This window comes from Myxine glutinosa, chromosome 3 (assembly GCF_964187855.1).
Source record: "Myxine glutinosa chromosome 3, kmMyxGlut1.1, whole genome shotgun sequence".
In the NCBI taxonomy this organism is placed as follows: domain Eukaryota; kingdom Metazoa; phylum Chordata; class Myxini; order Myxiniformes; family Myxinidae; genus Myxine; species Myxine glutinosa.
In genome coordinates, this window is record NC_136263.1 from 4,755,043 (window position 1) to 4,827,131 (window position 72,089).

Here is a 72,089-nt window from a genome sequence, read left to right on the forward strand (position 1 = left end):
TGTTTTTCCAATTTGTCCAAGTTTTCCAATTTTCCAAACACGATGGAATAATATTTTCCGATATGGACAGTGATGTGGCTTTTATTGAAATTCTACAAATACTGTTTAGATTTTGATGACAATTATGGACCTGCCGCGAATGCGGAAGTGGACAGATGACGGCAATGAGCGGGTTTGATAATATCCAAATACAACCGTCATTCAATCGTAATGTTAAATCGTTAAACGTTGATCGTGTTAATCATTTTGTTAAAGTATCAATTGATGATTGGAATTGAGTGACTACAATTACGATTTTGAATTCGTAAGTGTATTCACCCAACTGTATGGAACTTCACATCAGGATTTAAATATTTGTTTATGTCACGAATGTTGTTAAAAGTTTATTTTTTATATTAATTCTGTTTAATTTGTGATTGGAGTTATACTGTTTGGAATGAAAAAAGAGATATCGAGTTCAAGTGAATGACGAAATGCTGTGACGGTTTCTACTTTCTAAACGTGAATTTGTGGATCGCCATATGCAGATTCGCCATTGACTGGGTATGGAAAAGGGCGTACCCGTTTGCCAACGGGTACGTTTTTCATGGAAGTCCTTCACGAACTTGCTGTCCATGTCTGACGTGCAACTGAAGGTGCTACAGGAATGTGGAATTTATTGGTTTCATGCTTTAGCATTCACCGTTTCTGCATTGTCTGTTTGCTTCTGGCCTCCCACCCATGCGTAGCACGGGTACCTCACGAGTAATATAAATAACGAAATCCTGGGAACATTCTCTCCTCTCCTTCTCCTCTCTCCTTCTCTTCTCTCCTTCTCCTCTCTCCTCTCTCCTTCTCCTCTCTCCTTCTCCTCTCTCCTCTCTCCTTCTCCTCTCTCCTCTCTCCGCTCCCTCTCTCATTCGCCTCTTTCATTGTCCTCTCTCCTTCCCCGTGCCCACATAATAGTCAACACATTCAAAACAGCTGTTGGAATACATTTTGTCGATTGAAAAAATATCTCTCGGCAATCTCCCGTCTGTGTTTATTGATTTATTTTACACATGTGAATTACATCGATGGAATGAATGGAATGTTCAAACAGGATTACCTTTAGATGAATGAAATTGGAACGAAGAAATATCTGTCGGCAATTTCGAACGAAGTTCTGCCCCTCTCCCCACAACTGTCACCAAAACAGAAAAGTAATATATCTTAAAACGGAAAAGAAAAAGCGAATTTTTAATATATCTTGAGATTTTCCCGTCTGATGTATTTGGGCGGTGTATGATATCGCGTGCCATCGTGCCGCGATTTTTTAATATTGTTGCAGATCTCTCGAGCCCGTCGATGTACAGAGGGGGGTTAAACCCTTTCCCCTTTCGAGCTTCGAGTCCACGAGGCCGAGCCACCACTCCCGTAGCAAGCATGCGGAAGGGTATCTGGTCGAGTCCCGACATACCTTCGATACACACGCCGCCACAAGAACGGGGACTGGACCTCACACGGGTCACACTAATCTAATACGCCGAGCAGTTCGCGTGTCACGTGACCCATGCCGTTAATTCCTATTGCACCCAATTTGAGCGGTTTTATTCGTACAGTGCTAGGCCAATGGTGTGAAATGACGTGCACGGTCAAATGGAAGGAAGAACACAGGTTTATTATTATTTACAATTGATCAGGGTGAAGAGACAGAGCAGATACTTAGTCAATCTTACTTAATCCCCGGACAAGGGCCCACTCACTTACGCAGGGAAAAGAAGGAAGGAAAAGTTCGCGCTCCAAACGCGCCTTGGTGCCGTTCGCTCCGGACAGCTCGCTGGGCGTGGCCCTCGAAGTGTTCGCGGCACGTGTGCAGGGAGCTCAGGCGGGGAGATTGTGCATCTGTGGCCCCGAGAGGGACCATCCTCACAAGCGTGATTAACAGCCGCCGAGCGCAGGGCACAGGGAGAGTTCGTGCACAGAGAGAGCTGGGGGCAGAGAGCTATTGTTCACAGAGAGCTCCTTCACACAGAGATCGTTTACAGTCACTGTCCCTTCGACACTCTGACTCTGACTCTGACTCTGACTCTCACTGGGACTGTGTCACTGGGGAACTCAGAGACTCGCTCACTCTCTCTCTCTGACTGACTTCACTCTCTCAACCTCAGCTCCGGCTCAACCACCACGACTTCTAGGGCACACTCTGACTCCTGGGGGACTGGTGCAGGGGGCACGGGGCAGGGTTTTATAGCCCCGCCCCAGAGTCTTACCCGAATATTCCAAGCCCCTCCTCTGGCTGCTGTTGTTAGCCACTCCCCTGTAGCGTTCATTGGCTGCCTGCCGCTTACCGGCCACTCCCCTTGCAGCTCCTCCTTCGGGCCTGCCAGACTTGTTCTAGGCCCTAGCATGTGGTATTCTAGCCCAATCGAGGCCTACACTGACTGGCCTGCTCAACACATACTAACACAGGAAAGGAGACCATGTTTAACATTTACTAAGAAATAACAACTAAGCGAGGCTACATGTTGTGGTGCAACTACCTGCAGGTTATCCTCTATTCGCAAAACCGCAACAATATTTACCCGTGCGTGCGTGAATTTTCTCAATTATTGCTAACGCCGAGTCTAAAACCATCGATAAAAATGAAATCAGATGGTGAATTTGAGTGGAGATAAAGCCATGAGGGAGACTCAATTAACTTTATGTTGCAGAAAGAAGAAAGAAGAACCACCTTTAGAGGCCATTTTCTCTGCAGAGCAGGGGTTGGCCTTTTTTGGGCACCGTGGTCCCCTTTTTGAAACAACGTTTTATGGCCGGATGCTCTTCCTGCCACCAACCCTGCTAGTCGCCTCTTGCGACACACAGGGAATAACCAGTGAGCTGGTACTCAATTTGCCGACCTCGGAAGGATAACAGGCTGAGTCAACCCCCCTGGCGTTAATTCAACGATTGCCCGGGATTCAAACCCAGGATCCTAGGATCCCAAGCCGGCACCCTAACGGCTAAGCTAACACCAGGCTTAGCACCATGTTGCAGGCCTTTTAATATTCATTTCGTTCTATAAACGGTAACTTTCATAGAATTTTCTTCCCTTTTTTTTTTCAACTGAGTCTAAAACCATGTTAGCGACTGCGGAAAATTAAATGAGATATCGAATTAGAGTTGAAATAAAACTGCGAGAGAGAGCAAGACACCACGGGCCTACACCAAAAGACACCAAAACCTTTCGGTTATATAACAGTCATTATGCGACTTCATACCATGAGTGGTGAACCACCATTAAGGTATCCCATCCAGCTGTGCTGTACCTTAATGGGGGTCGAATCCCCTGGTGCGTCCCCCCAGGTTATCCCTCCCCCTCCCCCCCCCCCCCCACCCGCCCGGCAACACCGGGTACTTCTGCTAGTTAACAATAAAACACCCCGGAAATCAGGAATCGAACAATACCGCTGGTGCCGCAGCTACTACATCACCACAAGGACAGGCAGGCCAAGAGCCATGCCCAGAAGAGCGGTGATTGGGCGGAGGGAGTTGATTGGCACAAGCCTGCGTAAGATGGGACTTGCTGATAGGAGCAGGGATGGACTTCAAAGAGGTGGCACACGCTGATTGGTGAAGCAGGCACAGATGACATCAGAGCGGCGTGTACAAAATAGTTGGAGCGGCGGACATTTTCCCTTCTCGTTCTGCATGTCATAGTGAACGGTTGTGCATCTCCCCTTCTGGTACTGGATGTCAAAGTGGACGGTTGTGCTTGCTCTCTGCACGGGGAAGCTTCATTGTGAACAGCCGTGTTTCAAGACTTTGCTGGTGGTAGTAAAGAGGCAGAAGAGCTGCGGACGGAGAGCTGCAGTTTTCCAGGCAAGAACGACGAGTGGACGAGCGCTGCTTGCCGCTGCAGCGTGACGCGGCCAGTGGTGAGCGAGACGCCCAGTGAGGCCTGCTCCGCGCCAACGAGCGCATTTCGCATATAACGATGCCAAGGCCTCAGACGATCTTTAGGGGTTCCTGGCAGGACGCACCGATCGAGTTGAGCTAAGTGCCATAAAATTGCACCTTTTATTTTTATATCATTATTCTTACCAATGTCTGTTTTCGAGTCTGTTGTGGGGACGTCCCAATTTAGGAATTTCGTTTTATCGTGCGTTTCCTTTGTACCGGCACTTTTCATTAAACCTGTCATTTTTTGGAACATTTTAAACCCGTTTTCGTTTGACTTTATTTATTGCAGGTTTGAAGACTGCCGGTGGGATCTGAAGGTAAGCTCTCCGGTTTCTCCCCCTGTTTGCTCCCCACGCGTATTAACTCCGCCATTGAAATGAACGCCTCGGAGTGTTAAAGCTCGTTTGGTTCTCCGTGTCACCTTGCAGTGTTCACCACACAGGGTAGTCACACGATAATATATATATATATATATATATATGTATATATATATATATATATATTTGCATGGGTCACTGGCCACCTCCTCGCTTTAATGATGAGCACCAGCCACGGATTATGTCTCACACGGTAGAAACCGCATAACTCACAAGGAACCGACAGCCTGTCTGCCATCCAGACCATCATTCCTGCCAGTGCAAACCAAAACCAGGGGTTTGCAGTGTCCCATCCTGATGGGGGCAAATAAGCTCGAAATCTGGATTGGTGGCTCTGCTTGATGTTTATTCAATGAAATCTCTGTCTGTTGACAAAGTGGCCGGGCTGATGCCTCCGGGACGGAGGTGACGCTTTGGTCTAGGATTGCGGTCCACAGGGGATCGGGACAGCGCTCGTCACGTTGTTATGTCGATGTTGTTGATATATTATATACATACATATATATATATATATATATATATATAAATATATATATATATATATATATATATATATATATATATATATATATATATATATATATATATATATATATATATACATATATATTGTTGGGGATTTGGGAATTGTGTGTGTAATTTGATGTAAATTTTCCCCTTTTGTATGCTGTAAATATTCCCTGTAAATATCACCCTCCAATTGTAGTGTCAAAGATCAAAGGTCATCTGTAGTTAGGCCATCGCACACACGTAGTAAATCTATGATTTCCCTCATTAGTTATGTCCTTAGTAAATGTAGTTGAAGGTTTTGTGATCCACTAGTTCATTACGTTGCACCGAATTAAATAAGATAGATCCCTCCGACATGGTATCTTCAAAGTGCCAGGTTTAGCCACTCTGCTGCATTTTGACTCCCTTAGCCACTTTGCTGCATTTGACTCCATTATGCACGCGGTTAAGCCTCGGAGAAGAAAGGCGTGTCTCCACCTCGTCATAGAGGGTAGGAGTGAGTCAGCCCCGCTCAACCAACCAAGAACAAGGGGTTGGGCTTGGAGAGGGTGTGGAGAGAAACATTGAGGAGCTTCGCGAAGGTTCAAGGGAGGGGCATATATAACCCGCGGTGGCACGGCCCCCAGGGGAGAAAAGAGACGGAGAGAGATCGAGGGAGATCGGAGAGAGAGAGCTGTGGGATCGGAGAAAGGACCGAAGTGATTTGGAGAGCGCGTGACACAGCGGTGCACAGGAGGAGGTTTGGCCGTGCAGCTTCGGAGCCGCGGCGGTTTTGCACGATCGCAGCTCGGGTTTTGCCGGCGGCTGTTCGCTTCCAGCCCAACCGTTCCCCGGTCCCCGCTGAACCTTCCTCTCCCTCCAAGCCATCCACATCCTACCATTCGTTCCTGCTTTCATCCCCCATGTAAGTCTGGCCGTTTGTCTGTCTTTCATGTTGTCTTGGGGTATTAAGTAAGACTGTTTATAGATGAGTTAATAATTGCACTGTGTCTTCTGATTCTTCCATTTCCTTGTATATTACTTTGATTGCTTTTCTTCCTTTAGTTGTGTGTAAATAATAATAAATCCTGTTATTCCCTACTTTGTCTTCTACTTCTTCATGCTCTTTCGGTCGCTTTAGAGGTTTCCACATTGAGTGTACGTGGCGCGATTTGGCCGACGCACATAAATCGGGTCTAGTCTTGGTAAACGGCTCACGCCACGGTTCGCTTCGCTCGGCGTTATCCATCCATTTCGCTGCGGCCATGAGTGGGGAGTATTTCCTTGCGTACCGGGAAGCGCTGGTATTTATGTCATAGGACGGTTGGGCCTACTACCCTACCCAGCGCTGACCGGGCGTGGTGTCATACCCCCGGGACCACATCGGTCAGTAACAAACGAGGGGATTAATCCCCCCTTGGTAAGTGGGAAAGGCCGACGTCGGAGTCCGTAACAATATATATATATATATATATATATATATATATATATATATACAGTATATATATATATATATACAGTATATATATATATATATACAGTATATATATATATATACAGTATATATATATATATATATACAGTATATATATATATATATATATACAGTATATATATATATATATATATATATATATTGTTGCAGTTTTGCCATAAAGGCAAACACCCTATAGTTAATTGCACGAGAAAATGTAGCCTGCAGTAGTTAGTTAGTTATTATTGAATGTAAAGATTAGCCTTTTTCCATTGTGTAATAATCGAGACCAATATGCGTTGATTTAGGCAGGATTTCAAACCTTCATGTGGTTGAAGGAAGACATTTTGAAGTAAAAAAGGGCGTGGCCAAAAGCGAAGCCCACGTGACCAATGATGGGTCGGGGACACGTCACTAGCAAGTGACCAATGGGTTGTGAAACCTCCCCAAATGAAAGAGGGAAGGAGGACTGAAACCTACATCGGGGGAGGAGGGAATGAAGGGGGAGGAGAAGGGGGGAGGGGAGAAGAGGGGGGGAGGGGAGAAGAGGGGGGAGGGGGAGAGGGGTGAGAGGGGTGGGAGGGTGGGGGGGAGGGGGAGGGGGAAAAGGGAGGGGGAAAGGGAGGGGGAGGGGGAAAAGGGAGGGGGAGGGGGAAAAAGGGAGGGCGAGGGGGAGAAGGGGAGGGGGTAGGGTGGAGAAAGGGAGGGGGAGGGGAGGGGGGAGGCGGACGGGGGAGGGAAGGGGAGGGCCAGTCAACAATGACGTTGCAGTTCTCATGGTCGGAGAGCAGCACAACAATCGCGACATCGTCCTGCATCTTCGCAACAGCACAAAGCGGATTTTGGAGACTCACCGATCCTGTGACGCCCTCCAGTACCGGCGTTGCCGGGCGGGGGAAGGGAGACCCGTACATTCCCAACCCGTACATTCGCTCTCTCGACTCAAGCTCACTCGGACAAAAGCCTCGCACAAATTACACCGTGAAGGCCCAATGGCCATGTCTATGCCACAAATCAAGTACGTGAGCGAGTCGGTCGCACTGAATTGAAAATATATAGAACGCTCATACTCAGTGAAAAGTGAAGCCGCCGTGTCGCCATCTTGGTTAGCACGACTCGACAACTCGCTTCGCGGATCTCGTTTGTTTTGAACGTGTGAATTACGTGCAAACGCGTAACTGTGAGTTTATGGCGGCAAGGAGCATCCCGTGATCGCTCTGAGCGAATCAGTGCGCTGCTCTGCCACCTGATCAGATTCCGTGTATAATATTCCTCGCTGAAATGCGCTGAGGTAAATATGAATAAAAAATATGGATCTCGTAAAGATGAAAGAAAAAAAAACCTATGTGGTGTGAATGGCAATGTTCCTCGCTGAAATGTGAAAAAACGCAATCGCTTTTCGCTCTGAAATACGTGCGAACACGTAACTGAGTTAATGGCGGCAAGGAACATCACGTGATCGCTCTGAGCGAATCAGCGCGCTGCTCTGCCACCGGTCAGATTCCGTGCATAATATTCCTCGCTGAAATGCGCTGAGGTAAAAATATGGTAAAAAAATATTATGAAATAATTTTTGTTAGGTCGGCCATGTTCTTCCCAGGCTCAATGGCCATGTCTATGCCAAATATCAAGCACGTGAGCCTCTCCATTTAGGAGTCTATCGGTAACATTACACACACACATACTGTGTTTTATATATATATAGATATATATATAAATATTGTTGCAGATATGGAGTACGGCGCTTCGCCTTAGCGGGGGAGCTTAATCCCCCTTCTAGTTGCACTGGCCGTCTCCGCTCCTGAAGCTGCCCAGCTCCCTCCACGAGGCAGGTGAGCAACCTCGATCGAGACCGCGGACAAGATGTTATTTGCCGAGCGGATTAGCAGCCCGCGGCTCGAACCATTAACAAAAACTAGACCCGATTCTAAACGTTGGCCAAATCGTGCCATAGGTATTCAATGGGGAAATCACAAAGACGATCGGATGTGAAGTAAAGAAGAAGACGAAGGTAGGAAATAACAGGATTTATTATTACTAATTATGTACAAAACCAAAGAAACCAAGGAGAAGGAAAGAAACGAAAATAATTTACAGAAGAGGAAGACACAGTGCAATTCTACTTATCTATACAGTCTTACTTATTCCCAGGGACAACACGGACAAACAGACGACAGTCAGACTTACACGGGGATGATGACAGGAATGGCAGGAGGTGGATGGCTGGACGGATGAGGAGGTGGGACCGCAGGGCTGGAAGGTTCAGCTGGACGCAGGAGAACGGCCGGGCCGGGAGTGAGCAGCCGCCGACTCTCCACACTTTCGTTCGCACGGCGGCGTTGCTTCGCAGCCACGGGTCGAACTGCCGTTAAAGCTCAATTCCACCCAGCTGCGGTGGACTCAGCTGCGGTTGGTTCAGCTGCGGTGGACTCCTTACTCATCTGCTGTGGGGAGCTTCCTCGGTCATCTGCTCCAACTGGACTCGACTCACAGCTCCTCCTCAACTGGACTGGACTCAACTGGGCTCTGGTGGACTGCGTGACAGGTTATATAATCACGCCCATGGAACTTTTGCGAACCTCCTCGAACGCTCTCTCTCTCCGCCCTCTCAGGCCAAACCCCTCATCCTTGGTTGGTTGATCGGGGGCTGGCTCACCCCTCCTTCTCATGACGAGGTGGAGACACGCCTTTCTTCTCCGAGCTGACCGCGTGCGTAATGGAGGTTGGGGTGAAGAAAACCGCCCAATGCACTGGCACTTCGAAGAGGCCATGGGGGAAACTTGAAAAGAGAACTATCTTATGTCATTTGGTGCAATGCAGAGTCAACTAGTGGGAAACGGAGCCTTAAACTAACATAGAATAAGAAATAACTATTTAGAAGGGTATATGATTTTCTACGTGCATGCGATGGATTAACTAAGGGGACGACCTTTGATCTTTCCACTTAACGGAGGTATTTACAAGGATCATCACATTTATACAGGGTGATATTTACAACAGGATTCTCAAATCCGCAACACTGCACCCTCATCCTCCAGGCACGTCCCGGGCCTATAAAACTTTACTTAGTGTGACACGTAGGTGTAGTTCCCTCTACAATTAACCTGACCCTGAGTGCGACCGTTTTAAAACACAAATAAGTATGTTCCTCTGCTGCATTGCACCCTGCCTAATAGAATCACGCCCACAGGATAACCGAATTGCGGAATTAATTCTCAAACTATACATGAACGGTGGGGAGCATTATTTACAAGTGACGTTACTTTGATTACTTACAAAACGAACACAGGACCTGTGATTTTTCTTTTGGGTGGGGAGACAGCATGCACTGCATCGACGCACCAGCACCAATAATCATCAAGCACCATAAAGCACCAAAACGCACCGGAGTGCACAGTCACCATAGTTATTTAAAATAAAATAAAAACTCCTGTTGGTGGTCTTCCTCTTCGGCTCCCTCTGCTTGCCGTTGTTCTTCCTGATGTTGTCAACGTCATCTTCTTGGTTGCGGCCTATTTCGTGGATATAAGAAGCACAGAACGTGTCCATTTTTATTTATGGTCCACAGGGGCCGACTATGGGTGGTTCACCTGTGGGCTTGGTGCCACCTCACTGGGTCCGCAAGCAAGATCTTGGGCCATCGTGGCAGGTCCCGGCAGAGGGGCCATGCCCCAACCCGTGGGGTCCATGAGTGGTGCTCAGTCACAGACATGTGGTCCATAAGTGGTGCGTGGATGCAGGCAGCTGGTTGCGGGGATTCGGGCACACAATGGCGAACTCCCGCACGCTCCCCTCAGTGCCCAGAGAGCACAATCCATGGATCGGGAAGGAAGACAGAGAAGACAGGTGAGTGAGGGGTAAGGTCACAAGGGTACACATCAACGAAGGCAATGCAGAGTGAGGTGCGTCTGGAGACTGAGTGGAGAAAAGCACGTCCCTACCGTACGTCACCCCCCCGTTACCTACTCTACCCTTGCCCTTACCCCATGTTTACAAAAACCTACACATTTACAAATCCGTCACTACGTCTTGTCCTCCCTATATTTCCCCGATACCAAATTCGTCACAATCCCACTAATCCAAAATTTGCCATCACCAATTCATCATCAATCCTCATAAGGAGGGAGACATGGAACATCAGCACAATGTCACACCCCCGTCATGATGCGTCTCACATTCCAAACATTTGCACAAAAATAATAAAAACATGGCATGGTGTGGAGTTCTGTCACCTCAGGTGAGTGGATGTCGATGGTGCAGGGAGATTTCCATCCTAACTACCTTCTAAATGACTTTAATACACTACACTACCTGGGGTCTTTCCCTGCCAATCCATTGGCCAACGTACTCTATGCGGTTTTAAAAACCAAATTCCCATTGACAAAACTGTGGTGCTTCATCAATTTGGGGTCTCACTCCCCCGATTCAACTCCCTGTGCCTTTGCACAATTTCAGGACTGGGTCGTGTGGCTCTCCCAGCAGGTCTACCGACCTGCACACCTCCACCACTGCAGTTGCCTCTGAGCTTACCTGCTCCTTACCCTAACCTATCTACCTGGGGAAGGCCCTCTGGCGCTCTCCCCACTCGGTGCCCTCTCTGGCACTGGGCTACCCAGGTCCGTCCTCTGGATCCTCGGGCCCCATCCACAACAACTCTACCGGCTCCCAGAGCCCACCTGCGGCCTCACCTGGCCGACATCCTCAGTGGTGGAGTGCCCATTTAACTACACACACTAACAGGCCACACGCCCAGCCATTTCCACAACACTAATGCACCCATCCAAACACCATTCTTCCACACGCACCACAGATGCCAATATCCAACCACAATTTACCTACTCCCTCTACCTAACTCAAACTACCCTCCCCGGGTGTTCGTGATAGGGGTCCACTTTCCCCCATTCACACCTTCGCACCATCCACTCCACTCCACAGTTTCCACCATACTCCCTCCACACCATCCGTCCCATACTCCATGTATTCCATACTCCATGTATTCCACACAACCATTCTCCATACACCTGTATTTGCACACCTGTGCCATCACACCTGGTGCTTCCTGCACCCTCCTTCCTCCCAGGCTTCTTCAATCATTCAATACAATGCACAACCACCATTGTTCCTCATGCACTGCTCCATACACTTCCACGCTCAATACAACTCACAATCACCTCACTCACTCATACACTGCTCCATACACTTCCACGCTCAATACAATCCACAATCACCTCATACTTTTCACAATACACTTCTAACTCTCCAAACCATTGCCTCAGGCACCCAGATTCTCCCACGCTCATACACACATCCTTCGAGCATTGCCCCGCAATTCCTCATTTGCTCAATATCAAGCCTCTCACACACACACGGCATCATCTGATCTACCTACTCCCCTCTGAAACTCACGCTTCCCCGTCGCCCCTTATACTATTGCGCTCCCTCGTTGTTATAATCCAAACTAATCTACCTCCGTCCCCACTACAGGTGGAATGTCGCTACTTACCTCTACCGTTACCTATGGTCATCTCTAGGTCCCTATACATTATCCTAACCCTCCCTCGGCGAGCTTACACTGCCATAAACCCCATAAAACTATAGCTCATGTGCCCCCAGTGTGTGTGAGGGATGGTGGATTTGCCATCCCACCACATCGGGCATCTTCTACTATCAATTTGGCCCATCCAATTTCCTGCAAATCAAAATTTGCCAATCACTGCCAATCATTCTACCAATCATCTGCCAATCAAATTTTGCCAATCCTATTCACTATTCCAAAATTTCGAATCCAAAACACTATCATCATCACAGTCCGCTATATCTGAGCCTCGGTGCGACGTTACCTCATTAAAACCCGGCTTCGCAAAGCCGAGCAATGAATTTGGGTGGTTTGGTCGCCTGCAGGTTGAATCCGTCCGGCATTCGGTTCAGGGGAGGCGGTTTGGTCGGGCCGAGATTCCACGCACCATCTCGGCGCGGATCCTTGCGGTCTCCGGCTCGATGGCTCAATCTCGCCCGGTCGGAACCCTGCCCCCGCTAGGGGGCACCGTTCCGCTTCCTACTACCTACCCTTGAACGGGACCGGTCGCCTTGCCCGGCGAGGCCCGAATCGGCAACGACGCTTCGAAGAGAAGCGACGCAGCACCGACCCGCGCCGGGCCTCGCATCCAACAAAGCGCACCGCACGCCGAGTGTTCGCGTCGGCTATCCGTCGCACTAAACGCTGCCCCGTTTAACGTCGATGCCTTACTCGCATACTCACACGCATACGCGACCCTTTTGACACTCACAAAACCCGTCATCTCGGCGCCTCCAGTGCATCCCACACACTCCGTCCATTCCACCACCGCACTCCCTGTTACACACCACACCTCTCGTGCACCCTCTTGCGCACACTCGTCGTTCGTACACTTCTCCTCCGTTACGTCCTCCGTAACACTCACCATGGGCGTGCACTCTCGCAGCCACCCACTCACGCGCTTCAATGGGCTCTCCCACACCCGCGCCACAACCAACTCAGGTGTGCTTTCTCGCACACTCTCGCCGTTCATCCCAGGTGTGCATTCTCGCACCCGCTCCTCCACCAACTCACTCTCCGGGTCACTCTCACCCTCGCACGTACACTCCGTATCGCTCTCACTCTCTGTGTCACACTCCGTACACTCCGACGTGCATTCCCGCTCGGACTCGGTTTTACTCCCACACTTTATAACGCACTCAGTCGCCGACACACACTTTTTCCTCACACGAGTGCCATTCTTTCGTACACCACGCCCCTGGGACCTCCCACAAACGCCCGGGTGCCATATCGACCCGAATCGCGCGACAATTCTCTTCGTGCCAAACACTCTGCCGAAAAACCTCCGAGCACCATATACAGCGCGACTCACCTTTGGGATCCTCTTCTCCACGCGCACCTGCAAATCTTTATAAGGATTAGCAAGTACGGCATCAGGATGTGTATTCAGACTTTGTACATTATCCATTCCCTCCTCCAACTGTTGCTCTTCCAAGTCTGTTGTCTCTACAAGTTCAATTTCAACTTTTGCTTTTTCTTTGATGACCGCTGGCTTTATTAAAATTCCCTCTACTTCAGCGGTCGCCGGCTGCCCCATACCCCGGGTCGCGATCTCTATACCCGTCATTTTACCTGTACTTTTCTCAAACTCGCTCAACCGGCGCTTCTCGAGTCGCGTTACCTCGTCGTGCACCCGTGTGCCCCTCCTGCTCAACCTGCGGTCAACCTCCCTCTCGGCTTCCCTCACCTCATATGCGGCTTGCCCCCTCGCTAACCCCTCATTAATTTCTTTGGCTTGGCCAACTATGCCCCCCAGTTTGTCCCCTAGTCTGCTTCCGAATCCCTCAAATTTGCTTCCGAGTCCCTCCAATTTGCTTCCGAGTCCCTCAAATTTGCTTCCGAGTCCCCCGATTTGATTTCCCAACCGTTCACTGGTACCCCTTGCTTCGTCCCCCATTCTGCTTTCCATTCCCTCCATTTGGCTTCCCATTTCTGCCCTTGATTTGTCCCCCGACTCGGCCATAAGGGCCCTTATTTGCTCCATAAATAGGCCCCAGTCCATTGGTGGCGCGGCTGCGGTCACGGGCGCGGTGACATTTGGTGCCGCTGCAACCTCGTGCGCGAGGGCGCTATCTTGTGCACCTGATACCCCCGCAACCACATCACCATTGCTCTCCTCCTCTCTCTCCCCCATATACATTTCCCTGGGGTCCTGGGTCGCCTCTACCCCTTCTATCTCCCCCACCGGCACCCGATCGCCTTGATTATCCATGGCACGATTTTAAAATTTAGTGGTGTGAAATAAAATTTTTGCCACTCGTAATTTGAGTGCGCTAGGCGCACTTCAGGTCCGAATCCCACTCCTGACACCAATTGTTGCAGATACGGAGTACGGCGCTTCCCCTTAGCGGGGGGGGGGGGCTTAATCCCCCTTCTAGTTGCACTGGCCGTCTCCACTCCTGAAGCTGCCCAGCTCCCTCCACGAGGCAGGTGAGCAACCTCGCTCGAGACCACGGACAAGATGTTATTTGCCGAGCGGATAGCAGCCCGCGGCTCGAACCATTAACAAAAACTAGACCCGATTCTAAACGTTGGCCAAATCGCGCCACAGGTATTCAATGGGGAAATCACAAAGACGATTGGATGTGAAGTAAAGAAGAAGACGAAGGTAGGAAATAACAGGATTTATTATTACTAATTATGTACAAAACCAAAGAAACCAAGGAGAAGGAAAGAAACGAAAATAATTTACAGAAGAGGAAGACACAGTGCAATTCTACTTATCTATACAGTCTTACTTATTCCCAGGGACAACACGGACAAACAGACGACAGTCAGACTTACACGGGGATGATGACAGGAATGGCAGGAGGTGGATGGCTGGACGGATGAGGAGGTGGGACCACAGGGCTGGAAGGTTCAGCTGGACGCAGGAGAACGGCCGGGCCGGGAGTGAGCAGCTGCCGACTCTCCACACTTTCGTTTGCAAGGCGGCGTTGCTTCGCGGCCGCGGGTCGAACTGCCGTTAAAGCTCAATTCCACCCAGCTGCGGTGGACTCAGCTGCGGTTGGTTCAGCTGCGGTGGACTCCTTACTCATCTGCTGTGGGGGGCTTCCTTGGTCATCTGCTCCAACTGGACTCGACTCACAGCTCCTCCTCAACTGGACTGGACTCAACTGGGCTCCGGTGGACTGCGTGACGGGTTATATAACCACGCCCATGGAACTTTCGCGAACCTCCTCGAACGCTCTCTCTCCGCCCTCTCAGGCCAAACCCCTCATCCTTGGTTGGTTGATCGGGGGCTGGCTCACTCCTCCTTCTCATGACGAGGTGGAGACACGCCTTTCTTCTCCGACCTGAACGCTTGCGTAATGGAGGTTGGGGTGAAGAAAACCGCCCAATGCACTGGCACTTCGAAGAGGCCATGGGGGAAACTTGAAAAGAGAACTATCTTATGTCATTTGGTGCAATGCAGAGTCAACTAGTGGGAAACGGAGCCTTAAAGTAACATAGAATAAGAAATAACTATTTAGAAGGGTATATGATTTTCTACGTGCATGCGATGGATTAACTAAGGGGATGACCTTTTATCTTTACACTTAACGGAGGTATTTACAAGGATCATTACATTTACACAGGGTGATATTTACAACAGGATTCTCAAATCCGCAACAATATATATATATATATATATATATATATATATATATATATATATATATATATATATATATATATATATACTAGCAGAAGTACCCGGCGTTGCCGGGTGGGGGAGGGGAGGGGGAAGAGAGGGGAGGAGGGGAGGGGGGGAAAGGGAGGGGAGGGGAGGGGGGAAGGGGAGGGGGGGAAGGGTAGCAGTCAAAAGTGGAGCTCTTTTAAGGAGAATTTATATCTTAAAGGGGAGGGCGGGGGGGAATGGGAGGGGGAGCAGGGGAGGGGGAGGGGAGCAGGGAAGGGTGGGGAGAGGGGGAAGGGGAGCAGTCAGAAGTGGCAGCTCTTTTGCAGAGAATTTATATCTTAAAGGGGAAGGGAGGGGAGGGGACGAGGAGAAGGGGAGGAGGAAGGAGGGGGGAAGGGGAAGAGGGGGAGGCAGGAGAGAAAGGGGAGTGGCTCACGTTTCTGAGTGAATGTGGCTCACGTTTCTGAGTTAAATATGATGCCGATCAGGAAGAAGAAGAAGACGTACTACCAAATTCGTACACTTCCGGAATTGTTTGATGTATTTGTATTCAAATGTCTGGTAATTGTTTTGTATTTATGTATGCGAATGTGTACTTTATAACTGTCATTCATTTAAGGGAGCACTACACTGAACACAGTAAAAACAACACTGAATCACAGTAATGCACTTTTTGATAAAATGTCTTGATTGAAAATATGCAAAACTATATATGTACATGTTGCTTGATATATGAACATTACATTGGTATACATTACATAGCATTATATTATGCATGGTTACCATGGTAACCAGATGCATACAAATGATGAATTACCACTTTTCAGCTTATATCTTCTCTATGACAAGTCCATTTACGTTCAAACTTGGTACATCTATCTATAATTCCAGCAATCTCTGTGTGTGTGTGTGTGTGTCTGTGTGTGTGTTTGTTTGTCTGTGACCGCTGTTTCTCGACAACCACGGGTCCGATATACTTGCAACTTGCCAGGTATATTGCTGGGGACCCGAGGATGTGCCTTTTCAAGGTTTCATATTAATCGGACAAGTAGTTAGCGAGCTATGTCCAAAAAACGATTCAACCAATCAGAGAGCAGCGAGCTATCACGTGTGCCGAACGTGGCGAACAGACTCTGCCTCGGACGGCACATTTGAGAGCGTATTCATTTATTTCACGTTGGCAAACTATGTTGGCGTTAAACTATGTTTTAAAACTAAATAAAACTAATTTGCGATTCATCGTAACTGCGATTTGCGACCTTCCGGACAGTGAAGACTTCACTTCCGGCAGCCAATCACAGAACGCGTTGTTGCGAGCCGAGCCGAGCGCGTGCGCCATTACGGTTCGTAATTCGATTTCTTCCGGAGAAAATAATAATTTCTCGATTTCTTATGCGCATTATTTCTCCCAGAGCGAAGGGCGGAAGCGAAGAGCGTTGTTTTTTTTGTTTACGGGCGTACGGGCGTACGGGCGGGGTAGAGCGTACGGGTAGCGTTTTTTTTTTTTTTTGGCAAGGAACGGGCACCCACGTACGGGCATGCCCTAGTATATACAATACTAGGAAACAAACATTTTAATTGATGCATTTGTATAATTGGCATTTCGTGTTGCCATGGCAACCATTAATCGTCCAATGAGAATTGACATCCTTTAAATTAAAAACCCAAGGTCATAATACAATAAAACTCTATTAATATCTTTGTTGGGTCATTATCAATATCTGTGCCAAATTTGAAGTGAAAAGAATTAAGAATTCCAAAGTTATAGGGGAAAATGTAAACTAATATTATGTAAACACACATTTGCTGTAAGTGGCCATTGACATCAGGATTCCGTTTCCTATACATTGAAATTACAATTGCGTACAATGTTTTTCCATTATTTCATGAATCTGGAGTTCACTTTGCAAGTTTTTTCATTCTTTTCACCCTTGTACTTGTATGTTGATGGACAAACGCCTCTCCAAACTCCCCACTACCATATGTTTGGCCTTCTTCTTCAATAAAGCTTTCCTCCTTTTTTTCTTTTTGCCTTTGAAATATTTTCCCGTATCTTTGTTTCCTGAACGGAAGCTTTCCTAGCAGCATCGTACAAACTTTTTTTGTCTTTTTTTTCTGCTGCTGCCTGTGTGTATACTGCCCCCTTAAAAAGGCTTCGGCACTATCGAGCGATTTATTATTATTATTATTATTTTTTTAACTCCAAAAAAAAGAACTTTTTTTTTTCAATTTTTTGTTGTTGTTGTTGCCCAAAACACTCCCAGGCACTCACTGATGAACCTCTGAAAGTTTGATGAAGTTCCATTCAGCCATCTCTGAATAAAACGCAGACACACAGACAACTCGCGTTTATATATATATATATAAATCGGGATTTAAATTTAATTCAAAACTTGATCCAGACGTCTATTCTCGTTCAAGCATTCAAACCGACAGAGGTAGTTATTTATCACAGCATCTGTAGAATTTTCACGCTTTTACTCAATTCAGTTTCGCTGTTATTTGGTGGAGCAAAAAGACAACTGAGCTTTATAGATATATATTATAGATATATATATATATATATACACACACACAGACTTGGCATTTAATATGGAATATTTTTTTTTGGGGGTGAACTTACTTTTCAAGATGACTTAGAACCAAAAGTTCATTGGAATTATGTTGAAATTATTCTAGATTTTGTTAATGTGACCTTTAAAAGAAACAAAAACCACATTTGAAATTTCGAAGCAAATAAATTGATCCTTGAAAGTGATGTAAACTGATATCGAACTCAATTCACGGACAGTACTGTGTTAAACTTCTGTGTGTTTTCCAGAAGTATCTCTATTTTGCACATTAGCCAAAATTTTTTTTAACAAAAACAAAAGTTCAATTACGACTGGGATTACGGACAGTAAAATTACAGTTCAGTACTTCGTGTAACCCCCATGAGCATTCAGGAAAGCACGTACACGTTGAGGCATGCTGTTCACGAGATTTGCCAAGGTTTGGACAGGAATCGCTTGCTATGCAGTTACAATAGCCTGCTGCAATTCACGCACAGAGGCAGGCTGCTGGTCCAAGTTGTCGATTTGACGTGTTAATTCTGCCCACAAGTTCTCTATCGGATTCATATCCGGGGACATGGCAGGCCACTCCATATGCTCTACACCACGGCCAGCAAGAAAGTGTTGGATCATGCGAGCACGATGAGGCCGTGCATTGTCATCTTGGAAGACAAAGTTTCCTCGAAAGGCTGCACGAACAAATGGAAGCAATGTTTCTTCCAGAATGGCCATGTGCTTGAACTGGTTCAGGTTTCCATTCAGAACAACCCGGTCAGTTTTGCCCCCTGCATGTAAAGCAGCCAAAACGGTCACCCCACCACCTCCAGATTGGACTCTTGGCACTATACAATCTTCGTTGTAGGCTTCATGCACTTGTCTGTGCACTCGGACGCGGCCGTCTTGACGATAGACCAGAAATCTAGACGTATCACTGAAGATCACGTGATTCCAGTGTCCTGGCTGCCATTGACGGTGCTCTCTGGCCCAATGCAATCGGCGCTGGCGGTGTTGTCTGGTCAGACGTGGCTTTCTCAGGGGACACCTGGCATGATAGCCTGCTAGAACCAGTCGTTGGTTGACTAGCCTTCTGGATACAGGCATATTTGTCAGTTGCTGCCACTCAGCCCTAAGCCGATTAGCTGACTTGGTACGGCCATTGCGGACTAACCGGTGCAGCTGGCGATCATCCCTCCTTGTGATTCTGCGGGGACGTCCTGGCCTCGATATTGGAGTAGGGAGACCCTGCTGAGCATTTCGTTTCAGGATCTTTGACACCTGACCTTGAGTGATGCCATACTGCCAAGCAATAGCACGCTGTTTCATGCCGGAATTTCGTAAAGCCACCACTAAATGACAAACAGCATTGTCGAGTTGACGGACCATCTCCAGGGGAAGCGGCAATAACTTTTGTAGACGTGCAGCAGTTGTTTTCCACTAATACAGAACGCAACAACCCTTATATACCCGATTGTGAAGCCAATCGTCAAATGTACCTGTCCGTACATTTTGTCACGCCACCTGTGATATAATCCTGTTATTGACTTCTTGCTGCGACAGACAATCAGTGACATGGTTCTTTTAACAAAGAAATCACCAAAGCATAAAAGAAACTCACCAGATTGATATACCGAGTTCAGAAAGCAAACCCAAGTCAAGAAAAAAAAAATATTCCATATTAAATGCCAAGTCTGTATATATATATATATATATATATATATATATATATATATATATATATAGTTATAGATATAGTTGTAGATATGTATTTATTTATAGATACATATTTATTTATAGATATATTTATATTTATAGCCAGCGAAGCCAGTTTTGTGAATGAACGTGTATGTATTATGTTGAAAAGCCAGATTTTGCTGGATCCTTTGAGAATTTCGAAGCTTTGACGCACCAAATCGCAAAAAATTGCGAAAAAGTTCAATAGGAGTTTGTTTCACCCGTCTTTTTTTGATTCACAATCTTATGCACCTCTAATTTGTAATTAAAATACTTTGAGACATGATGGAGTGACTTTGTTGAGTGAATTTGTAAAATATTTTGGAGGAATTAAGTGCAAAACCAACCTCTTTCCCCGGGCACGCACGGGCCCTGGTTATCTTCAACAAAAATCTTCACCAAACACCGGAACCAATGAGATTCGAGCATTTGAAAAAATATTTCAAAAAAGCTTATTACGCGTTTCGGAGGCTGAAAACGGCGTCAAATATCCTGAAATTGACGAAGAATTATTTTTTTAGAAATCTCGCGGCCGTAGGGGATAGTTTTTCACGGCCGGAAATATCCGAAGTTGAGACAGAATTCACCGAATTAATCAACAAGTAAATTTTATAAATTTTAATCTCATCCAGAATGCAAATGGTGTCATTTTGAACGAGGTACGGTACCTGCTACACCTTCCTAACCTACTGATGCCATAGTGATGGGTAAAATAGTGGCAAGAGGCTTTGGCTTCGCCGGCTCAGTGCGGCTTTGCAGTAGGGTCATATTAGATATATATTTATTTATATATCTAGATTTATTTATAGATCTAGATTTATTTATACATATACATATGTTTATTTATAGATATATATTTATTTATAGATATATATATATATATATATATGTATTTATTTATTTATAGATCTAGATTTATTTATATATATATATATATTTATTTATTTATTGATAGATACATATTTATTTATCGATATATATCTATTCGTAGATATGTATTTCTTTATAGATCTAGATTTTATATACATATATATATTTATTTATTTATTTATTTATTTATTTATATATATATATATATATATATTTTTTTTTGAATGTTGAAGGCTCCAGGGTCAGACTAACCCTAACCCTAACCCTAACAACTCGGCCAGGCCTTAAAGAAAAGTGTATGATGAAAAGTGTATGATGAAAAGTGTATGATGTTTGTTTGTGAGAAAGATTAAAGCTAGCCCGGTAAAGTCTATAGTTTGAGTGAGACAGAAAGTAAGACCAGCAATCCTGACATGGAGAGTGTAAGATGGTTCCACGACCTCTTTAACGCTCCTAAGTCAAAACGGTAGTACCACCGTGGGTCACCCGAAGGGTCCTGGGACATCGAAAGGTCATGTAAAGCTTCACAAGTACACTTGTTTGAAGAGACAACACCTTTGTCCCACGCGTCCAAATCCAGTTGGAAAAACTAGTCACACGAATGGAAGGAAAAGTTGGGTCGGACACGGGTCCATATGCCTGTCCGTGTCTCTTTCGGACAATCTTCTCCTCAGATCTGTTTATCACTCCTCCAGGAATGGGGTGCGCAATTGCAAAAGGGTCCATCTCGGAAAACGAGGTGAAATGATCTAAATGAAAACGCGCGCAGAACTAGATCGCACGCCTCGCCATTTGTATTACTTTGTTTGCTTGCGGTTCCGTTTTCCAATCCCCCTTCCTCCTGATTTTGTGCCAAAATTAATCTTCGGCCAACTCGGTGGTTCCATATTTGGGATTTCCGGCCCGAGTGGCGGTCCTCCATAGATTTGGGCGAGAGCTCCCGGTGCCCGCCTCCGGAAAACTCGCACCATATCGGGCGGAGCACGACCGCAACGTCACATGGGCTACTTCCGCGAGCGTCTTCCAAATAAGGACCTTCCACTTCCGACAGGAATTCCTTGTGCGGAGCATGTTCGCGCTTAGCTCCACGTGGGCTTCGCCGGGTCTTGGGTCGGTCCGCTCGTCGGGGTGTCCCTGCGAGGTGCGTGTCCAAGCCCCGGCCCCCAAAACAGCCCTTCTCTCCGTCCGCGACCCATTGCAACGTTGCAAGAGACCCGGGTGCGTTTGCACGACCGAGCTACGTCACTAGCTAATCTCCCTGGCGGACCCGGCCACTTGCCCTTATATGGGCAGCTACGTCACTCATGTCGCCCACTTTATAGTTAAAAGGGAACACCGCAGCCGGGCGAGCTCATTCAATCGCCGCGGTCACCTGGAGTAGCAAATGCAGCTCTCGGCTTTAGGAGTTATCGGGACGACGCGTTGAGGTCCACCTAGTGTAGTCACCTAGTACCAATTCGGAGCCGCCATAGCGCAGGAGGCTCTGTCTCTCAGACAGTGGTCGTTCTACGAGAGCTGTGGAAGCTGTTACAGGTACAAAATAATCAGGCGACAATCGCAATTCTGTTCCCGTAATGACCGAAATCATGCCCGTACTGAGCACCTTTCTCCACCCTCTGCCCGATGCAGCCAACTTGGACGACCTTAATGGGAGCGTGTCCGCGGGAGGAACTCTGCTCGAAGGACACGTCTTTCCCAGCAGCGACGGACTTGATCAGTACCACCATAGCCTGAGCGCCATGAACCGAGGTGAGCCGTCCCTCGGGATACAAACGGCGCCGTAGTGATGTACCTGCTCGTGGAACTAGCGTGCACGCGCCTGCCTCGTGGAACGTGTATACGCACCTGACTCGTGGAACGTGTATACGCACCTGACTCGTGGACCGCTTATATATACCTGACTCGTGCAACGTGCGAACGCACTTAGCCCGTGTCACATGTATATGCATTAGTCTCGTGTCACTCGTGTACGCACTTGCCTCATGAACTCGTGTGCACACCTGCCATGTGTAATGCGTGTGCACACCTGGCTCGTGCAATGCGTATACACACCTAACTCGTGTACCGCGTATACACACCGGACTCGTGGAACGCATATATACACACCTGCTGATGTATTGCATTCGAGCTTGGCTTGTGTAACGCGTGTACGCACCTGCCTCGTGTAACGCGTGTACGCACTTGGCCCAGGCGACGTGTACATGCACTTGGCCCAGGCGACGTGTACATGCACTACGCTCGTGTTTGCGCCACATAAGCACCTGTGACTGCCGGAAGCCAGAGACGCACGTGCTGTATAAGTTACCATGGAGCGCGGGTATTTTACTGCACATGTATGATCAGTGTATACCCATGATATGTATACCTGTGCTCCCTCACCCCCATGGACATGTGTGTGACCTGCATTTACCGATGTTTGCAGAGACGCTCATGAGCGTTTCCATCGGAGCCGAGAAAGCGGTGCCGGAGCTCCAATACCAGGGTCTCTTCGGGAACGAGACCTTGGGTCCTGCGAAGCACAATTACGTGGGAAGCTTCTACATCGAGTCTCCGTGCGGTGGAGCCTCCTGGCCCTGGCATGGAGACACGGGCGGGGCCACCTCGTCCGCCATCAACATCGTGAGCGCCGAGATCGGGGAGATGTCCCCCGGGTCCAGTCACTCTGCGGGCACGCCGGCCCCCTCGGGTCTGCTCACCCCCAACAGCTGCTCACTGGTCGCGCTGCCTAACGATACCGATCCCGTGTATTCTGCAGCCGCGGCACCTTCGGTCTACACAAATTGCTCGGAGAGCTTCCAGGAGACCCAGGCGCATTTCTACCCGCCCTCGGGGTCGAGTCCCTACCTTCCTCCTCAATACCCCGGAGGGAAGCTTGGAGCAGACAACGGGGTCTTTTCAATACCGTTCATCTCGGACTACAATGTTTATCCGGGTCAACCGTCGCATCATCAACAACATCATGAGCATCAGCATCCACAGCAGCAGCAGCAGCAGCAACATCAGCAACATCAGCAACATCAGCAGCAACATCAAGTAGGGCTTGGACTCCCGCTGGTCGAGCCCAGAGCACACCTGACCTGCAGCGTGGACACCAAACCGTCACTGGGCATCACCCCGCTCTCCACCATCAAAGCTTACTCGTCCTCGGTCGCTGAGAGCAAGAAGCTGCTGAACACGTTGTCGCAGCAGCAACTCCTGCGGCCCGTCCGCCTGCGCAAGTACCCGAACCGGCCGTGCAAGACCCCTCCGCACGCAAGACCCTTCGCGTGTCCGGCCGAGGGCTGCGACCGGCGCTTCTCACGCACCGACGAGCTCACGCGCCACATTCGCATTCACACCGGGCAGAAGCCCTTCACCTGCCGCATCTGCATGCGCTCTTTCAGCCGAAGCGACCACCTGACCACGCACGTGCGCACGCACACCGGCGAGAAGCCCTTCGCATGCGACTTCTGCGGCCGTCGCTTTGCGCGCTCCGACGAGCGCAAGCGGCACGCGCGCATCCACCTGAAACATCGAGACAAGAGAGGAGGAGACAAAACCCCGGCACAGCAGCACCAGCAGCACCCGGCGTCCGTGGCCACCCCTCTTGCTCTGGGTCCTGATCGCGCGTTCTCGGGCCTGTCCGCCGTCACTAGTACATCGGTGAACCTGTAACAGTTCGACGGTTCCTCAAGCGGTCCCAGTCACGGATAGCGACAGGTGGACACTTCCTACAGACTGGCGGCATCGTGTGGGACAGATGAGAACAAAATTAACAAAACAACAAACGAGCACACTGCCACGTGAGGCGTGCACCGACTACGTCTCAAGACCCTTACACTCCACCCAAATACCCCCCTAAAGGCCCCCGAAAGCCCCCCCACCAAGTGGATCCCGACAACGACTCTTCGCAACTTCTGTGCCCGTGAATGGCGATGAAGCGTAAATCTCGTGTCGTTCTTTTGGTATAACGTGTGCGTGACTTACCGGTGCAATTTTTGGAAACCTGCTTTTTCTAATGCTCATGAAGCACTTACACCTGTGATATATATATATATATATATATATATATATATATATATATATATATATATATATATATATATATATATATATATATATATATGTATATATGTATACATGTATGTATGGATTCATGTATGTATATATGTATACATGTATGTACATATGGATGTATGTATGTATGTACATATGGATGTATGTATGTATATATATGTGGATACATGTATGTACATATGGATACATGTATGTATGTATGTATATATATGTGGATACATGTATGTACATATGGATACATGTATGTATGTATGTATATATATGTGGATACATGTATGTATGTATACATGTATGTACATATGGATACATGTATGTATGTATGTATATATATGTGGATACATGTATGTATGTATGTATGTATACATGTATGTACATGTGGATACATGTATGTGTATATATATATATATGTGGATACATGTATGTATGTATGTATATATGTATGTACATATGGATACATGTATGTGTATATATATATATATCGTGAGTGTGTCCCCATTTTGTGTGTTCTGTTGCGTCACACCGCATGTACAACTAAAACAAAATCCTGGATGAGGACAGAACCTGGAGGTTTTCCTCCTCTTCTTTGTTTGGTTCTCCAGAGCTTTTGAGATGGAATCTTTGTTTGAATCAATCGCCTTAAAGGAGTTGTGCATATAATATATTCTATAGACACGGTGGTGTTCGTATGTGCACCTTCGGCTGCACGTGCAACACCTGAAGGAAGGACGATGAGGTGTGCAAAGCTATATTTTTGTATTTTGTGTAACTGCGGGTGCTTGTAAGCATGATCTATATATTCGGAAACAAACGAACAAAAACAAAACAAAGCAGACCGAATATGATATAGTTTTTTGACAGTGTTTGATAAATGTTTGAAGTTCATTTCACTCGAGACAATCACTTTATGTTTTATCTGGAAAATGGAGTGTTTTATTTCTTTTTACATTTCATTTTTCTTATATCATGGCACATTGCTGTGTACAAGTTGTCAAATAAATCTATTTTAAAATTGCACTCACACACATGAAGCGGCTCCTCTCTTTGTGGAAGGAAAAGTCATTCCCCCACGTCACGTGGTACGCCCATTGGCCCGGGCGAACAGATCTTTCTGTTTCTTTGTAGCAAACTTCATTTGGGTGTGGGCAATGGAAACTTCAATGGAATTCTGTTTACATCACTTTTATATCAGATCAGGGAATACATAAAGCGACTGGATGCAGGAGAAGGCCGTTTGATCCATGATGTCTGCGCTGCATCAACAACACATCGATCCAATTGGTGGGATTAATTATATCAATGATTTTGCGAGATAGGGCAAGGTGTAGGGAAGAACACAGAGGCACCGGTAGATCACCAGGTGTTATTTATTATTTGGGGAGAGGGGATGAAGATAATCGTAAGAAACATAAACAAACACCAAGAGCATTTCGCCTTTTCACAAGACTTATCACTGCCCATCTATACAATCAGACATCGATACCCAATCTACGTACCAGTCTTGCCAATTTCCATGTACCTCTATCTCCCTAATGCTTCTAGGTATTCCTGTCTAATTCCAGCTTAACCCCACCTACTGTTCCTGCTACCACTACCTTTCCAGGGAGACGATTCCATGTCGTAACTACTCTGTGTGTAGGTGACCCCTGCCTTATTCCACTCAGGCTGGAAAATCGGAGCAAACATATATATATATGTGAATACAGTATATACATAATTATATATATATCATATGATACACACACACACACACACACACACACACACACACACACACACACACACACACACACACACACACACACACATACACACACACACACACACACACACACACACACACACACACACACACACACACTTACTTGCATTTTGAATGCACTCCTTTCCACTTGCACGCTTCGCCTTTTCCAAGTCGCGTTTACATCATCCAGTTACCGCATTCCAGGTATAAATACCTGCGCTTGTGTGACGTGCTCATGCAGTGAAACGGCGGTCCGAAGGATGTCATCAATGAGCGCCTCATGAGATATTCTTTCCCTGACATAATTACATGATTAACCATGTTTTCCACCAACCTGCTTTATGACCGCATTCCGTGTGTGTACACGTGTGTTATATGTTATCAAGATCCACAGGTGTACGCGACGAATGGCCATCGTCACGTCATTATATCTTTGCCTTCATCGATAAGAGGTGGACTCGTTTAAATATTACAATTAAGCGGAATGCGAGTTACGCAGAAATTTCAGGTAAAGGTAAATCGAGCTAACCCTAATTAATAGCTCGAAACGAATCACAGTTAGTCAAACAGTTTATTTCAAAAAGACATGTATTGCTATCCATGATGGTGTTATCATCATCGGGATTTATCATCCTCTCCTGGCGATTGAACCTCTCAAATCGGCGTTTAAGCTCATTGGCTGTTTTGTTTACTCGGAATAATTAACCCTTTGTTCAAGTGTTTGTTACTAACTCACCCGCTTTTCTCATCAAACTTTCCCGCCACTTTTCTCATCAAAATTTCCCGCCACTTTTCCCATCTAGCTTTTCCCCACTTTTCCATCTAACCTTTCCCCACTTTTCCATCTAACCTTTCCCCACTTTTCCATCTAACCTTTCCCCACTTTTCCCATCGAACGTTCTCCACTTTTGCCATCTAACCTTTTGCCATCGAACTTTTTCCCACATTTACCATCTAACTTTTCCCCCTTTCCCCATCTAACTTTTCCCCACTTTTCCCACATAACTTTTCCCCACTTTTCCCATAAAACTTTTCCCCACTTTTACCATCGAACTTTCCTCCAACTTTTCCCATCTAACCTTTCCCCACTTTTCCCATCTAACTTTTCCCATCAAACTTTCCCCCACTTTTTACATCTACCCTTTCCTCACCTTTACCATCGAACTTTCCTCCAACTTTTCCCATCGAACTTTTCCCCACTTTTTTCATCGAACCTTTTCCCATCTAACTTTCCCCACTTTTCCCATCTAACTTTTCCCATCAAACTTTCCCCCACTTTTTACATCTAACCTTTCCTCACTTTTGCCATCAAACTTTCCCCCACATTTTACATCTAACCTTTCCTCACTTTTGCCATCAAACTTTTCTCCACTTTTCCCATCGAACTTTTCCCACAGTTTTCCACACTTTTGCCATCCAACCTTTTGCCATCCAACCTTTTGCCATCTAACCTTTTCCCACTTTTGCCATTTAACTTTTCCCCACTTTTCCCATCAAACTTTTCTCCACTTTTCCCATCGAACTTTTCCCACACTTTTGCCATCCAACCTTTTGCCATCCAACCTTTTGCCATCTAACCTTTTCCCACTTTTGCCATTTAACTTTTCCCCACTTTTCCCATCTTTTCTCCACTTTTCCCATCAAACTTTTCCCCACTTTTCCATATAACTTTTCCCCACGTTTCCCATCGAATTTTTCCCGAAGTTTTTCTGATCGTACGAGCCTGCAACGACCCCTGTGGAGCGTTCTGTCCACATCGCTCTCCAGGATTGAGAGGTTGCTCAAGTGAAGGTGGGCCCTCGGTTGGAAGCACACGACACCACAACCACAAATGATGATGGCCTCTCCTGGTGTGTGTGGTTTTTTTCAATTTATCTCGGATTCCAGGAGGAAATATTCGCCTTTAATTATCAGGTAACATGAGTTATAAAGGTATTCTTTTCGAAGCCGATCATGGAATGTTTGAATGCTATTCCGTTTGGTAACCATTGTATAGCATTGATTAGTACCTTCCATTACCTGTGTGTACGGGAGCGCCTGCGATTTACAACTCTTTTTAGCCGGAGGAGTCATACCATATGGCTTGTTTAAACATTAGGCACTACCAACTACTTAGTAAAGTTGACCAAGCAGGCAACACCCAGGTGTGAAGTTTCGATCACCCAGTGGTCTTCATCCGACACTGTCAAGGTATTACATGCAAGGTGTCTAGTACCTTCCCAAAGGGTAGGCGTTTTGTCAGGTGTTAACACTCGGCATACAATGGCTATTCCTTTGCAGGATCTTTAAGTAACTTTACAAGGTGCAGGTATTGTGTGACAGGTGGGTAGGAACTCTCCGAAGGGGCAGGCATTGTGACTAGTGTTAACTTTCAACGGGTAGGCATTGTGTGTCTGGTAGTAAGTAACTCCCCAAGGTGTAGGCATCAGGTGTCAGGTGTTAATTTCCGGCACACAATGCTACTATTTTGGAGGATCCTTAAGTACCTTTAAAGGGACAGGCCTTCTGTGTCAGGTGTTATAAAGTAAGAACATCACGTCACGCCAACATCCAGATGTTGAGACCTAACGTCGTTTCCATCATATACAAACTTTATAACATTCACCATTCTTGCTTTAGATCAGCAACTTGATAATATACATATCATTAAAATATCCCATGACATATTAACCAGCAAAAAACCTATCAAAAACAAATCTCATGAAGTATAACTCAGCAACAAATATCCCATAAGCTATTACACGGGAAAAAATATCCCATAATGTATTACCTATCAAAAATAAATATCATAACGTATTACTCGGCAAAAAATATCCCATAATGTATGACCCTGAAAAAAAATCCCATAACATATTACCCGGCAAAAAATATACCATAACATATTACCTGGCAAAAAATATTCCATAAAGTATTACTCGGCAAAAAATATCCCATAACGTATTACCCTGCAAAAAATATCCCAAAATGTATTACCTGGCAAAAAATATCCCATAATATATTTATTACCTGGCAAAAAAATCCCATAATGTATTACCCAGCAAAAAATATCCCATAATATATTACCCGGCAAAAAATATTCCATGACATATTACCCGGCCAAACAATATCCCATAACATATAGCTTGGCAAACAATGTACCATAACGTATTACCAGGCCAAAAATATCCTGTAATTTATAACCCAGCAAAAAATATACCATAACATAATACATGGCAAAAAAATCCCATTGTATATTACCTGGCAAAAATATCCCATAACGTATTATCTGGCCAAAAAATATACCATAACCTATTACCCGGCAAAAATTATCCCATCACGGATTAGCCTGCAAAAAAATCCCACAATGTATTACCCGGCAAAAATATCCCATAACATATTACCCGTCAAAAAATATCCCATAATTTATTACCCCGCAGAAAATATCCCATAACATATAACTTGGCAAAAAATATCCCCTGATGTATTACCTGGCAAAAAAGATCCCACAACATAACTTGGGAAAAAATGTACCATAACGTTTTACATGGCACAAAATTATCCAAAACGTATTACCTGTCAAAAAATATCCCATCATGTGTTACTCGGTAAAAACTATCCCATAATGTTTGACACAGCAAAAAAAATCCCATAATGTATTACCGGCCAAAAATATCCCATAACGTATTACCCGGCCAAAAATGTACCATAACATAGTACCCGGCAAAAAATATCCAATGAAGTATTACCCGGCAAACATAATTCCATAACGTATTACCCGGCGAAAAAATATCCCACAATGTATTACCCAGCAAAAAATATCCCATAACATATTACCTGGCAAAAAATTATCCATAACGTATTACCAAGCAAAAACATTTCATAAGCTACTACACGATAAAAACAAATCCCATAAGCTCTAACCCGCCAAAGAATATCCCATAACGTATTACATGTCAAAAAATATCCCATCATATGTTACTCGGTAAAAAGTATCACATAAATTATTCCCAGGTGAAAATATACCATAACGTATTACCCGGCAAAAATATACCATAACGTATTATCCGGCCAAAAAAATCCCATAACTTATTACCCCGCAACAAACATCCCATAATGTATTGGCCAGCAAAAATATCCCATAACATAACTCGGCAAAAAATGTACCATAACGTATTACCAGGCAAAAAATATCCCGTAATTTATTACCTGGCAAAATATATACCAGAACATATTACATGGCAAAACAATCCCATAATGTATTACCCGGCAAAAAATATCCCATAATGTATTATCCGGCAAAAATATCCCTTAACATATTACCCGTCAAAAAACATCCCATAATTTATTACCCGGCAAAAAAAATCCCACAACATATTTCCCAGCAAAAAATATCCCATCATGAATTACTCGGCAAAAAGTATCCCATAACCTATTACACAGCAACAAAATCCCATAACGTATTATGTGGCAAAAAATATCCCATAACGTATAAAGCACCAAAAATGTACCATAACGTATTACCCGGCAAAAAATATCCCATAACATATAACTCGGCAAAAAATGTACCATAACGTATTACCAGGCAAAAAATATCCCGTAATTTATTACCCGGCAAAAAATATACCATAACATATTACACGGCAAAAAATCCCGTAATGTATTACCCGACAAAAAAATCCCATAATGTATTATCTGGCAAAAATATCCCATAACATATTACCCGTCAAAAAACATCCCATAATTTATTACCCCGCATAAAATATCCCATAACATATTACCCGGCAAAAAAATATTTCAAAACATATTGCCCAGCAAAAAATATCCCATCATGAATTACTCGGCAAAAAGTATCCCATAACGTATTACACAGCAAAAAAATCCCATAACGTATTATCCGGCAAAAAATATCCCATAACGTATTACGCGCCAAAAATGTACCATAACGTATTACCCGGCAAAAAAATATCCCATAACATATTACCTGTCAGAAAATATCCAATCATGTATTACCCGGCAAAAATATCCCATAATGTATTACAAGTTAAAAAATATCCCACAATGTATTACGCGTCCAAAAATATACCACAACGTATTACCCGGCCAAAAATATCCCATAACCTATAACTTGGCAAAAAATGTACCATAACATATTACCTGGCAAAAATATCCCATTACATAAAACTAGGCAAAAAATGTACCACAATGTCCCATTACGTTTTGTCCCATTACATTTGTCCCATTACGTTTTGTACCATAATGTCCCATTACATTACGCTGCAAAAAATATCGCATTACGTTTTACACTGCAAAAAATATCCCATAACGTATTACCTGTCAAAAAATATCCCATCATGAATTACTCGGCAAAAAGTATCCCATAACGTATTACACAGGAGAAAAATCCCATAATGTAATACCTGGCAAAAAATATCCCATAATTTATTATGCGCAAAAAATGTACAATAACATAGTACCCGACAAAAAATATCCCACAACGTATTACACAGCAATAAATATTCCATAAGGTATTACCCGGCCAAAAAAATCCCATAACATATTATCTGGCAAAAATATCTCATAACGTATTACTAGACAAAAAGAAACCATAACGTATTACCCGGCAAAAAATATCCCATAACGTATTACATGGAAAAAAAGATCCCATAACGTATTACCTGGCAAAAAATATCCCATCATGTATTGCCTGGCAAAAATAATCCCATATTGTATTGCCAGTATAAAATATCACCTAATGTATTACCCGTCCAAAAAAATCTCATAACATATTACTCTGCAAAAAAATATCCAACAAGCTATTGCTAGGCAAAAAATATCCCATATCGTATTATCCAGCAAAACATATCCCAGAATGTATAACCTGGCAAAAAAATCCCGTAATTTATTACCCAGCAAAAAATATACCGTAACGTATTACCCAGCAAAAAAGATCCCATAACATATTACCTGGCAAAAAATATCCCATAACGTATTACCAGGCAAAAATATACCATAATGTATTACCTGGCAAAAAACATCCCGTAACATATTGCACAGCAAAAATATCCCATGATATTGTCCAGCAAAAAAAATTCCATATTCTATTACCAGTTAAAAATATCCCACAATTTATTACCCATCAAAAAAAATCTCATAACATATTACTCGGCAAAAAATATCCCATAAGCTATTACTAGGCAAAAAATATTCCACAACGTATTATCCAGAAAAACATATGCCAGAATGTATAACCCGGCAAAAAATATCCCATAATGTATTACCCAGCAAAAAATATATACCATAACGTACTACCCAGCAAAAACTATCCCATAACGTATTACATGGCAAAAAAATCCCATAATGTATTACCCGGAAAAAAATATCCCATAACGTATTACCCTACAAAAAATACCCCATAATTTATTACCCAGCAAACAATTTACCATGATGTATTACACAGCAAAAAATATCCCATAATGTATTACCTGGCCAAAAAATCCCATCATCTATTTCCCAGCCAAAAAAATCTAACAACTATTACCTGGCCAAAAAATATCCCATAATGTATTGGCCTGCCAAAAATATCCCATAACGTATTACACAGCAATAAATATCCCATAACCTATTACCTGGCAAAACATATCCCATCATGTATTTCCCGGCAAAAAAATCCCATATTATATTACCAGTTAAAAATATCCCATACTGTATTAATCGTCAAAAGAAATCTCAAAACATATGACTCGGCAAAAAAATCCCATAAGCTATTGCTAGGCAAAAAATATCCCATAATGTATTATCCGGCAAAAACATATCGCAGAATGAATAACCTCGCAAAAAATATCCCATAATGTATTACCCAGCAAAAAATAAACCATAATGTATTACCCAGCAAAAAATATACCTCAACTTATTACCCAGCAAAAAGTATCCCATAACGTATTACACAGCAAAAAAATCCCATAATGTATTACCCGGCAAAAAATATCCCACAACGTATTACCCGACAAAAATACCCCATCATTTATTACCCAGCAAACAATTTACCATGACGTATTACCGGGCAAAAAGTATCCCATAACGTATTACACGGCAAAAAATCCCATAATGTATTGCCCTGCAACAAATATCCCACAACGTATTACCCAGTAAAATATATTCCATAACGTATTACACAGCAAAAAAATCCCATAATGTATTACCTGGCCAAAAAATATCCCATGTATTACCTGGCCAAAAAATATCCAAGAACGTATTACCCTGCAAAAAAATCCCATAACGTATTACACAGCAAAAAATATCCCATAAGCTATTAGCTGGCAAAAAATATCCCATTATATATTGCCCGGCAAAAAATATCCCATTATGTATTGCCCAGCAAAAAAAAAACCATAATGTATTAACTGGCAGAAAATATACCATAATGTATTAACTGGCAGAAATATACCACAATGTATTAACTGGCAGAAAATATACCATAATGTAGTACCTGGCAAAAAATATACTATGACGTATTACCTGGCAAAAAATATACCATGACGTATCACCTGGCAAAAAATATACCATGATGTATCACCTGGCAAAAAATATACCATGACATATTACCTGGCAAAAAATATACCATAATGTATTACCTGGCAAAAAATATACCATGACATATCACCTGGCAAAAAATATACCATGACGTATCACCTGGCAAAAATATACCATAATGTATTACCTGGCAAAAAATATACCATAATGTGTTACCTGGCAAAAAATATACCATGACGTATTATCTGTCAAAAATATACCATGACGTATCACCTGACCAAAAATATACCATAATGTATTACCTGGCAAAAAATATACCATAATGTGTGACCTGGCAAAAAATATACCATGACGTATTACCTGGCAAAAAATATGCCATAATGTATTACCTGGCAAAAAAAAATACCATGACGTATCACCTGGCAAAAAATATACCATGACGTATTACCTGGCAAAAAATATACCATGACGTATTACCTGGCAAAAAATATACCATAATGTTTTACCTGGCAAAAAATATACCAAGACATATTACCTGGCAAAAAATATACCATGACGTATCACCTGGCCAAAAATGTACCATGACGTATTACCTGGCAAAAATATACCATAATGTATTACCTGGCAAAAAATATACCATAATGTATTACCTGGCAAAAAATATGCCATGACGTATTATCTGGCAAAAAATATACCATGATTTATTACCTGGCCAAAAATATACCATAACGTATTACCTGTCAAAAAATATACCATAACGTATTACCTGGCAAAAAAATCCCATCATGTATTACCCGGCAAAAAAAATACCATAACGTATTACCTGGCAAAAAAATATCCCATAATGTATTACCGGGCAAAAAAAATACCATAACGTATTACCTGGCAAAAAATATCCCATAATGTATTACCTGGCAAAAAATATCCCATAATTTATTACCTGGCAAAAAAAAATACTATAACGTATTACCTGGCAAAAAATATCCCATAATGTATTACCTGGCAAAAAAAATACCATAACGTATTACCTGGCAAAAAAAATACCATAACGTATTACCTGGCAAAAAAATCCCATAATGTATTACCCGGCAAAAAAAATCCCATAACGTATTACCTGGCAAAAAAAAAATACCATAGCGTATTACCTGGCAAAAAATATCCTATCGGTTTACGCACCTCTACTCGGTGCATTCCAAACATGGCGAGCTTCCTTTCATTGTCCTCTAAAGGGGTGAATCCAATGTGTTCGTTCCTCATCACTTACTCAAATGGATACCTGTATCAATAATATCCTAATCACTTTGTGTGGATTTATCAATTGACCATCGGGTGCGAAATCATTGCCCCCCCTTTGGGCCCCATTGGCCCCCATATGACTCACAGACAGTGATTTAACGTCATTTGCTCATATTAGAACCCTCCCTTTGCGGCTCTCTAACGATCTTTAGAGGTTTCGAGGCGTTTCCAGTGTCTCGCGATCGGTGTAATTAAAGGAACGTAAACAAAACGTTGGAGAATGACAAAGTGAATGCGTTATTGGGAGTAATAGTCATAATAATAATGATAATAAAAGAGCCCGGGTTTCCCTTTAATGAATGAATTTCTCTCCGTCGGTACGCAGGTAAGAACGTGTAAATGATTGAATGAAGAACAAACAATCTTTTGATTTGAAAGTGATTTTTTGTGCTTTTAATTTGAAGAATTCGTTTTGAATATTTTGCACATGTTGAAACAAGTAATCAAATACCATCAACGGCGTTTCAATAGAGCGAGTGGTGAATGTCGGAGTATTTTACAAGCACGCTGGTAATTACAACATCGTGGAGGAAGGGGTTAAAATGAGAGGATTTATTTGAAAAGGAGGAGAGGATGTAGGAGTATGGGGAAGAGGAAGATCCAAACGTCTCTTCCTCCCGGTAATGATCCCGATGTTGGAAATCGAGTCGCGCATTCAATGTGAGGATGAAAAATCGGAGCTTCCTCGAGGCGTTGACTCAGTCTGGCGGCCATTTTTCCCTCGTCCCCATCCACAAATGCGATACCAGCGACATAGGTGGAGGCACAGCGGGTACCGTGTGAGTAATAGCCATCAAGTGACAAAAAGGTGTGATACCATGGTAGAAAAGTTACTAATAATACGGGCGAACGGTGGATAGTTTGAAAGGAGCTCTGGGCGCTGCAGAGCTAATTTGCTGGAGCTTTGGAACAGCTTTTCCCAGTAATATGTAATAACGTGTTTTGGGGGTTTTGTGGAGGAGTTTATTTGGGGCAGCTTGTCTAGTCTCGAAGATCCTTTGATCAGAACATGCGCATCACAGTGAGACAACAAATTATAACTAATATGAAGGGTATATGGTATTTTTTTTTTATAGAGACTAAAATCTCTACTTGTTATAATCAAAGGAGGTGGCTGGTAGATACCTCCTCTGATTGACCTTCAAGGTTGTATAGACTAGTCTCTAGTTATAATGAGAGGAGGTGTTATGCAGATGCCTCCTATGATTGACCTTCAAGGTTGTATAGACTAGTCTCTAGTTATAATGAGAGGAGGTGTTATGCAGATGCCTCCTATGATTGACCTTCAAGGTTGTATAGACTAGTCTCTAGTTATAATGAGAGGAGGTGTTATGCAGATGCCTCCTATGATTGACCTTCAAGGTTGTATAGACTAGTCTCTAGTTATAATGAGAGGAGGTGTTATGCAGATGCCTCCTATGATTGACCTTCAAGGTTGTATAGACTAGTCTCTAGTTATAATGAGAGGAGGTGTTATGCAGATGCCTCCTATGATTGACCTTCAAGGTTGTATAGACTAGTCTCTAGTTATAATGAGAGGAGGTGTTATGCAGATGCCTCCTATGATTGACCTTCAAGGTTGTATAGACTAGTCTCTAGTTATAATGAGAGGAGGTGTTATGCAGATGCCTCCTATGATTGACCTTCAAGGTTGTATAGACTAGTCTCTAGTTATAATCAGAGGAGGTGTCATGTAGATGCCTCCTATGATTGACCTTCAAGGTTGTATAGACTAGTCTCTAGTTATAATCAGAGGAGGTGTCATGCAGATGCCTCCTATGATTGACCTTCAAGGTTGTATAGACTAGTCTCTAGTTATAATCAGAGGAGGTGTCATGCAGATACGTCCTCAGAGAGAGAGAGAGATATATAGATATATAGATATATAGATATATAGATATATATATAGATGGATGGAGGATTGGGGCAGAAGAAGATCCCCCGAATTGTGTTGGGTGGTACAACCACCACGAAGAGGCCTTCCCGATCTTTGTAGTGTATGGTTGTTATAATCAGAGGAGGTGTCATGCATGAAGAGACTAATATTATCTTTCGACCCTTCAAAGAGCTCGCATTGTAACAGGAGAACTTTTGTCCAATTGTAAAAAAAAATCTCAAAATCCAAAGCTTTAACGTTCAGACCGTCGGCTCAGTGGCATTTGGAAAGAAATGCACCGGGTGGTTTGCCATTGCCTTTCCAGCAAAGTCGACATTTAAATCTGAAATCTCCAGAATTACTTTATAGGATTTTATCATGTAAGGGTCAACACTGCACAGCCCTCTCAATGGCAGGTATCCAAGATGTACTCTTGAATGCACACCTTTGTTTCTCAGGTGATCATATAAAACTGCGAAAACGATAAACCTTAGAAACCTTTCCACAACTATATACCGACTGCAAGTCGGTGGTAGTTTATTTACTGTTCTTTATAGGCCATTTACTCTGATCTCCCGGGCTATGAGAATGGTAGTTTAACCAGATCGGTATACATACCCAGACCACACCTTGCCATTGCAGGTAAGCTGCAGCCTATCGGACTAGGTGCGAAGCACACAAAGCTATCTCGACTTCCTCTTCACTTGACTTCAGTTAAAAAAAAAACACAACTGATATAATATGTTCCCTCTTATGAGTTTGTGCAGCCATTTCTGATGGTATTTTAAATACCCGTACCATGATTGATGTTATTGATTGTTTGATGTTATTGATGTTATTGACATGATTGATGTTACCTTTCATGTTGTATGCTTATTTTAGGACGTGTGCAAATGAACGGATAATCAACTCTCAAAATGTGAAGGTTTTCTCTTCGAGAATCTTACAATCCCCGTAATAAATAGGTCGCTCCAGCTGTTCAACAACTCAGGAAAGCTGTACTTTTGTAAAAAAAAACTTCTGTTGACCCCACTGGCAAACCGTGTTCATGTGCGATTGATGTAACGTGTGGCATTTATAAATACCTGTTACATTGTAGCTAGGCTTTCAAGGGGTCCGTTAGCCCCCGGTGAGCCCCCACCGATGCGATCTGCCACTGATGTGTCACCTGTTCCTAATTTCATAGAAATAGGTCAGATCTGGATGGAGTGCTGAGAGTTAACCCTTTCGTGAATGCAGATCGTAAAGAAGTCCTGGAATGGTCTCGTAGGTTTCTCTTAGCAGAAGAACGCCGTTCTGGTCTCCATATACCTGGAGGCTGAGCAGGTTGTAGATTTCACCTACAAGTACTCTGTAGTAAGCCGACTACATCCCTGCTGGACTCGCAAGGAAACCCATTACTCGCATGGACAACGGTTCACTATTTAGGATACAGGCATTGGATGGTTTGATAATATGTGTAGAAATTAGCCAGTGCCCTGTGGCTCAATATACGTGGGTCTGGCCATCCAAAATGAATACATATCAGGTAACCTTGGCCTATTTAATCCCAACATCACCAACAAAAAGGATGATTTTGGGGCAAGACTTCGTACAGCTTCATTGTGGTTTATAAAGAACGTTACTTGTCAATATTGATCAAAATCCCATATTTGAGTTATCGTTTACCGCTCCCCACGGGGGCGGCAGGAAGGGTCATTCCTCTCTGGGATATGTAAATTACAGTAGATCTACGTTCGGGCCTCAAGATCATTGTGGGCGAGAGGGGAGGATGTGTTCAGTTACCAAGTTTCTTGTGTAAAGCCCACCAAGTGGTTTAAGCATTCAAGAAGGCACTCCATTCAAAACTGTTGATAAGGAACGGCTGGCTTGGTGAGCACTAGCTAGCTGCTTGGTAACTGAACACACCCCGAGTTTCCTCCCTTTCAGTTCAAAACTATTGATAAGGAACGGCTGGCTTGGTGAGCACTAGCTAGCTGCTTGGTAACTGAACACACCCCGAGTTTCCTCCCTTTCAGTTCAAAACTTGATAAGGAACGGCTGGCTTGGTGAGCGCTAGCTAGCTGCTTGGTAACTGAACACACCCCGAGTTTCCTCCCTTTCAGTTTTGTGTTAAACAGCAGTAGTGACTGTTTCAAAAGGCTGCCATAAAAAACTCCACTCTAGCGACAGGAAGGGTCATGGTATTAACCCTTGTGGGGTATATAGATTACAGTAGATCTTCACTCAGTTCTGTAAGTAAAATTTGCCTCACAGATGGTGGGATTCCTCCCAAATTTTTTTTTGGTGTTAAACAGCACTAGCTACTGTTTAAAAAGGTAATCATACATGTTTGTGGTTTTTAATATTTTTACTTCTGGTAGGGGCCGGTGCTCCAACAAAACGGCACGACAAGCTCTTTAGACACGTGAACACGGCATTTGTTCAAGGAGGAAACACTCTTTTGGGAGGTGGGATATTATTAGTATTAATTTTGTTTTGTTATAACATTAATATTATGCTGTTGTTATTATAAGCGTTCTTTGCCATGATGAAGCTATCTTAACACTGATATACACCTCAACACGCATACCCATTTGTGGGGAAAGCCCTCATTGGCAGAGAAAACCCCCTTGGGGAAGAAAATCCCCTTGGCGGAGAAAACCCCCTTGGGGAGGGGGCATATGAATGCACTACACCCTCTATTGTGTGACCCTAAGACCTCCTGTCAAGTTTGGTTGAGATTGGATAAGTAACGACGGAATGTATCGCAGTCAAAAAATAATAAGACAGACACAAATGGCGTATTTTAGTACGTTTGTCGGAAGGACTTCCTGTCTATACAGCATGGTTGATCCACTATTTAAATTGGAGTTTTGCGATGGTTTGAACAAAGTACACCATAAATAAGGTTTCTGTTAAGTTTAGTGAAAATTATACTCAGTTTCAGATCAGTTCAAAATGTTGCAGAATGGGTAGGTCTTGGGTTTTGATTGGGGATGATCGAAGATGGTGGTGGACAGCTGTCGTTAAGACCTGGAGGGAAGAATGAGACTGAAGAGGATGTGAAAGTTGATCCCACAGGCTGGAGAATAGAGGAACAAATGAGTGGAGGTGAGCAGTGATTCTAGATTTAGGTAGTTTAATCAGAAGGGGGTTAATGGCGGACTGTGTGTGCCCTGCAGAAACCAGGGGAGATAAAGCATGGAAACAGGAGAGGGAGCAAGACCAGAAAGGCGGTGGGAAAAGACAGAGACGTCTGACCTGTATGCGATGATGAAGTGATAGGCCCATATATTCAGCTTCATTGTGGGAAATTCCAATAATGCTGAAGGCCTTGGTTCTCATGGCGTCAAACTGAGAAACGTGTGAGGCAGGAGCACCAGCCCAAATGGGAGAGCAGTACTGCATCAACATGCCGATGAAAGCCTTGTAGGTGGGTCGGAGTTCAGGTGTGCCAAGGAAGGACTTTGTACGACGGAAGATGCCCAGTCGGCAACTGGCTTTGGAGGAAAAGTTAGAAATGTGGTTTACCCTAAAAAAAAAAAAAAAAAAAAATATATATATATATATATATATATATATATATATATATATATATATATATCGACAACAAGGTTCAATACGTGATAAATGGTACCTTGTTGTCGATAGTATTTGTGTGTGTGTGTGTGTGTGTGTGTGTGTGTGTGTGTGTGTGTGTGTGTGTGGCCTCGGCCTATGCGGATAACCAGGAGCAAAACATCTCGGTTTTGAGGTTGTTTTGTTGTCCCGTTTCTATTCAATTTTTTTTTGTTCTTAATGCCTTTTCAACATTGGCCTGCCCCTTTCGTTTAAACCCCCCTAAAAACTCTCTCCCAAAGACGATTTTATTCTGCTGAATTCATTAAAGCCTCCAGCAGGTTACCTTACATGGTAGCAAGCTCAGCTCTGAGCTACCTGATGTAGCTTTGAATGCAACATGAACTGGACCTGACCAAATATAGTGTAAGTGACCAAACCTTGACCAAATGCAGTGTATGCAAGGATAGTACATTGAGGCCATTATTTATAAGGAGGTATTTTCATCCAAACAATTTTAAAAACCTGGCTAACTGTGGGTATTGAGATGACAAACACCTTACCTTATGAGGACTCTTCCTAGTCTACAAGGGGCAGCAGCCATGAAGCTGATTGGGTTTAGTTTTGTGAACTATTAATATGCGGCGCAATGAAACACCATCCATTTATTTCATACACATTGGAGATGGACAGCCAGGTATTGCTGTCCAGGCCGTACATCTGTGGTCCAGTCCGTACAATATGGAGATAGACAGGGAGGTAGGTTTGGTCCAGTCCGTACAATATGGAGGACAAGCATTGCATCATATTTGCGAAATTGATGACCCCAAGTCCACTCGTGAGTTTGGCATGGGATTTAGTTCCTCTAAATGACTGTAAGAGATGAAAGTCGTTTTTGGCGAACTTCCTTATTCCAGATAATCTTAGACTTCCATAATTATACCAACATAACTTTATGAGTCAATGTGACAAACTCATTCCATTGCTGTCATTGTCACCTACAAATGATATACATTAAAAACCCACGAGTAGTAACCAAAAAGGATGGACAAAAAGGATAAAGAGAAATTAGAATTGAAGAATGTTCTGGAAATTTGAAGTGTAAATGAAGAACTCTTTGTATACCAGTGAGACATTTCACACTGGGTATACAATCTATATAATAATACCGTAAGGACTCGACTTTGTTATCCCTTTTACGCCGCACCCAGTGACCCGATGCCCACGGCACTAATGGATTTACGATCTACGAACCGCGCTCTTTGTTTATCACGTACAGCCAGACTCGAAAAATCTGAATTAGTCGACTTTGGGGCCCAAAAGCATCCGATTAACGGCCGATACGACGCCATCTTTCGACGCCATCGTATTGGCGTCTGCTGGGCGAAGGCGATGCGAGCCGTCCGCTGATTGGACAGTCGAGTGGTGTCATTAAATAATGGGCCGTGCTTACTGCTTACTGATATTGATCTGAAACTTGCAAATGGGCATGTATTGCAAAGCAATTTTCCTTCTTATATTGTCCAAGTCTAAAATACACACCCACACACACACATAAATCAGCTGATCGTCAAATCTGCATTCCCTACAACCAGTGATTACAGGTTTAAAAAATGATTTTTTGACGTATTGACTCAACGATGTAAATAGGAAAGCATTAATTTAATTATTTCCTTCTTATTCTGTAAAAGTGGCCTCGACGGTATAGTGTGCGATTGCCCAAAGCAGGTTCTTATTTTGACAATCGTTAGTCGTACAATAAATACTTACGGAATATTAAATGAAAAAAAAAGTTTCTTTCTTGAATATTTTAAAGCATTTTGTTTTTCATTCCACATGGTGTGTTTCTTCCCTCCCTCTGTGGACAACCAAGTGCTGGCTTCCGGTGGTAGTATAATCCTCTGTAGCAGTGTAGGGTTTTATGAGCCAATGATTATGGTGCGGCGCATGTCGAGTCACAGCAGGATTTTATGAAACGCTATTTGAAGTTGTGAAAAAGGTCAGAGTACCTGCTAACATGTCAAGCTACAGCAGGGCGGCGCAGGTCAGTTATAGTTAATCAACGGATCAATGAGAATGTCCTTTACTGTACGTACTGTACTTTACCACATCGGTTAGAAACGCTGCCGCAGGAGATCTCCGATGGTCTTTACTTTAGCTTCTGTTTTGGATTCGGTTCCCGCCTCCTGATACCTCGCAGGTGTGACGTCGCATCAGAGGACGTTAAGCCAGCTGTCTCATCTGATTGGACAGTTGAAGGCGACAGCATGCCATCCACTGAGTGGACAATCCAGAGCATGCATTTGTGCCAGTGTCGGCGATCATTGTTCATATACGCACTCTTCATTCTCATCTTTCTTCCTAACTCTTACTCGGACAAGCAAATCCCCGATGCCATCCATAATGGTACACTCTATCCATACACCACATCCTCCCTTCGTGGATGTTCCACGGGTTTCGGCTAGTCTATATAATAATACCGTAAGGACTCGACTTTGTTATCCCTTTTACGCCGCACCCAGTGACCCGATGCCCACGGCACTGATGGATTTACGATCTACGAACCGCGCTCTTTGTTTATCACGTACAGACATACTCGAAAAATCTGAATTAGCCGAGGTTGGGGCCCAAAAGCATCTGATTAACTGCCGATACGACGCCATCTTACGACGCCATCGTATTGGCGTCTGCTGGGCGAAGGCGAAGCGAGCCGTCCGCTGATTGGACAGTCGAGTGGTGTGAACATGGGTGGTGTAAACCAAATGGTCTTTTTATTCCCTTCAACATTTTAAATTAGGATATATAAGGAAACGTCTTTATCGTCATTTTAATAAAGTTAAATGGAGTGACGTTGCGATACTCGGGGAGCATTGCATAAATCCTCGTAACTCAGAGAGGTGTAGCAGGTGGCGAGACGTAAGGAAGCTTAAAGATAACGAGCTGAAACAGACGAACGATATGTCAATCCCTTTCTACACCGAACGGCAATAAAAGTATGAGAGCGGGAAGGCATGGCCTGAGCACTTCGAGCAGAGAGGACTGATTGGACTTAACTTAAAGAGTAAAAATTGGAGCTTAACGGAAGAAGAAGATCCCATGAGCGCTCCCCTATGCCATCCATAATGGTACACTCTATCCATACACCACATCCTCCCTTCCGTGGATGTTCCATGGGTTTCGGCTCGTATTTAAAGATTCTTCGTCGAGATTTCATGTCTTACTGACGATTTAAGGTGAAAATATTTCATTATATTCTAACTTTAGACGACTAAATATTACCGCTCTCCTCTTGAAACTTGAGGTGTATATCAGTGTTAGGATAGCTTTATCGTGGCGTTTTTCCACGGCCACTTCTAACATAAAAGTAATAACAACAACAATGATAATAGTATAGTACTAGCCGAAACCCGTGGAACATCCACGGAAGGGAGGATGTGGTGTATGGATAGAGTGTACCATTATGGATGGCATAGGGGATTTGCTTGTCCGAGTAAGAGTTAGGAAGAAAGATCAATTTTCACTTGTGCAAAAATCCTACTCACAATTACATCGCCTGTGCGTCGGCCTGTGATTGAGCCAGAGAGTTGGCCTGTGAGTCAACTTCCTTTCCAATGTCTGCAAAAGTTGAAATACTGATTGTGAATGTGTAAAATTATATGAAAGAAGAACATGCATATCAATAGACTATGCCATCGAAAAGGAGAGCAGCTGTCCATAGAAAAGGATGTCTGACTTATCAATTTGACATTATTGCACAGGAAATGACAAACAAAGAAACAGTTCATTTCCATCGGGTAATATTACGATGAGAGATCAGCCGATACCTTTATTATGTCCATCAGCATCCATGGCACTTAGAAAAAAAAACGTGGCATCAGCCAGCCGCAGCCAACTATCATGTACCGTCTCGAAGTCAATGCCATCCTTTTATCTCTTCATATACAACTCACTGATCGCAACGTCACTCCATTTAACTTTATTAAAATGACGATAAAGACGTGAAACCCATGGAACATCCACGGAAGGGATATCGTTCGTCTGTTTTCAGCTCGTTATCTTTAAGCTTCCTTACGTCTCGCCACCTGCTACACCTCTCTGAGTTACGAGGATTTATGCAACGCACCCCGAGTATCGCAACGTCACTCCATTTAACTTTATTAAAATGACGATAAACACGTTTCCTTATATATCCTAATTTAAAATGTTCAAGGGAACAAAAAAGCTTCCTTACGTCTTGCCACCTGCTACACCTCTCTGAGTTACGAGGATTTATGCAACGCACCCCGAGTATCGCAACCTCACTCCATTTAACTTTATTAAAATGACGATAAAGACGTTTCCTTATATATCCTAATTTTAAATGTTCAAGGGAATAAAAAGACCATTTGGTTCACACCACCCATCACACCACTCGACTGTCGAATCAGCGGATGGCTCGCATCGCCTTCGCCCAGCAGACGCCAATACGATGGTGTCGTAAAATGGCGTCGTATCGGCCGATAATCGGATGCTTTTGGGTCCCAAAGTCGGCGAATTCAGATTTTTCGAGTATGGCTGTACGCGATAAACAAAGAGCGCGGTTCGTAGATGGAAAATGCGTTAGTGCCGTGGGCATCAGGTCACTGGGTGCGGCGTAAAAGGGATAACAAAGTCGAGTCCTTACGGTATTATTATATAGATTAATGTTATTACAAATCAATATTAATACAAATAATGCGCCCCCTCCCCAAGGGGTACAGCGGTTCCCCCCCTCCCCAAGGGGTTCTTCCTGGAACAAACAGCATTAAACGTTTATAAACAGCTTTTTGTACCGTTTAAATGTGAGCAACGGCATCTACCAGAAGTAAAAAATATTATAAACCACAAACACGTATGCTTACCTTTTGAAACAGTCGCTACTGCTGTTTAACACTAAACTGAAAAGGGAGGAAACCCGGGGTGTGTTCAGTCACAGGTCACATGACATATTAGGTTGAGCAGAGCCTCCGTTAGGTGCCCGCGGAGCCCGCAGACGCTGGGGGCCACCCACAAAGAGGGGCCACCCACATCAGCTCAAGCATATTGAAAGTCCAGTTGTGTAACATAGACGTTTCCAATAACACAATCCTGCATATCTACCGGCTGCCAATTGCTTCACTGACGGGTTTAATCAAAGACTTCATGTTGCACTTCACAACCACATGGCATATCTATCTGTAAATCTCAAAGAGGATGAAAAATACAGCGAAACACGTGAAACTCACACCTCTTGTTCATATGTGTGTTGTACCGTCCACCAAACAGTGATGACTCCATCTACATCTCGCTGTCTGATGATATGGACCAACTTCTATCTACTCATCCCAACTCTCTCTTCCTCATATGTGGTGATTTCAACTGTCATCATGCCAGTTGGCTGGGTGTGGGTACCTCTCTCACCAGCCATGGCTCCTCAGCAAAGGACTTCTGCGACTCACTGGGACTGACACAATCTGTCAATTTCCCGACCCGGATCTCAGTCAACGGAACATCTTCTCTTCTGGACTTGGTTATGACTAACTTCCCTGAAAATGTCTGCTGCTCTTCTTCTGCTCCGATCGGATCATCTGATCATGTCCTTGTTAAAGTGGACATCTCTCTGACCATCCTCAGGGAGCCTGCTCAGCGTCGACGAGTCTGGCATTTCACTCAGGCCAACTGGCACGGTCTTCAAGCAGCCATCAATCATCTGGACTGGTCTCCCATCTCTACCACCTCTGACATCAACTCATCCTGGGAATTCTTCCAAAGTAAATTGCTCTCTCTCATGCACAGATTTATCCCATCTCGTCTTCAGTTGTCATACCCTTCCTCCCGTCCATGGTACACGGAATCTTGTGGTGAGGCTGTTGCCCAGAAACAACTTGCCTTCGTCTCCTGGAAAGCAAATCCAACGGAAGGAAATCTCATTTCCTTTCACAAAGCCCGAAACAAGTGTGTGTCCACCCTCAGGAGAGCCAGGAAACAATATCTCTCCGTTCTCAAGACCGAACTCTCTTATCTGTCTCCCTCTTCCAAATCCTGGTGGCGTCTGGTCAAATCCGTTTCTGGTGTTTGTTCCCCCTCCATCCCCTCCCTTACCTCAAACGGCTACACAGCTGACTCCGCACGTGAAAAAGCTGAATGCCTCAACTCTGTGTTTGCCTCTAAATCTTGTGTCCCAAACCCATCCCTCTCTGTACCCACCATACCCAGTCGTACCCTGCTGCTCCTGGACTCCGTGTCCTTTCCTCCTGACAAGGTGGAAAAGTTTCTGTCAACCCTCGACTCTGATTCTGCAACTGGACCCGACGGCATCAGCCCACGGGTCCTAAAATCCTGCTCTGCTGCTCTATCTCACCCTCTCTCTGTTCTCTTCACCCTCTCTTTTGCTCAAGGTCAACTGCCATCTGCTTGGAAATCAGCCAACATCACCGCTTTGCACAAAAAAGGTGCAAAAACAGATCCTAGCAACTACAGACCAATCAGCCTTCTCCCAATTATCAGCAAAGTCATGGAATCCATCATTGCTTCGGATATGAAATCTTTCCTCTTCTCCAATGGCTTGATCTCTGATCATCAATTTGGTTTCAGACCAGGTCACTCTACTCTGGACATGCTGCTTCTGCTGTCTCAACAATGGATGGAGGTCCTCAATGCCAAACAGGAAATTAGAGCTGTCTCCCTCGACATATCACGTGCCTTCGACACGGTCTGGCACCCCGCTCTGCTCACCAAACTCTCCTCCTTTGGTATCCATGGAAATCTCCACGCATGGCTGGCGGACTTCCTCTCTAGTCGTCGTCAACGTGTGGCCCTGAATGGGTTTCTCTCATCTCCTCTTCCTGTTCAGGCTGGAGTTCCCCAAGGCAGTGTTCTGGGCCCCGTGCTTTTTCTGGTCTTCATCAATGATCTCTCTGACTCTCTCGAAAATCCTCTCTATCTCTTTGCTGATGACTCCACTCTCTGCCGCTCCATTCCTCTTCCCTCAGATCGGCAGTCTGCTGCCTCCTCACTCTCTGAAGACCTGGACAAAATCACAGACTGGTCAAACAAGTGGAACATGTCTTTCAATCCTGACAAATCTCACACTCTTACTATGTCTCTCCGAAAAGATCGACTGGACAATCCTCCCATCTACTTTCTCAACAATCCTCTCCAAGAAGTTCTGTCGCTCAAGATTTTGGGTCTCACTATCTGCCATGATCTTTCTTGGGAAAACCACATTTCCAAGCTGGCCTCCAAAGCCAGTCGCCGACTGGGCATCCTCCGTCGTGCGAAGTCCTTCCTCGGCACACCTGAGCTCCTCACCACATACAAGGCTTTCATCCGCAGCTCAATGGAATACTGTTCTCCCCTATGGGCCGGTGCTCCTGCCTCACACCTAGCTCGGCTTCACGCTGTTGAAACCAAAGCTTTCAGAATTATTGGAATCTCCCGCGATGAAGCTATCTCTGAGGGCCTTTCACTCACTCACCGCAGGCAGGTAGGTGGTCTTTCTGTCTTCTACCGACTCCTCTCCGGCCTTGCACCCCCAGCTCTCTCTGTGCTCTGTCCCCCAAATATTCCTACAGGTCGCACAAGATCTGCCAGCAACCCTCTGATGGTTAAACTGCCGAAATCTCGGCTCTCTGCTCACCTTCACTCTTTCATTCCTCTTTTCTCCCGCCTCTGGAACAAACTCCCTCACTCCCTTCAATCCCACTCCTCCCTCCAGGTCTTTAAAACAGCTGTTCACCACCATCTCTTATCTTCCCCCATCCAAAACCTTGATCTTTTCTACCCCCGCTAATTCACCCCAGATCCACCTTGTTTGAAATTCCAACTTCTTTCCTGGAAGTCCTGGCAGTGTCCATATGTTTTATACCTCTCCCACCGCCCCCTTCCCACGCCCCCCCCCCCCCCAAAGCCCTCGCCCTCTCTCAGATCTCTCGATGTCTCCATGTCTCTCGGTCCCTGCTCTCAAATGTTGTGTTTGTGTCCTTCCCCCTCTCTCCCCATCTTGTCTACCGCTCCCTATGTTATATGTTTTATGTGTCGGTTTGTCTTTCTGTGTGATTAATGTTCGCTCTTTCACGAGCCTCGACCTTGTATACAAAAAAAAAAAAAAAAAAAAAAAAAAAAAACCGGACCTTTCGTGGCAGAGCTGTTGTTGTTGTTGTTGTGCTCCTTCCGTGTCCGTCACGCTTTATTCTAAAATCTTAAATGGTTCCTGTTACCACACATTAAACATCTTCATCCATTTCAGAAAGATAGACGGACTTTTAAAATAGAAACCTGTATCTTTATGTTTGAACAGACATTGATTGATTTTTTCCCAAGTATAATCGATCATTTGGGGAACAAGGCCATAAGAGACTGGGTCTCCTTTTGTCTATGAGACTTGGGCTCCTTTTGTCTATAAGAGACTGGGTCTCCTTTTGTCTGTAAGAGACTGGGTCTCCTTTTGTCTATAAGAGACTGGGTCTCCTTTTGTTAATGGACTTATTGGTTCACGAGTTGTCAAACAGAGTGACCACTATATTCGTCATGTGTGTGCGTGTCTGTCTGTGTGTCTGTCTGTCCGCAGCATAACTACCCGATGATATCATCCGATCTTGATGAAACTTGGGTGGGAGGTTGATATCATGATCTAGTTGTGTCCTGCCTAGAGTGGGCGTATTGCGCCCATTGTGGGCGGAGCCACGCCCGAAAAAGATGTCTTTTTATGGGGTAATCGAGTTCAAGCTACATCTTCTCCAAGGAGTTTGGTGGAATCTGACAGGGGTTTCGGTATTTGGTTAGGCCAATGTCGTGTGTCTAGCCCCACGGAGCTCGATTTTTCATTTTCGCCCCAAGGTCAAGGTCACAAGGTCACGAAATTTAGAAAAGTCGATTTTTGATGGTTTTATTACATTGTTCGCTTCCTGATAGGGTGACATGTCGTACGTGATCTTATATTATCACATACATCATGAAATACAAGTTTTCCAACAAATTTCAGAATCTTCGACCTTTGACCTTTGAAGGTCACAAAGGTCAAATTTTCAAAGTTGTCGGAATCGAACCAAATTTTCGGTATTGTGTAGCTAACTAACCTGATAACTGATTATACATTATTTTCTATCTCATTTCAAGGTCAGTAACCTTCGTTTTGACATTTCAAGGTCACAAAGGTCAAATTTTCAAAGTTGTCGGAATCGAACCGAATTTTCGGTATTGCGTAGCTAACTAGTCTCATAACATATAATACATTCCTATATATATTGTTACAGACACGACTTTGATGTTAAGGTGGGCCGAGCGGAATGGCCGTCGTGTCCGCACAAATTACCCGATTGTACTCGAACGTTGACGGAGCCGCGCTACGCTGGATCAATAAGGAAAAAGAAGACACACGGCTGGATTATAATGACAGACACTAATGTTTCGATTCTCAATTATATTCGTACGGAAAAGGTTAGATTACAGGGGCTAGAGGTAAAGCACAGAAAAGATGGGCACTTAGACACAGGCTTATCTTAACCCCGGACAGACGACAGGTAAACGGGACAACGGCTGACTCACACGGGGGTTGATGGCAGGGAAAGGCAGGTATCGGTGGCTCCAGGTGCACCTGGGCTCGGGGCAGAATCAACACGGTTCGGTCCGGTCCAAAGATGCGGGGAGGTCACAGCGCTCGGAGGTAACGTTCTTTCACAGGCGGGTTCTCTTCCTCTCAGCGATCGCAGGCAACGTTCTTTCTCCAGCTGGGGGCGCATCTGACGTCACATCCGGCGCGGGGCCGCGTATATCCGGCGGGGAGTGACACGCCCTCGGCTCGTTAGCGCCGCCCCAGATGGAATCGGTCCGCCCTTCTGATTGGGTGCGGGGGGTTACCAGGCTCCGCCCTTGAGGAGGAGCTGACAGCCAGCCCCTCCGTGGTAACCCCGTGGAGCGCGTGGTCAATGGCGCTAATCGAGCCGGTGTGAGGACGCATCCTCCCGCGCGCCGCCGCCATCTCCTCTGTTGTTGTTGTAATTGTTGGGGAAGAAGATGGAAGGAGGTATGGGAAAGGTCCTAAACTCACTACTGATGCCATATAATCACATTCTGGTGCAACGAAGAGTCAGAATTAATGGAAACGAGTCCTTAACTGACATAGATTAAGAATAACTAGGAAGATGTCCGAAAGTGGTCTACGTGTGGTGCGGTGGACCTGGGCACGACATTTAATGGGGGAATAAGGGGAAGGTCGGCTCTACTGAGTGTTATTTACATGCAATGGGACTAGGGAATGGGGGATTGGGGAAAGTTGGGGAGTATTGGAGAAATAGGGGAATATTTACAAGCGGATATGGAGGCCAAATTCCATATTCGCAACATTGCACCCTTCTCTACCCTCGGGGCGTCCCGACCCGATAAATCTTTACCTACTTTAGTGTGGCACGCAATGTAGTTCCCTCTACTATTAACTCTACCCTGAGTGCGACAGTTTTACAGATATTCACAAATGAGTAAATATGTCCCCCTGCGACGTTGCACCCTTCTCCTCACAGAAACACACCCACAGGATAACCGAATCCGGAAAGAATTCTCAAACTACACATACAGCCGGTAGGGAGCATTATTTACACGACTACGCTGCTATTTACACTACGATCCAGGACCTGTTTTTGGAGGAACACATGCAGATGTTATGCATAGAGAGAGCGCGCTTGCCAACATCGATACACCAACCCACGAGTGCTCTGTGGCCGACGGCCTTTAATAACGTGCAGAGCACCCTTCCCGAGCATCAAAAGCACCACCCCACCACCAATCGGTGCAGTCACCATTGTTCATTGGAATAAAAATAAATTCGACAACCCCTAACCCTGCAGGTGTCTCTTGCTCTTCTTGTGGTGCACTTGGTGTTAACTAAAAGTGGTTCACCTGTATGGCATAGGTGCCACGTTGACCCATAGGTCCATCCCCGGGTGGTGCTTGGCCGCAAACGAACTGCGGTCCATTGTGGGTGGCCACAAACATTGCGGTCCATATGGTGTATCGATCCCGGCAGCAAACAGCGAAAGTGCAGGCCCACAACTGCGCAGCCAGCACCTCTCTCTCCTCCCTCTCTACCCCAAAGCCAGATCCTCGGAGGTGGGAGACAAAAGAAGCAGACAAGTGAGTAAGTTGGTAAGGGCGCAAAAGTGCACGCAATATAAGGTAATGCACACTGGGGGCACATGGGAACCAGGTGAGACAGGTACGTTCCTATCGTACGCCCCCCCCCCCCACCAGGTAACCTACATGGCCCCTCCCTTACCCCTTACTGTATCCACACAACACAACACTACTCATAAACATCTACTTTACAAATCAACAAACATCCCTACTGTCTTCCCCGTTCCTCCCATATACCAAATTCGTCTTCTCTCCCTCCTAACCAATCAAATTTGCCATTTTCAACTGAACATCAAAATTTGCCATCACCAATTCATCATCAGTCCCTCCTAGGGAGGGAGAGATGGAATCACCCCAATGTCTCATCCACGTCGTGATGCGTCTCACAAATCCTCACAACAATTCTTACTTCCTGCAACACAAAACAAAGAAAACACAGGTGTGGAGTCATCATCATCACCACAGGTAAGTGGCTGCGTATGGTGCGACAGGTTCATTAATCCTAACTATTTCCTAAATGACTTTAACAACTTTACACTACCCGGGGTCTTTCTCCGGCCAAACCATTGGCCCTCTTACACTATGGGTTCTAAAAACCAATTCCCATTGGCCAAACTGTGGTGCTCTTCAAATTTGGGGTCTCACTCCCCCGATTCATCTCCCGGTGCCCTCGCACAATTTCTGGGCTGCGGCGTGTACCTCTCCCAGTGGGTCTACCCACCTGCACACCTCCACCACTGCAGTTGCCTCCGAGCTTACCTGCTCCTTACCCTAACCTAACTACCTGGGGAAGGCCCTCTGGCGCTCTCCCCACTCGGTGCCCTCTCTGGCACTGGGCTACCCGGGTCCATCCTCCGGATCCTCGGGCCCCATCCACAACTCTACCGGCTCCCAGAGCCCACCTGCGGCCTCACCTGGCCGACATCCTCACAGTGGTGGAGTGCCCAACCAACTACACACACTAATAGGCTACACGGCCAGCCATTTCCACAACACTAATGCACCCATCCATGTACCATTCTTTCACCCGCACCACAAATGCCAATATCCAACCACAATTTACCTGTACCCTCTACCTAACACTTACATTACCCGCCCCGGGTATCCGTGATGGGGGGTCCACTCTTCCCCCATTCACACCTTCACACCATGCACACCACTCCGTACCACTTACTCCAACTCTCTCCACACACCTGTACCTGCACACCTGTGCTCTCACACCTGGTGCCACCTGCACCCTTCTCTCCCCAAGCGCATTCGCGCTGATCCACAACACTTACTACTCATACACTGCTCCACACACCTGTCCAGTTGCACACCTGTGCAATCACACCTGTTCAATTCTCACACACACGGCATCATCTCAGCTAACTACTCCCTTCTGAAACTTGCGCTTCCCAGTCGTCCCTTTAAACTATTGCGCTCCCACGTCATTATCATCCATACTAATCTACCTGCGTCCCCACTACAGGTATCAGTCACTAACTAACCTTAACGTTACCTACTGTCATCTTCGCTAGATCCCTACACACCATATCCTAACCCACCCGGGCTAGTTTTCACTGCCATACACCCCATAATCTAGTGCTCCTTTGCCCCCCATGGGCAGGGTGGCAGGGATGCCATCCCACCACATCGGGGGTCTCTCACTACCAATTTTGCACATCAAATTTCAACAAATTAAAAATTTGCCAATCACTACCCATCATCTGCCAATCACTACTGCCAATCCCTTGCCAATCATCAAATTTTGTTTTTCTCCAATTTTGGGTCCAAAACACTAACCTCATCACCCAGTCTACTCACTAATACCTCTCGGTGCGCCAATCCCTGTCCAAAGCCCGGCTTCGTAAAGCCAAGCAATGGATGCTGGTTGTTTTGTGCCAGCGGCTGGATGCGTCCGGCACTCGGTGCAGGGAAGGAGGTTTACCCGGGCCGAGATCCCACGCACCATCTCGGCACGGAGCCATCCCATGGCTCGATCTCGGCCTGCCGGAATGCCTCACCAAAAAGTGGTCGCCATGACGACCCTTCCTATCCTGCCGCCCGCTCCGCCTGGTGGAGCACGGACGCGGCCGTTCAAAGCGAGGCCCAGCACGCACCGAGGGCCCGATTCGGCTATAAGTCGTTCTAAACTCTACCCCGTCTAACGTCGATGCTTCACCTGCATGCTTACATCCCGCAGCCCGTTCCTTGCTCACACATCCAGCCGTGCCCATGCTCCTCGTACCTTTCCGTACACACCCAGGTACACCCATTCCACTCACAGCCTTGGTCACACACCTGACCACCGAACACTTTGGCACACATTCGTTGCTCGCACACCTCACCAATACACCGCTTCGCACCCCCTCCTCGGTCACCTCCTCTGTGACAATCACAGGTGTGCCCTCATTCGCACACCCAACCACGTGCCTCACCACCAACTCCAGCGTGCATTCCCACTCACGCTCTACCATTCCAGGTGTGCATCCTTCCATCCCAGGTGTACATCCTCGCTCACCTGTCACAACTAACTCACGCTCCATGTCACTCTCACTACTTTCACCTCCATTCCTGACAGCGCACTCACCCTTCCTCTTGACAGCGCACTCTTTCCTCATGTACCTGTCCATCACACACCTTTCTCGCGCACACTCTCCCGTTACACCCTCTGTAACACTCACCACAGGTGTGCATTCTTCCTTGCCTTTGACAGCGCACTCTTTCCTCATGTACCTGTCCATCACACACCTTTCTCGCGCACACTCTCCCGTTACACCCTCTGTAACACTCACCACACCGCGCTTCCATGTGCTCCCTCGCACACACGCTACGACCGACTCATTCTCGCCAACACCCTCACTCCTTGGCACACACTTTTTCCTCACACACCCCAGAGTCGGACTTTCTCGCACACCTCCTTTTTCGCACACCAGACCTGTCGCACACTTCACCAACGGCCTTTCACGAACACCCGGATCCAAACCAATCCCCAAGCTTCTTAAATCCCCTGGCGCATCATACGCACGACCATATTGGTCACCACTTACACCGGGTCCTCTTCCTCTTCGCTTCTCCTCCATCACCTGCGAATCCCTCATCTGGTTAATGAGCACATCATCACGATCCAAACACAGACTTTGGACCAATTCTTTTATCTCCTCTTTTATCTCTTTCTTATCCCCTCTCCGTCGCTTCTTAATTTCGCTCATCCCTTCTTCCACTTCTTCTAATTTGTGCTTCACCTCTTTTATTCCCCGGTACGTCTCCTCAAGCTCGTCCTCCAAGGCTACCTTGACCGTTTCCATGTGCGTCCTCACCTGCCGGTCCTTCGTCTCCATTACCTCTATCACCTCGTCCAACCTCGTTGTCAGTCCCTCACGTACCATCTGACATTCCCTCTTCGTCGCCACCAAGTCATCTTTTAGTTCTTTCTGTGTCACTTTTAACCCTCCTAATACCGCAGTGTTCTTCTTTACCTGTTCCCCCAACTCCTTTTGTCCCACTGTCAGTTGTTCTACTCCCAGCGTCAACTCCTCTATACCACCTTGCAATTTTACAGTCCCCTTTCTCACCTCTTTCTCCATGCGCTCCTTACAGTGCCTCACCTCCTCGCGCACTCCTCCGACCTCCTCACTCACTCCTCTTCTGATCTCCTCTCCCATCACTTGCATCTCCTGCCCAGATGCCACCCTCATCTGCTCCATTTCCTCCCTGTGAGCATCCAGTTTGGTTTCTACCCCCATTCTGACCCCCTCTATCTGCTGCCCCATTTGGTTAACTTCCCTTTCCGCTTGGTCCCTCATGTCCCTCAATTTGCCTTCCATACTGTTTTCTAACCCCTCTAACCCAGTTTTCACTCCCTCTATCTGATTCTCCTGGGCAGCCATTCTATTTTCTACCCCCTCTAACCCAGTTTTCACTCCCTCTATCTGATTCTCCTGGGCAGCCATTCTATTTTCTACCCCCTCTAACCCAGTTTTCACTCCCTCTATCTGATTCTCCTGGGCAGCCATTCTATTTTCTACCCCCTCTAACCCAGTTTTCACTCCCTCTATCTGATTCTCCTGGGCAGCCATTCTATTTTCTACCCCCTCTAACCCCTTTTGCATCCCTTCCATTTGATTCTCTTGAGCGGCCATTCTGTTTTCTACCCCCGTTAACCCCTCCTGTATTTCCCCTAATCTATCGTCTAATTTCCCAAATTTCATGTCTAATCCCTTAAAATTATTGTCTAATCCCTCACTGGTACCCCTCGCTTCGTCCCTCATTACCCCCATTTCGTTTCCCATTACCCCTAATTGGTTACTCTGCAGTTTGAGGGACGCCTGCATTTGCGCCATAAATTGCTCCATGAGGACCTGCATCTGGGCCATCCCTCCCACTTGTGCAGCGGGTGCGGCCGCCGTAGCTATGTGCGAGGCGCCATTTCGCGCGTCTGCTACCCCCGCTGTTTCGCTCTCCTCACGTGTCTCAATTTGGTCCTGGACCGACCCTGCTTCACTCTCCCCTACCGGACCCCAGCCGTCTTGATCCGCCATAGCGCGACTTTCAAAATTCGAGTTTCGTAACACAAATCCAAATTTTGCTGTTATAATTTCGTCGAGCGCAGTAACCGCGGGACCGCGCTCCGGATCGATTTTGTCGAGCGCAGTACGCGCTCCGAATCGATTTTCCCTCCCAAAATTTGGGCCTAACTAATTTAGTCCCGGGTCCGAATTTCACTCCTCGACACCAATTGTTACAGACACGACTTTGATGTTAAGGTGGGCCGAGCGGAATGGCCGTCGTGTCCGCACAAATTACCCGATTGTACTCGAACGTTGACGGAGCCGCGCTACGCTGGATCAATAAGGAAAAAGAAGACACACGGCTGGATTATAATGACAGACACTAATGTTTCGATTCTCAATTATATTCGTACGGAAAAGGTTAGATTACAGGGGCTAGAGGTAAAGCACAGAAAAGATGGGCACTTAGACACAGGCTTATCTTAACCCCGGACAGACGACAGGTAAACGGGACAACGGCTGACTCACACGGGGGTTGATGGCAGGGAAAGGCAGGTATCGGTGGCTCCAGGTGCACCTGGGCTCGGGGCAGAATCAACACGGTTCGGTCCGGTCCAAAGATGCGGGGAGGTCACAGCGCTCGGAGGTAACGTTCTTTCACAGGCGGGTTCTCTTCCTCTCAGCGATCGCAGGCAACGTTCTTTCTCCAGCTGGGGGCGCATCTGACGTCACATCCGGCGCGGGGCCGCGTATATCCGGCGGGGAGTGACACGCCCTCGGCTCGTTAGCGCCGCCCCAGATGGAATCGGTCCGCCCTTCTGATTGGGTGCGGGGGGTTACCAGGCTCCGCCCTTGAGGAGGAGCTGACAGCCAGCCCCTCCGTGGTAACCCCGTGGAGCGCGTGGTCAATGGCGCTAATCGAGCCGGTGTGAGGACGCATCCTCCCCCGCGCCGCCGCCATCTCCTCTGTTGTTGTTGTAATTGTTGGGGAAGAAGATGGAAGGAGGTATGGGAAAGGTCCTAAACTCACTACTGATGCCATATAATCACATTCTGGTGCAACGAAGAGTCAGAATTAATGGAAACGAGTCCTTAACTGACATAGATTAAGAATAACTAGGAAGATGTCCGAAAGTGGTCTACGTGTGGTGCGGTGGACCTGGGCACGACATTTAATGGGGGAATAAGGGGAATGTCGGCTCTACTGAGTGTTATCTATCTATAATTCCAGCAATCTCTGTGTGTCTGTGTGTCTGTGTGTCTGTGTGTCTGTGTGTCTGTGTGTCTGTGTGTCTGTGTGTCTGTGACCGCTGTTTCTCGACAACCACGGGTCCGATATACTTGAAACTTGCCAGGTATATTGCTGGGGACCCGAGGATGTGCCTTTTCAAGGTTTCATATTAATCGGACAATTACTTACCGAGCTATGTCCAAAAAACGCTGCAACCAATCAGAGAGCAGCGAGCTATCACGTGTGCCGAACGTGGCGATCAGACTCTGCCTCGGACGGCACATTTGACAGCGTATTCATTTATTTCACGTTGGAAAACTATGTTGCCGTTAAACTATGTTTTAAAACGAATTCAAACTGCGATTAAATTAAAACGATTCATCCTAACTGCGATTTGCGAACTTCCGGACAGTGACGACTTATCTTCCGGCAGCCAATCACAGAACGCTCTGTTGCGTAGGCGTGGCCGATGTGAGACGAGCGGAGCTGAGCGCGTTACGAGCTGACCGCCATTACGGTACGTAATTCGATTTCTTATGCGCATTATTTGACAGCGTATTCATTTATTTCACGTTGGAAAACTATGTTGCCGTTAAACTATGTTTTAAAACGAATTCAAACTGCGATTAAATTAAAACGATTCATCCTAACTGCGATTTGCGAACTTCCGGACAGTGACGACTTATCTTCCGGCAGCCAATCACAGAACGCTCTGTTGCGTAGGCGTGGCCGATGTGAGACGAGCGGAGCTGAGCGCGTTACGAGCTGACCGCCATTACGGTACGTAATTCGATTTCTTATGCGCATTATTTCTCCCAATTCAGTCAGAGCGAAGGGCGGAAGCGAAGAGCGTTGTTTTTTTTGTTTACGGGCGTACGGGCGGGGTAGAGCGTACGGGTAGCGTTTTTTTTTTTTTTTGGCCACGGAACGGGCACCCACGTACGGGCAATGCCCTAGTCTATCTATAATTCCAGTAATCTCTGTCTGTACGTTTGTCTGTGACCGCTGTTTCTCGACAACCACGGGTCCGATATACTTTTAACTTGCCAGGTATATTGCTGGGGACCCGAGGATGTGCCTTTTCAAGGTTTCATATTAATCGGACAATTACTTACCGAGCTATGTCCAAAAAACGATTCAACCAATCAGAGAGCAGCGAACGATCGCGTGTGCCGAACGTGGCGGACACACTCTGCCTCGGATGGCACATTTGACAGCGTATTCATTTATTTCACGTTGGAAAACTATGTTGCCGTTAAACTATGTTTTAATAAAGTTTTAAAACTAATAAAAACGAATTTGCGATTCATTCGCTTTCCTGCGCGTTTGTGCACGCGATGGCGATTGCTTTACCAAACTCCGGAAGCCGTTCGCTTTGGACCAAACCATTTCATGTAAATAGAGGGGGGGGATTGTCACCGTACTCGCAAGCCGTTCGCTTTGGACCAAACCATTTCATGTAAATAGAGGGGGGGGGGGGGATATAATTTTAGATATAGATATAGTACGGGCATGCCCTAGTCTATCTATAATTCCAGTAATCTCTGTACGTTTGTACGTTTGTACGTCTGTACGTCTGTACGTTTGTCTGTGACCGCTGTTTCTCGACAACTACCGGTCCGATATACTTGAAACTTGCCAGGTATATTGCTGGGGACCCGGGGATGTGCCTTTTCAAGGTTTGAAATTAATCGGACAAGTACTTACCGAGCTATGGCGATTTAGCCGTTCGCCGTTCGCTTTGCCGTTGCGAATGGACCAAACCATTCATGTAAATAGAGGGGGGGGGGGGGGTTCTGTGGTCGTTCGCTTTGGCTTTGCGAATGGACCAAACCATTCATGTAAATAGAGGGGGGGGTTCTGTGGTCGTTCGCTTTGGCTTTGCGAATGGACCAAACCATTCATGTAAATAGAGGGGGGGGGGGGGGTTCTGTGGTCGTTGCGAATGGACCAAACCATTGTTTTTTTTTTGCAGTTTTTTTTTTTTTTGCAGTTTTTTTTTTTTTGCAAGGAACGGGCACCCACGTACGGGCACGTCCTAGTCTATCTATAATTCCAGTAATCTCTGTACGTTTGTACGTTTGTACGTCTGTACGTTTGTCTGTGACCGCTGTTTCTCGACAACTACCGGTCCGATATACTTGAAACTTGCCAGGTATATTGCTGGGGACCCGAGGATGTGCCTTTTCAAGGTTTGAAATTAATCGGACAAGTACTTACCGAGCTATGGCGATTTAGCCGTTCGCCGTTCGCTTTGCCGTTGCGAATGGACCAAACCATTCATGTAAATAGAGGGGGGGGGGGGGGGGTTCTGTGGTCGTTCGCTTTGGCTTTGCGAATGGACCAAACCATTCATGTAAATAGAGGGGGGGGGGGGTTCTGTGGTCGTTCGCTTTGGCTTTGCGAATGGACCAAACCATTCATGTAAATAGAGGGGGGGGTTCTGTGGTCGTTGCGAATGGACCAAACCATTCACATCGAATCATCGAATCACATCGAATGGACCAAACCGTTCGCTTTGGACCAAACCATTGCATGTAAATAGAGGGGGGGGGTTCTGTGGTCGTTGCGAATGGACCAAACCATTTCATGTAAATAGAGGGGGGGGGATATAATTTTAGATATATATATAGTACGGGCATTGGCAAGGAACGGGCACCCACGTACGGGCAATGCCCTAGTTTACATGCAATGGGACTAGGGAATGGGGGATTGGGGAAAGTTGGGGAGTATTGGAGAAATAGGGGAATATTTACAAGCGGATATGGAGGCCAAATTCCATATTCGCAACAATATATTTTCAATGTCGGTTTTGACCTTTGTCATTGAATAACGCTCGCTCCTGCTCGTGAACCATCGTCGTCTCTTGTCTTGTTATTCTTTCTGCCAAATTTTGTGGAGGCTGTAGCGTCGACACTCTTGCTCAGATCAACCATCAAGTTGAAACTTTCCAGGAATGTTGGGGCGAATGGGAATTGATGCCATCTTTTTTCCGAATTTTGATTTTGCAATCACCATGGCAACGAGCTTGGATTTAAGCAAAAACTTTAAACATCTTCTTCTTCAAAACCGCAAATGCTATCGATTTGATTCTTATCATGTTATGATCGGCTACCTATTGTGCAAAAAAGTTGTATGGCATGACGTCATTGGTGAAGCGGTTTGGCAGCTACGTTGAGGTAAAAAAAAATTATATCCGATGAACATAAAACATTTTTGTAGCATCTATTCATCAATAAGAACTTGAATATCAAAAAACAAATTTGATCGGTCACATGGCCTGGCAATGAAAAAGAAACAAAATTGATCAAAATTGATGATGTCATAAGTCATGTGACGTGGCGGCTATAATGGATTTCATGAAAACCTTTAAAATGCATCTCTGCCTTAATTTTTCTATCAATTGAGTTGAAACCTGGACCACTTTTAGAATGCCAATTAACTTGATGTATATTGATGTCACAGGTCATGCTGCATTGCGGCCATATTGGATTTCATGAAAAACTTCGAAAATGCAACTCCTCCATTTTTCGGATCGATTCAGTTCAAACTTTGCATAATTGGGTCCTGGCTGCCGTTGTCATGGAAGTTGTTGCACACTTGTCCAATCAGAATGGGGCGTTTTGGCCCTAGGGCATTACCGCTCGCAGTTTTAATTTCTTCTTGTTTCCATACTTTTTTCCAATAACATCCCCACATCCTTTTTCGTTTAAAAAAAAAAGTCTTTATTACTTGTTAAATAGTTTTCCAACGACCTCAAAGAAAATCGAATGAAATTTACTTTGAATCATTTCATCAATTTTATGACATTTCCTCCATCTTGCAGAAGGAAGAAAGACAGACACACGCAGAGACAGACAGACAGAGCTGGTCATTTTAATACTTCGCTAACTCCCTCCGGAACCGAGGGAAAATCGATTCTTCGCCTGAAGATCTGTCACCATATTATTAGCCCACCAATAGAAAGGGCCCCCCCACATGAGGTTTGCAGGGGGGGGGGGCACATACCCAGCGAGGCTCTGGGTTGAGGTGTATAAATAACTTATCATGCCGTCTTTATAAGGCTGGTATCGTCTCCATAAGGATGTTATCGTCTTTATAAGGCTGTTATCGTCTTTGTAAGGCCGTTATCGTCTCCATAAGGCTGTTATCGTCTTTATAAGGCTGTTATCGTCTTTGTAAGGCCGTTATCGTCTCCATAAGGCTGTTATCGTCTTTGTAAGGCTGTTATCATCCCGATAAGGCTGTTATCGTCTCCATAAGGCTGTTATCGTCTTTGTAAGGCTGTTATCGTCTTTGTAAGGCTGTTATCATCTCCATAAGGCTGTTATCGTCTCTATAAGGCTGTTGTCATCTCCAAAAGGCTGTTATCATCTTTATAAGGCTGTTATCGTCTTTATAAGGCTGTTATCGTATCCATAAGGCTGTTATCATCTCTATCAGGCTGTTATCATATCCATAAGGCTGTTATTGTCTCCGTAAGGCTGTTATCGTCTTTGTAAGGCTGTTATCATATCCATAAGGCTGTTATCGTCTCCATAAGGCTGTCATCGTCTCCATAAGGCTGTTATCGTATCCATAAGGCTGTTATCGTCTTTATCAGGCTGTTATCGTATCCATAAGGCTGTTATCGTCTTTATAAGGCTGTTATTGTATCCATAAGGCTGTTATCGTATCCATAAGGCTGTTATCGTCTCCATAAGGCTGTTATCGTCTTTATAAGGTTGTTGTCGTCTTTATAAGGCTGTTATCATCTTTATAAGGCTGTTATCGTCTTTCTAATGCTGTTATCGTCTTTATAAGGCTGTTATCGTCTTTATAAGGCTGTTATCGTCTTTATAAGGCTGTTATCGTCTTTATAAGGCTGTTATCGTCTTTATAAGGCTGTTATCGTCTTTATAAGGCTGTTATCGTCTTTATAAGGCTGTTATCATCTTTATAAGGCTGTTATCGTCTTTATAAGGCTGTTATCGTCTTTATAAGGCTGTTATCGTCTTTATAAGGCTGTTATCACTCCTCCCTAAGTGGTTTTAATTCCTCCTTGGACAAACGCAGTGGTGAGGCTTATCATGTCATTTTTCCAAGGCCACTTCCAATAACAAAATTAATAACAACGCTATAAATAATAATTATCGACCATATAAAGCACAATTGGTGTTATCGCCTTTATATAAGGCTGTTGTCATCTCCAAAAGGCTGTTATCATCTTTATAAGGCTGTTATCGTCTTTATAAGGCTGTTATCGTATCCATAAGGCTGTTATCATCTCTATCAGGCTGTTATCATATCCATAAGGCTGTTATTGTCTCCGTAAGGCTGTTATCGTCTTTGTAAGGCTGTTATCATATCCATAAGGCTGTTATCGTCTCCATAAGGCTGTCATCGTCTCCATAAGGCTGTTATCGTATCCATAAGGCTGTTATCGTCTTTATCAGGCTGTTATCGTCTTTATAAGGCTGTTATTGTATCCATAAGGCTGTCATCGTCTCCATAAGGCTGTTATCGTATCCATAAGGCTGTTATCGTCTTTATCAGGCTGTTATCGTATCCATAAGGCTGTTATCGTCTTTATAAGGCTGTTATTGTATCCATAAGGCTGTTATTGTATCCATAAGGCTGTTATCGTCTTTATCAGGCTGTTATCGTCTTTCTAAGGCTGTTATTGTCTCCATAAGGCTGTTATCGTCTTTATAAGGCTGTTATCGCCTTTATAAGGCTGTTATCGTCTTTATAAGGCTGTTATTGTCTCCATAAGGCTGTTATCGTCTTTATAAGGCTGTTATCGTCTTTATAAGGCTGTTATCGTCTTTATAAGGCTGTTATCGTCTTTATAAGGCTGTTATCGTCTTTATAAGGCTGTTATCGTCTTTATAAGGCTGTTATCGTCTTTATAAGGCTGTTAACGTCTCCATAAGGCTGTTATCGTCTTTATAAGGCTGTTATCGTCTCCATAAGGCTGTTATCATCTTTATAAGGCTGTTATCGTCTCCATAAGGCTGTTATCGTCTTTATAAGGCTGTTATCGTCTTGAAAAGGCTGTTATCGTCTCCATAAGGCTGTTATAATAATAATAATGCATTTATTTTATATAGCGCTTTTCAGGAAGCCCAAAGACGCTTATCGTCTCCATAAGGCTGTTATCGTCTTTGTAAGGCTGTTATCGTCTTTGTAAGGCTGTTATCGTCTTTATAAGGCTGTTATCGTATCCATAAGGCTGTTATCGTCTTTATAAGGCTGTTATTGTCTCCATAAGGCTGTTATCGTCTTTATAAGGCTATTATCGTCTTTATAAGGCTGTTACCGTCTCCATAAGGCTGTTATCGTCTTTATAAGGTTGTTATCATCTTTATAAGGCTGTTATCGTCTTTATAAGGCTGTTATCGTCTTTATAAGGCTGTTATCGTCTTTATAAGGTTGTTATCGTCTTTATAAGGTTGTTATCATCTTTATATGGTTGTTATCATCTTTATAAGGCTGTTATCATCTTTATAAGGCTGTTATCGTCTTTATAAGGCTGTTACCGTCTCCATAAGGCTGTTATCGTCTTTATAAGGCTGTTATTGTCTCCATCAGGCTGTTATCGTCTTTATAAGGCTGTTATCATCTTTATAAGGCTGTTATCGTCTCCATAAGGCTGTTATCGTCTTTATAAGGTTGTTATCGTCTTTATAAGGCTGTTATCGTCTTTATAAGGCTGTTATCGTCTTTATAAGGCTGTTATCGTCTTTATAAGGTTGTTATCGTCTTTATAAGGTTGTTATCGTCTTTATAAGGTTGTTATCGTCTTTATAAGGTTGTTATCGTCTTTATAATGCTGCTATCGTCTGTATAAGGCCGTTATCGTCTCCATAAGGCTGTTATCGTCTCCATAAGGCTGTTATAATAATAATAATGCATTTATTTTATATTGCGCTTTTCAGGAAGCCCAAAGACGCTTATCGTCTCCATAAGGCTGTTATCGTCTCCATAAGGCTGTTATCGTCTTTATAAGGTTGTTATCGTCTTTATAAGGCTCTTATCATATCCATAAGGCTGTTATCGTCTTTATAAGGCTGTTATCGTCTTTATAAGGCTGTTATCGTCTCCAAAAGGCTGTTATCGTCTTTATAAGGTTGTTATCGTCTTTATAATGCTGTTATCGTCTTTATAAGGCTGTTATCGTCTTTATAAGGCTGTTATCGTCTTTATAAGGCTGTTATCATCTTTATAAGGTTGTTATCGTCTTTATAAGGTTGTTATCGTCTTCATAAGGTTGTTATCGTCTTTATAAGGCTGTTATCGTCTTTATAAGACTGTTATCGTCTTTATAAGGCTGTTATCGTCTTTATAAGGTTGTTATCGTCTTTATAAGGCTGTTATCGTCTTTATAAGGCTGTTATCGTCTTTATAAGGCTGTTATCGTCTTTATAAGGCTGTTATCGTCTTTATAAGGCTGTTATCGTCTTTATAAGGCTGTTATCGTCTTTATAAGGCTGTTATCGTCTTTTTAAGGCTGTTCTCGTCTTTATAAGGCTGTTACCGTCTTTATAAGGCTGTTATCGTCTTTATAAGGCTGTTATCGTCTTTATAAGGCTGTTATCGTCTTTATAAGGCTGTTATCGTCTTTATAAGACTGTTATCGTCTTTATAAGGCTGTTATCGTCTTTATAAGACTGTTATCGTCTTTATAAGGCTGTTATCGTCTTTATAAGGTTGTTATCGTCTTTATAAGGCTGTTATCGTCTTTATAAGGCTGTTATCGTCTTTATAAGGCTGTTATCGTCTTTATAAGGCTGTTATCGTCTTTATAAGGCTGTTATCGTCTTTATAAGGCTGTTATCGTCTTTATAAGGCTGTTATCGTCTTTATAAGGCTGTTATCGTCTTTATAAGGCTGTTATCGTCTTTATAAGGCTGTTCCCGTCTTTATAAGGCTGTTATCGTCTTTATAAGGCTGTTATCGTCTTTATAAGGCTGTTATCGTCTTTATAAGACTGTTATCGTCTTTATAAGGCAGTTATCGTCTTTATAAGACTGTTATCGTCTTTATAAGGCTGTTATCGTCTTTATAAGGCTGTTATCGTCTTTATAAGGTTGTTGTCGTCTTTATAAGGCTGTTATCATCTTTATAAGGCTGTTATCGTCTTTCTAATGCTGTTATCGTCTTTATAAGGCTGTTATCGTCTTTATAAGGCTGTTATCATCTTTATAAGGCTGTTATCGTCTTTATAAGGCTGTTAGCGTCTTTATAAGGCTGTTATCGTCTTTATAAGGCTGTTATCGTCTTTATAAGGCTGTTATCATCTTTATAAGGCTGTTATCGTCTTTATAAGGCTGTTATCGTCTTTATAAGGCTGTTATCGTCTTTATAAGGCTGTTATCACTCCTCCCTAAGTGGTTTTAATTCCTCCTTGGACAAACGCAGTGGTGAGGCTTATCATGTCATTTTTCCGAGGCCACTTCCAATAACAAAATTAATAACAACGCTATAAATAATAATTATCGACCATATAAAGCACAATTGGTGTTATCGCCTTTATATAAGGCTGTTGTCATCTCCAAAAGGCTGTTATCATCTTTATAAGGCTGTTATCGTATCCATAAGGCTGTTATCATCTCTATCAGGCTGTTATCATATCCATAAGGCTGTTATTGTCTCCGTAAGGCTGTTATCGTCTTTGTAAGGCTGTTATCATATCCATAAGGCTGTTATCGTCTCCATAAGGCTGTCATCGTCTCCATAAGGCTGTTATCGTATCCATAAGGCTGTTATCGTCTTTATCAGGCTGTTATCGTCTTTATAAGGCTGTTATTGTATCCATAAGGCTGTCATCGTCTCCATAAGGCTGTTATCGTATCCATAAGGCTGTTATCGTCTTTATCAGGCTGTTATCGTATCCATAAGGCTGTTATCGTCTTTATAAGGCTGTTATTGTATCCATAAGGCTGTTATCGTATCCATAAGGCTGTTATCGTCTTTATCAGGCTGTTATCGTCTTTCTAAGGCTGTTATTGTCTCCATAAGGCTGTTATCGTCTTTATAAGGCTGTTATCGTCTTTATAAGGCTGTTATCGTCTTTATAAGGCTGTTATTGTCTCCATAAGGCTGTTATCGTCTTTATAAGGCTGTTATCGTCTTTATAAGGCTGTTATCGTCTTTATAAGGCTGTTATCGTCTTTATAAGGCTGTTATCGTCTTTATAAGGCTGTTATCGTCTTTATAAGGCTGTTATCGTCTTTATAAGGCTGTTAACGTCTCCATAAGGCTGTTATCGTCTTTATAAGGCTGTTATCGTCTCCATAAGGCTGTTATCATCTTTATAAGGCTGTTATCGTCTCCATAAGGCTGTTATCGTCTTTATAAGGCTGTTATCGTCTTGAAAAGGCTGTTATCGTCTCCATAAGGCTGTTATAATAATAATAATGCATTTATTTTATATAGCGCTTTTCAGGAAGCCCAAAGACGCTTATCGTCTCCATAAGGCTGTTATCGTCTTTGTAAGGCTGTTATCGTCTTTGTAAGGCTGTTATCGTCTTTATAAGGCTGTTATCGTATCCATAAGGCTGTTATCGTCTTTATAAGGCTGTTATTGTCTCCATAAGGCTGTTATCGTCTTTATAAGGCTATTATCGTCTTTATAAGGCTGTTACCGTCTCCATAAGGCTGTTATCGTCTTTATAAGGTTGTTATCATCTTTATAAGGCTGTTATCGTCTTTATAAGGCTGTTATCGTCTTTATAAGGCTGTTATCGTCTTTATAAGGTTGTTATCGTCTTTATAAGGTTGTTATCATCTTTATATGGTTGTTATCATCTTTATAAGGCTGTTATCATCTTTATAAGGCTGTTATCGTCTTTATAAGGCTGTTACCGTCTCCATAAGGCTGTTATCGTCTTTATAAGGCTGTTATTGTCTCCATCAGGCTGTTATCGTCTTTATAAGGCTGTTATCATCTTTATAAGGCTGTTATCGTCTCCATAAGGCTGTTATCGTCTTTATAAGGTTGTTATCGTCTTTATAAGGCTGTTATCGTCTTTATAAGGCTGTTATCGTCTTTATAAGGCTGTTATCGTCTTTATAAGGTTGTTATCGTCTTTATAAGGTTGTTATCGTCTTTATAAGGTTGTTATCGTCTTTATAAGGTTGTTATCGTCTTTATAATGCTGCTATCGTCTGTATAAGGCCGTTATCGTCTCCATAAGGCTGTTATCGTCTCCATAAGGCTGTTATAATAATAATAATGCATTTATTTTATATTGCGCTTTTCAGGAAGCCCAAAGACGCTTATCGTCTCCATAAGGCTGTTATCGTCTCCATAAGGCTGTTATCGTCTTTATAAGGTTGTTATCGTCTTTATAAGGCTCTTATCATATCCATAAGGCTGTTATCGTCTTTATAAGGCTGTTATCGTCTTTATAAGGCTGTTATCGTCTCCAAAAGGCTGTTATCGTCTTTATAAGGTTGTTATCGTCTTTATAATGCTGTTATCGTCTTTATAAGGCTGTTATCGTCTTTATAAGGCTGTTATCGTCTTTATAAGGCTGTTATCATCTTTATAAGGTTGTTATCGTCTTTATAAGGTTGTTATCGTCTTCATAAGGTTGTTATCGTCTTTATAAGGCTGTTATCGTCTTTATAAGACTGTTATCGTCTTTATAAGGCTGTTATCGTCTTTATAAGGTTGTTATCGTCTTTATAAGGCTGTTATCGTCTTTATAAGGCTGTTATCGTCTTTATAAGGCTGTTATCGTCTTTATAAGGCTGTTATCGTCTTTATAAGGCTGTTATCGTCTTTATAAGGCTGTTATCGTCTTTATAAGGCTGTTATCGTCTTTTTAAGGCTGTTCTCGTCTTTATAAGGCTGTTACCGTCTTTATAAGGCTGTTATCGTCTTTATAAGGCTGTTATCGTCTTTATAAGGCTGTTATCGTCTTTATAAGGCTGTTATCGTCTTTATAAGACTGTTATCGTCTTTATAAGGCTGTTATCGTCTTTATAAGACTGTTATCGTCTTTATAAGGCTGTTATCGTCTTTATAAGGTTGTTATCGTCTTTATAAGGCTGTTATCGTCTTTATAAGGCTGTTATCGTCTTTATAAGGCTGTTATCGTCTTTATAAGGCTGTTATCGTCTTTATAAGGCTGTTATCGTCTTTATAAGGCTGTTATCGTCTTTATAAGGCTGTTATCGTCTTTATAAGGCTGTTATCGTCTTTATAAGGCTGTTATCGTCTTTATAAGGCTGTTCCCGTCTTTATAAGGCTGTTATCGTCTTTATAAGGCTGTTATCGTCTTTATAAGGCTGTTATCGTCTTTATAAGGCTGTTATCGTCTTTATAAGGCAGTTATCATCTTTATAAGGTTGTTATCGTCTTTATAAGGTTGTTATCGTCTTTATAAGGTTGTTATCGTCTTTATAAGGCTGTTATCGTCTTTATAAGGCTGTTATCGTCTTTATAAGGCTGTTATCGTCTTTATAAGGCTGTTATCGTCTTTATAAGGTTGTTATCGTCTTTATAAGGTTGTTATCATCTTTATATGGTTGTTATCATCTTTATAAGGCTGTTATCATCTTTATAAGGCTGTTATCGTCTTTATAAGGCTGTTACCGTCTCCATAAGGCTGTTATCGTCTTTATAAGGCTGTTATTGTCTCCATCAGGCTGTTATCGTCTTTATAAGGCTGTTATCATCTTTATAAGGCTGTTATCGTCTCCATAAGGCTGTTATCGTCTTTATAAGGTTGTTATCGTCTTTATAAGGCTGTTATCGTCTTTATAAGGCTGTTATCGTCTTTATAAGGCTGTTATCGTCTTTATAAGGTTGTTATCGTCTTTATAAGGTTGTTATCGTCTTTATAAGGTTGTTATCGTCTTTATAAGGTTGTTATCGTCTTTATAATACTGCTATCGTCTGTATAAGGCCGTTATCGTCTCCATAAGGCTGTTATCGTCTCCATAAGGCTGTTATAATAATAATAATGCATTTATTTTATATTGCGCTTTTCAGGAAGCCCAAAGACGCTTATCGTCTCCATAAGGTTGTTATCGTCTCCATAAGGCTGTTATCGTCTTTATAAGGTTGTTATCGTCTTTATAAGGCTCTTATCATATCCATAAGGCTGTTATCGTCTTTATAAGGCTGTTATCGTCTTTATAAGGCTGTTATCGTCTCCAAAAGGCTGTTATCGTCTTTATAAGGTTGTTATCGTCTTTATAATGCTGTTATCGTCTTTATAAGGCTGTTATCGTCTTTATAAGGCTGTTATCGTCTTTATAAGGCTGTTATCATCTTTATAAGGTTGTTATCGTCTTTATAAGGTTGTTATCGTCTTTATAAGGTTGTTATCGTCTTTATAAGGCTGTTATCGTCTTTATAAGACTGTTATCGTCTTTATAAGGCTGTTATCGTCTTTATAAGGTTGTTATCGTCTTTATAAGGCTGTTATCGTCTTTATAAGGCTGTTATCGTCTTTATAAGGCTGTTATCGTCTTTATAAGGCTGTTATCGTCTTTATAAGGCTGTTATCGTCTTTATAAGGCTGTTATCGTCTTTATAAGGCTGTTATCGTCTTTTTAAGGCTGTTCTCGTCTTTATAAGGCTGTTACCGTCTTTATAAGGCTGTTATCGTCTTTATAAGACTGTTATCGTCTTTATAAGGCTGTTATCGTCTTTATAAGGCTGTTATCGTCTTTATAAGACTGTTATCGTCTTTATAAGGCTGTTATCGTCTTTATAAGGCTGTTATCGTCTTTATAAGACTGTTATCGTCTTTATAAGGCTGTTATCGTCTTTATAAGGTTGTTATCGTCTTTATAAGGCTGTTATCGTCTTTATAAGGCTGTTATCGTCTTTATAAGGCTGTTATCGTCTTTATAAGGCTGTTATCGTCTTTATAAGGCTGTTATCGTCTTTATAAGGCTGTTATCGTCTTTATAAGGCTGTTATCGTCTTTATAAGGCTGTTATCGTCTTTATAAGGCTGTTATCGTCTTTATAAGGCTGTTCCCGTCTTTATAAGGCTGTTATCGTCTTTATAAGGCTGTTATCGTCTTTATAAGGCTGTTATCGTCTTTATAAGGCTGTTATCGTCTTTATAAGGCAGTTATCATCTTTATAAGGTTGTTATCGTCTTTATAAGGTTGTTATCGTCTTTATAAGGTTGTTATCGTCTTTATAAGGCTGTTATCGTCTTTATAAGGCTGTTATCGTCTTTATAAGGCTGTTATCGTCTTTATAAGGCTGTTATCGTCTTTATAAGGCTGTTATCGTCTTTATAAGGCTGTTATCGTCTTTATAAGGCTGTTATCGTCTTTATAAGGCTGTTATCGTCTTTATAAGGCTGTTATCGTCTCTATACGGTTGTTATCGTCTTTATACAGTTGTTATCGTCTTTATAAGGCTGTTATCGTCTTTATAAGGCTGTTATCGTCTTTATAAGGCTGTTATCGTCTTTATAAGGCTGTTATCGTCTTTATAAGGCTGTTATCATCTTTATAAGGTTGTTATCGTCTTTATAAGGTTGTTATCGTCTTTATAAGGTTGTTATCGTCTTTATAAGGTTGTTATCGTCTTTATAAGGCTGTTATCGTCTTTATAAGACTGTTATCGTCTTTATATGGCTGTTATCGTCTTTATAAGGTTGTTATCGTCTTTATAAGGCTGTTATCGTCTTTATAAGGCTGTTATCGTCTTTATAAGGCTGTTATCGTCTTTATAAGGCTGTTATCGTCTTTATAAGGCTGTTATCGTCTTTATAAGGCTGTTATCGTCTTTATAAGGCTGTTATCGTCTTTATAAGGCTGTTAACGTCTTTATAAGGCTGTTATCGTCTTTATAAGGCTGTTACCGTCTTTATAAGGCTGTTACCGTCTTTATAAGGCTGTTCTCGTCTTTATAAGGCTGTTCTCGTCTTTATAAGGCTGTTATCGTCTTTATAAGGCTGTTATCGTCTTTATAAGGCTGTTATCGTCTTTATAAGGCTGTTATCGTCTTTATAAGGTTGTTATCGTCTTTATAAGGTTGTTATCGTCTTTATAAGGCTGTTATCGTCTTTATAAGGCTGTTATCATCTTTATAAGGCTGTTATCGTCTTTATAAGGCTGTTATCGTCTTTATAAGGCTGTTATCGTCTTTCTAAGGCTGTTATCGTCTTTATAAGGCTGTTATCGTCTTTATAAGGCTGTTATCGTCTTTATAAGGCTGTTATCGTCTTTTTAAGGCTGTTATCGTCTTTATAAGGCTGTTACCGTCTTTATAAGGCTGTTATCGTCTTTATAAGGCTGTTATCGTCTTTATAAGGCTGTTATCGTCTTTATAAGGCTGTTATCGTCTTTATAAGACTGTTATCGTCTTTATAAGGCTGTTATCGTCTTTATAAGACTGTTATCGTCTTTATAAGGCTGTTATCGTCTTTATAAGGTTGTTATCGTCTTTATAAGGCTGTTATCGTCTTTATAAGGCTGTTATCGTCTTTATAAGGCTGTTATCGTCTTTATAAGGCTGTTATCGTCTTTATAAGGCTGTTATCGTCTTTATAAGGCTGTTATCGTCTTTATAAGGCTGTTATCGTCTTTATAAGGCTGTTCCCGTCTTTATAAGGCTGTTATCGTCTTTATAAGGCTGTTATCGTCTTTATAAGGCTGTTATCGTCT

General features: G+C 43.9%; 1 protein-coding gene across 2 annotated transcripts; it reads left to right on the forward strand.

Moving 5' to 3' along the window:
- Positions 1–21,946: 21,946 nt before the first annotated feature.
- On the forward strand, positions 21,947–25,669 carry LOC137423839 (early growth response protein 1). Of its 2 annotated transcripts, XM_068111381.2 has the most exons (3): positions 21,947–22,126; positions 22,223–22,342; positions 23,016–25,669. In XM_068111381.2, the coding sequence occupies exons 2-3, from the start codon at positions 22,333–22,335 to the stop codon at positions 24,245–24,247; spliced, it is 1,242 nt and encodes a 413-aa protein (XP_067967482.2). In that variant the 5' UTR covers positions 21,947–22,126; positions 22,223–22,332; the 3' UTR covers positions 24,248–25,669. The 2 variants fall into 2 exon arrangements, with proteins under 2 accessions (XP_067967482.2, XP_067967481.2); XM_068111380.2 differs by having other exon boundaries at positions 21,947–22,342.
- Positions 25,670–72,089: the final 46,420 nt, after the last annotated feature.

Excerpts from the sequence above, each read along its gene's own strand:
- LOC137423839 (XM_068111380.2), top strand. The coding sequence starts at position 22,168 with ATGACCGAAATCATGCCCGTACTGAGCACCTTTCTCCACCCTCTGCCC. Across the intron at positions 22,343-23,015 it reads CCTGAGCGCCATGAACCGAG|AGACGCTCATGAGCGTTTCC; the intron begins GTGAGCCGTCCC and ends CGATGTTTGCAG.